At 41.3% G+C, this 72,089-nt stretch overlaps 1 protein-coding gene and 1 long non-coding RNA gene across 2 annotated transcripts; one reads left to right on the top strand and one right to left on the bottom strand.

The window, feature by feature from the left end:
- The first annotated feature begins 16,968 nt into the window (after nt 1-16,968).
- On the top strand, nt 16,969-18,562 carry LOC143157430 (uncharacterized). Its single transcript, XR_012994789.1, has 3 exons — nt 16,969-17,065; nt 17,970-18,075; nt 18,170-18,562. It is a non-coding gene; the product is annotated as an uncharacterized LOC143157430 (long non-coding RNA).
- A 13,100-nt stretch (nt 18,563-31,662) lies between these two features.
- Nucleotides 31,663-32,658, bottom strand: MC4R (melanocortin 4 receptor). Its single transcript, XM_076332253.1, has one exon. It carries the CDS (start codon nt 32,656-32,658, stop codon nt 31,663-31,665), a length of 996 nt encoding a protein of 331 aa, XP_076188368.1.
- Nucleotides 32,659-72,089: the final 39,431 nt, after the last annotated feature.

Raw genomic sequence — 72,089 nt, 5'->3', positions numbered from 1 at the left:
AGGAGACAATAGCCAACTGACAGAATCATAGAATCATAGAATCATAGAATCATTGAGGTTGGAAAAGACCTCTAAGATCATCGAGTCCAACCGTCAACCCAACACCACCACCCACTAAACCATGTCCCTAAGTGCCTCATCTACTCGTCTGTTAAATACCTCCAGGGATGGGGACTCAACCACTTCCCTGGGCAGCCTGTTCCAATGTTTAACCACTCTTTCAGTAAAGACATTTTTCCTTACATCCAATCTAAACCTCCCCTGGCGCAACTTGAGGCCATTTCCTCTCGTCCTATCGCTGGTTACTTGGGAGAAGAGACCAACACCCACCTCACCACAACCTCCTTTCAGGTAGTTGTAGAGAGCGATGAGGTCTCCCCTGAGCCTCCTTCTCTCCAGGCTAAACAGTCCCAGTTCCCTCAGCCACTCCTCGTAAGACTTGTTCTCCAGACCCCTCACCAGCCTCGTTGCCCTTCTCTGGACACGCTCCAGCACCTCAACGTCCTTCTTGTAGTGAGGGGCCCAAAACTGAACACAGTAGTCGAGGTGTGGCCTCACCAGTGCCGAGTACAGGGGCACGATCACTTCCCTACTCCTGCTGGCCACACCATTTCTGATACAGGCCAGGATGCCATTGGCCTTCTTGGCCGCCTGGGCACACTGCCGGCTCATGTTCAGCCGGCTGTCGACCAGCACCCCCAGGCCCTTTTCCGACAGGCAGCTTTCCAGCCACTCTTCCCCAAGCCTGTAGCGCTGCGTGGGGTTGTTGTGACCCAGGTGCAGGACCCGGCACTTGGCCTTGTTGAACCTCATACAGTTGGCCTGGGCCCATCGATCCAGCCTGTCCAGGTCCCTCTGCAGAGCCTTCCTACCCTCGAGCAGATCAACACTCCCGCCCAACTTGGTGTTGTCTGCAAACTTACTGAGGGTGCACTCGATCCCCTCATGCAGATCATTGATAAAGATATTGAACAAGACCGGCCCCAAAACTGAGCCCTGGGGAACACCGCTTGTGACCGGCCGCCACCTGGATTTAACTCCATTCACCACAACTCTCTGGGCCCGGCTGTGCAGACATTTTTTTACCCAGCGAAGAGTACACCTGTCTAAGCCGTGAGCCGCCAGCTTCTCTAGGAGAATGCTGTGGGAGACAGTGTCAAAGGCCTTGCTGAAGTCCAGGTAGACCACATCCACAGCCTTTCCCTCATCCACTAGGCAGGTCACCTGGTCATAGAAGGAGATCGGGTTGGTCAAGCAGGACCTGCCTCTCATGAACCCGTGCTGGCTGGGCCGGATCCCCTGGTTGTCCCACACATGCCTTGTGAGCGCCCTCAAGATGAACCACTCCATCATCTTCCCCGGCACCGAGGTCAGGCTGACAGGCCTGTAGTTCCCCGGATCCTCCTTCTGGCCCTTCTTGTAGATGGGCGTCATGTTGGCAAGCCTCTAGTCGTCCGGGACCTCCCCCGTTAACCAGGACTGCTGATAAATGATGGAGAGCGGCTTGGCGAGCTCCTCTGCCAGCTTCCTCAGCACTCTCGGGTGGATCCCATCCAGCCCCATAGACTTGTGAGCGTCCAGGTGGCATAGCAGGTCGTTGACTGCTTCCTCTTAGATTATGGGGGGTTCATCCTGCTCGCCGTCCCAACAAAAGAAAAAGAGTCAGACAACACATTATGCTTAGGAGCCCCTTATTTGACAACACAGCTAGAAGAAGAGAGACTCGTGGGAGCCCCAAGCGCTGGCTGAAGAGGACCTCCCCAGCACAGCACAGATCTCCCAGCTGGGCGAGGTGGCTGGAGGGGAGCAGGATGGGAGGTGAGGGCAAGGGCTGCACACAGCACTGAGAGCACAGGGACACGCAGTGCAGTAGCCGTGCCTCTGCTTCAACCTTTGAGGATGTGGCAGGATCCTATCTGCTAGGACTTGCCATCAGTCGCAGAGATCCCATCAGCTGTAAGAGCTTCCTAGAACTGCAGGGTAAATCACGACCTAGACTTGCGCAGTCAGCTTTTAGCCACTCTATGTTTTGTTCAGGCTGCTGGGAGCAACATCTCATATCCTTATAATTTGACAGCTGTCAGCAGTATGAGTTAGGTCTGGTGTCCGTTATCAGGTAAAAATGTCTTTCACAGGAACTGAAGGAGTCCTGCGTCACTGGACGATATCCTGCAACATCTTTGCACTGCTTTATGTGCACCTTTTCATCAGGTAATCAAGTTATATTGTGAAGTTAACTGTTTTTTGTAGGTGGGGTTTTTCTTCTGCCTCAAACAGACTGTTTAAACCATGATGATTCTGTTTTCCAGTCTTAATCTATAGATGGCCTATTTATAACCATTGGTTCCTGTGGTGACATTGTCCTTCAGTTCAGGTAAAACCTGATGTTTAATCTCATTTATGGACCACAATCATATCCCCTCTCGGCCTTCATTATACTAACTAAGCCAAAGCATCCTAGCTTCCCCTAACAAAATGGGCTTTTTGTTCCCCTGACATTTCTAGCAGCCCTCCTCATTGTTGAACAAAAGAGTTGCATACAAATGAGGCCTCAGCAGAGCTATTTATGAAGATGTCAGTAACCCCTCTTCTATTAGAAATACTTCTTTTCACACATTTTGGGACTGTACTGGTATTTTTCACATCTGTGCCAGTTGGCCACTGTGTCATGAAGGCCATACACCCAGGTCTTTTCCACCTCAGGTGCTTCTAGCTGAGCTCCTCACAGCTTATAAAGAGGTTTAGTTCAGAAACATACAATCTTCTGGTTTTGTACTGCTGATCTGAGTTCTGCCTTCATAAGCCAACCCTCAGTCCAGCCTACTGCTTCCTATTCAGTAGCTCAGTACTCTCACATATTGACTATACTTCTTTGGCATCAGCACATGCCAAATTCACCACTTTTGACCTGAATAACGTGTACCATTTCTGTCTTGTGCTTGAAAGACAATTGATTTATATTATCTCTATAAACCAGAATTGAATACTTCATCCCAGTAGTCCAGATTCCTCCATTTTTTGTCTATTGTCTTGGCTTCTGTATAAAAATATTTGAGAGTTCATTCTTCCTGACCACATCTATACCCTAACCAGATGAGGAACTATCGCTAGTACTGTGAGTTCTAAAAATAAAAAAAAAAGTCTGGTAAAACTACGCTTGCATCTTCATTTGCACAATTTTAAGCCTTCTGTATACTAACACCAAATGCAGAAGTTGCATTGCTCTGTTCTAGCCCTCTGCTACTTTACTCTAGCCCTCTCCTATTTTAAAATGGACCTCTGGGCCTCTCATGGTCTAGTTGTCAAAATAAATTCAGGATGATTAGAAAGAGTTTCTATTCACCTACTGAAAGCTGAATGATAATTTACCCTAAACGATTAAGGGCAGATCTAGACATGCACACAACTTCACCAGAGTCCAGGGCTGGTCAGTCCTTGATATAACAACTTTACTGACAGGAGCTTTGCCAGAGATCGTTAGAAATTTTGTGAGAAGAGGTCTAGCAAGGACAGGGAAGGAGGGACTCACCTCTGCAGAGTAAGCATGAAAATGGGGCAAGTATACCAACAACCCCAGTGGCAGGAGGGCAGGAGTGAATTTCAGGACGTACAAGGTAGAGATGCCAAGAGCACATGATCTCTCTGCACTTGCGTGCATGCTCAGCAACATATTCTATTTTACTTTCAGCCATTAATCAGAAATAAGAGCAATTTTTCTTTGCTTAAGAAAAACCCAGCACACATGACTGTACTTAAGGGTTGTAGCTTCAGAAACTGAGCCAACCAGAGACAGTTTTCATATTGTGGCATTCTTTCTAGAATGACTGAGACAAGGAAGTAGCCCTTCAAAAGCATACCTGGAAGGAAGAGGAACTGCCAAAGACAAACAAAAAACCCCGAAGCAAAACCCAATAATGGAGGATTTTGGAAAGGACATCCAATAGACAGGGATGTTCTCATCAGATTTGGAAGAGAGTTGAATGACTTCTCCCAAATTCATGTCTAAGAAAATTAACTTATTTCTAAGGCAGAACCTAGACAAAGAAGTAGATAGATAGGCTTACTGCTCAGAGCTCATAGCAATAGCAAGGGAACGCAAAGATGGTAACTGCCCTGCAATATAGTCTTATTCACAGTTTCTGTTAATCTGGGGATCAGCCACATCACATGTATTCTAAATGCATAAACCAGACCCAACACAGCAACATGCACCCATCAGCCACAGTTTTGTGGGCATGAGTCATAGATATGTCATCTCTGGTACCCTGATAAAAAAGAGGTGATGGAAATGTCAAAGTCCAGACTATATTAAACCATCCCATGTCACCACACGTACAAGGAAACCAGCCTCTGTGGTTAGTAGCACTAAGTTGCAAAACAGAACCAATGAAACTTGATTGTCACTTTCTGGCATTTATTCAGCCAAAGCCAAAAATTAAAATGCTTCTAGGGCTAACGAATGAAGAGGGAGTTACTGGGAACTGGTGGATCTATTAAAAGACAGCACAGTTAAAAAATAAACAAACAAAACAAAACCTGCTTTGGGATCTCAGGATCCATAAGGAGTCTGCCCTACTTTTCTACTGTAGGGGGAAAAGAAGGGGAGAAGAAAAAGTTGCCACTTGAGGTTTGGCAACCTGGAGACAAACAAAAAGATGAACCTTGGCAAGGCATGCCATGTTTCTCTCCCCTCCCTGATCCTGAAAAAACCTGAAACATTTTTTTTTTTTATCTGCTTAGCCTTAACTGGAACTTCTCTAGTTAAAAAAGGAGGTGGGGAATTACTTTTTTTTTTTTTTTAATGCTCTGTATTTTAAGCTACTTTACGGTATGGAAGGGAGTGAGAGAAGGTGTGCTAATTAATAAATAACTCCCTGGCTTGTCCATCTCTACTACAGAAGATATTTGAAGGTAAGACATTGTCTAGATTACTGATCAGCACACATTCAATTCACTTCCTCAGTCACTCAGGCACAGGATAGAAATTAAATTCAAGTAGGTGGGTAATGACTCAAGATTACCCTTTCTGAATTTCATCACAGATTTCCAAGTGCCAGCTCACTACAATGTAATCACACTTGATTTGATTCTGGGTATGTTCAATTGGGTTGTGCAATAACCTTTGCGATTACTTATAAAATGGTATTTCTGTTGCAGTTTATTACAGTACTGAGACAAACTCTTGGGTAGAAAACAATTAAAGTCTGGAAAGAAGTTCCTCAAAACTGACAGGGATAAAACCCTCCTTTTTTTTCAGTAGAGATCATTCAATCAGACCAGGGAATCATGAACAGGCCTTTCCAAGGAGACGCTGCTCCAGAATGAGCTGAAGCTTTGTACAGAGTTAGTAGTGGAAACAACCACAGCATCAATCAAAACATGCTCATAATCTTGGGGAACTCTTTTCCAAGTAAAGTAATACAAGCTGGAGTCCGCGAGTGCTCTAGTGGTGATATGTCACATGGCAAAGCAACTGTGCTGGTGTGCAGCTACAGTCTGTCGCTCTGTAATCTGACTATAGGGCTCTTGCAAAGGTTAAAAATGAAGCACAATGTTGAAAACTCTGGGAAAGTACTGCTGCATCAGCCAGTGTTTCATAAAGGATCCAAGTAGCAGAGAACAAGGAAGACTAATTTTGTTGGAAATACATTCTGCAACAAAATTAATATCTGAGATCAAGAAAACAAATTCAGAACAAACGGAAACAAGAACGTACTGTTTGGAGAAGAAATACAGGATGATAGTGGTTCCAAAAGCAAAACAATTTCTAGAGTGAATAAGGCTGGATTTGCATATCCCCTCACAGGGACTGATGGCAAAGGGAAACGTGCTTTATTTTCATATGCTGTAGCTGGCACTTAAAGGCTCATTACAGAAACATACAATATTTGAAACTTCAATGCCTGTTCAAGCTGAGAAGCTAGACATTATTGGTAGCTATTAGACTTATTTTTTAAAAAGCCTGGAGTTAGAGTCTCCTGAAAAAATACCCTTTAATTTATGACATGCTGTAGCAATTCCCGGAATATAGGCATGTCTGCTAAGACCCAGCTATCTCACACCAAAATCTTATCTGAGAGATGCAGAGTGAGGTGCCTCTGACAGGAGATCAATTTTACAGATATCGGCAAAATTACATCAAAGTTTTCTCAATACAAATAGCTGAACATAGTTGACTTTTATGACATTTGTGTCAAACGTACAATCCCTTTTTTTGCTTAGTTCTTACCAGGGTCAGCTAAAAGATGAGGAAAAAAAATCTGCTAGGAATTGATGCTTGAATGGGCATCTAGGATGAAGGTAGAAATGCTGTTAGAAGCGTGCGAACTCTACGTGGAGTTTCAATTAACATGAACCAAAGTAGAATTGGTTCAGTCAGAAGTAAAAACTAATCAAGCTACAATCATTCTAAGACATTGCAGTGTCAGAAGTTCACAAGGTGAATCACGAATTCTTGCTGGATGTTAAGCCTGAAGAGCAAGACGTGCTTGGCTGAAGGAAATGAGGGGACTGAAAGTGATGGGACCACTCTTGGTTTTATGCAAACCTCATCTCTGAAAGAAACATGCACTGAAGTACTGAGAGTGACATAAAATTGTTACGCCAAGCTTTATCAAGTGACAGAAACTCTTCTGGCAGTTCCAGCAGCACAGATGAGGGCTGAAAGAATATCAGAGCTTAGATTTGCTGTTTCATTAACGGAGGTCTAGCTTGACGAAATGTTAGGAACTGTGATTTAGTTCAGTTAAACAAGTTGTTCGTCATAAAATTGTGCACGGCAACAGAAACATTTTGGGAACATTCAAATAGAGTAAGAAACATAAAATTTAAAGAGCTGAAATCTGAAAACCGGAAGCAATCAAAACAGAATGTGATCTGACTATTTTCTAACCAATAACGCTATCATGTCTGTGTGGGGTGGGAAGTCAGGGGGGATCCTGAACTGAGCAATCTAAGTAAATAAATAATAAACACCCCCCAACTCAAATGAGCCAAAATGCATATCAAATCAACTTGTTGTGTACCACAGGAAGTATTTTTTAAGTCAAGCAGACCATACTACAGAAGAATAAGACGTCATCTCAAAGTTCAAGAAGAGGTGAAGGCAGTAAGTGAGTCAACAATTTTGCACATCAAGGCTTAAGACTAACAATGCAACCAGAATGTGCTGGGAAAGGAAAGCCCCAGGGCATGAGGTGACCAGCTGATTATTACTCTGTTTTTATATATCTTAAGAAACTCTATTTTGTATGGACTATTAGTTGTTCCTGGAAGAAATCTGGAGGTCACTATGCCTTCAATACCTATTGCTGCATTGTGCAGAGGCTCACAGTTCACCATCGCGGTCACATACAGCCGAGGCAGGGAGCAGCCCAGACGGAGTGACTGCAGAGCAGCTCGTTAGTTCAGCACAACTCCCAGTAGAGCTGGGCTCTGCCTCAGCAATAATAGCAGAAATGAAAAACATTTTCATAGGTGCTATTTGGTTTGTAACATTAATTTACTGCTAGCTTGATCTTTCAATTTCTTAGTTTAAAACACAAACTTGGGTAGTAGCTGGCAAGCTTCTTGAATTATTCTTTCTTTTTTTCTCCTTCAATTCCATGATCCCACAATTGCCTTTCCCACTTAAGCCAATGACAGCTTGACTTTGCAATGATAAATTTCCCCAAAAAACTTTCAAAGCCTCCACAAGCTTGTCTGACATACAGATTAATTCCTTCTTTCCTGTCCCAAATTAAATAAGTCACAGTGGCTTAACCAAAAAGAAGAAAAGACTTGCACTTTCTTCTTCATAGTCTCCCCATTATTTCTGCCAGTTTGCTCTGTTTGTCACATATGCCCTTCCCAACCGCACCTCTCTCTGCTCTTAGTGAGATGCCCCATATGGGCTAAGGATCGCTGGAGCAACAAAAAGATTGGGAGAAGTTTGCACAGCAGCAAGCTGAATGGACATCTTACTACCTAGGTCCTGCCCTGGTTTCTTCTCCCCTTGTCTGTGTTTGAAATCCCACTCCACAAAGTCCCCTAGGAGGAAATTTTAAAAAGACTACCCAAGATATAAAGCACTTGTTTGCCTTTTGTGTGTGCTGCACAGGGGAAAGAACTGTTCCATTACTTTGGATATTAAGCAGCTCGGTTCATCCTATTTACTGATGACAGGATGAGATGTTATAGGCCTATAAAATGGGCATGATGGAGAATAAAAGATGCTGTTAAAAGGCTTGTATAGATGTCTATATTTAATAGCTAGGTAGGCTTGCTAATGCAGAGGAAGAAAACAACTATCTACCTCTGTTTATTTCAAAGTAAATTATAGGAGACTATGATAAAATAGCAACAAAGACACAAGCAACAAGAGTAATTTTTCCTCAACATCAAATCCAATCAATAAGAAATCAGGTTTGTATCATAGGAAACAAAAGCCTGTGGAAGCAACATAAGTGCATAGAAGGACCACAGATGAGAAGGCACTAAGCTCTTTTTCATTGGAGTAAAGAGAGGGAAACACAAACAGTGCTCTTAGAGTCACAGACAAAAACATTTCCCAGAAATTGCTATTAGATCCTGACTTTCCACTAGGACAAGCCAGCATGTGATTCTGTGCTCAAGGGACCATATAACAATCAGATGAAGCAACACAGAAAGTTCAGGCTTTTCAAAAAAAGAGATGTTAGTACCCAGTAATCCAGCCACATTCAAAAGCCCGGCTAGGCTGCATGCAGAAAGTACCTGGTGGTGCATGCAGGCAGCCAGCCTGACCTGCTGGCTCCTGCAAGGCTGCAAGCAGTGTGCTGCATTGAGAGGAAACCCAAAACCTTAGTTACTTACTTGCCTGCACTGGTCTGCAAGAAGCAGGTGGTTTGGGGGACTATATTGGTTTCTAAGCTGTTTCAAAATTTACTCTCTCTTTAAATTAAAAAAGAAAACCTCTAAAAATAAATACTTTGTAAATACCCTTCATTCTGAGTTCTCATTACAATGAAAAAGAGACGTCCTTTTTTGTGTAAAACCTAAAGAAAAAGATTTCTGTACTGGTTTTCTGTTTGGCAGGCCAAGCTGAACTTATAAATATAGAGCTTACTCTGAGAGAATGCAGTAGCAGATTGAACAAAATAGAGTAAAGAGACATAAATTCAAAGCACTGAAGCCTATGCTAAACTCACAGGTAGTCCTGTGCTTTTACAAATAATGCATACTTTAGTTTAAGCATGCGTTTAACTGATTAATTTCTCATAAAACACATATGTCTCATTTTCACATTTTAACAATTTTTTTAAAATAAAATGTTAAAATTGTTGCTATTTTGAATGATTTATTTATCAAAAGGTAGCATTCTTTTACACTAGAATACTTACAGAATTTAATGTAGGTCACGGTGTTTCATTTTCTCTGGCTGGAGTCCATACCTCTGATCCACCTTAATGATCCTTCCTACATTTGTTTCCCAACTGCAGACTTCACAAATCTAAGCATGTATTTTTATGGAAAAACAGGTATTTAAATGTGCAAATGACAAATTGCTATGTTTTCAACTGACTAGCAGAAAAAGTGATGCCAGGAAACATTTTGGTTTTAATTCACCTTTCTTTTTCTGCGCACAGTGTTGTGAAACCTAATAACATAACAGAATTTGGCCACATTAATTGAAATGAGGTAACAGCAAGATAAGTTAGCATGAAATTATGCCTGTAGGGTTGCAGCAAACTTAACAATCACAAAAGCATGTCTCATTTTCTGCTGGCTTTTGCAATCTCTCAGATTGCAGTGACTTTAATAGGGAACTAAGTCTGATTGATATCTCAAATGTACCTGTATGAAGACACCAGTTTCTTATTTATATTTAAGAAGCTATGTAATATCTCTATATCCATCATTTTCATTCTTTAAATTGTCCATCACGTTCCTGGCAGGCATTCTTTCCCTCCTCTTTAAAAGAATAAATAAAATAGATGTCTAAAAAGACATTAATAATAGGCCAAGGCTAGCCTTAAGGTATCTGCAAAAGCCTGACTGTGGTTTTAGCTACTAGCCAAAGATGAAGACAAAAGAAAGGTTGGAGTTTACCTGCCTGCTGAAGGTAAGCCATGCATATCAACAAATGTGCCACTTCAAATACCCCTAAGGCACCGAGATGATTAGCTGCTGGAAAAGGAGACAAGCTATATGTGATTAAAAAGCTCAGCCAGCTAGGACGTATACATAGATGCATGCTACAGAGAGCCAAGAGCTGTAAGGTAACAGCATACAACTCACAAGAGTCAATTTAACACATTCAAGGACAGCCAGAGGTCACAGTCACTGGAACGCGCTGCTGCACTGCTGGTTCCCACTTTGTTCTTTATGGACACCTATACCTGATATCACACTTCACACTTGCCACAGGGCCTTGTGCTGGTTTTGGCAGGGGTAGAGTTAATTTTCTTCATAGTAGCTAGTATGGGGCTGTGTTTTGGGTTTGTGCTGGAAACAGTGTTGATAACACAGGGATGGTTCAGTTACTGCTGAGCAGTGCTGACACAGAGCCAAGGCCTTTTCTGCTCCTCACACCACCCCACCAGCGAGTAGGCTGGGGGTGCACAAGAAGTTGGGAGGGGACACAGCCGGGACAGCTGACCCCAACTGACCAAAGGGATATTCCATACCATGTGACGTCATGCTCAGCATATAAAGCTGGGGGGGAAGAAGAAGGAAAGGGGGGATGTTCGGAGTGATGGCGTTTGTCTTCCCAAGTAACCGTTACGCGTGATGGAGCCCTGCTTTCCTGGAGATGGCTGAACACCTGCCTGCTGATGGGAAGCAGTGAATGAATTCCTTGTTTTGCTTTGCTTGCGTGCGCGGCTTTTGCTTTCCCTATTAAACTGTCTTTATCTCAACCCACGAGTTTTCTCACTTTTACCCTTCTGATTCTCTCCCCCATCCCACCGGGGGGGAGCGAGCGAGCAGCTGTGTGGGGCTTAGTTGCCAGATGGGGTTAAACCACGACAAGCCTGAAGAAAGGAAGCTAACCGGTACAGCTCACGGCGAGGAGAGCTCTGTCGGTAGGCAAGGCTGAGACAGGTGGGGCCCTGGAGTTATAGGCAGAGTCCAGAGCAGTGATTTGCAGTCAGCGGGCACACAGCTGCCCTTGGGGTCAGGACGGAGGTGCAGAGCAGCAGTGCCCTGGGACAGAACATAGCGACCAGTGAGAGAGAGAGATTGGCTGGAAAAGGAAATTTTGAAAGCAGCAGCTCTGCAATTTCCTCTACAAGAAAAAATTAGTCAGAAGGACACAATGTACTCAGAACTATAATACAGAGGAAGTAGAAGCTCTAGAGGGAGGGAGGGTTTTTTTCTTCTTTTTTACAGCATCCAGGACCAGCCAAACAACAAGCCTCATTCAGAGAAAGGCAACAGAAAACAGCTTAATCATAATCTCTTTTCCTTTCCATTACAAACTATTTCAGGGTGTCATTCACTTTGAAATACATCAGCCTCTCATTATATCAGGCAATCCAGGCCGATTGCCATACTGCGTCGCATCTACTTTTGCCCAGGATTGATGGTTCTTCCACAACCAGCGGATTATAGCAGGATATTTCTTTGACAACTTGTATTTTAATAATTCCTGCTATCACCTCAGAAGTGTTAGAAGGTTAGGGAGAGACAGTGACAGGAAATATTAATGCTATAGTAAGTATTCAGTCCTAGAGGTTTAATCCATTGTGCGTGATTTTCAGCTTTACCGTGGCTGTGAAGTGTCATCACCTCACCTTGATTATTTCTGGGTTTAGTTTTCACAGTTTCCATTCTAGACCTATTCCTGGTGCTCGACTGGACTGAAAAAGGGAGGGAGAAGAATGACCATTTTGGTCCAGAATGCCTGGACAGAAAAGATACTTTAGAAATCCAGCAGGAAGGGAGATGTTCCAAGGAAAAACTATGTCTCTGTGATATTTTTGTCTGGTCAGGCTTCCTGGTGTCTCTAACCTGCAGAAGCTCTACCTAGTGATAAATCTCAATGGTCCAAATAAACCTTGAGCATCCTGATCACATCTCCTGTCTGCTCCTGTGCAGTGCTGGCAAGTGTGTGGGAAATACGGCTACAAAGCCCCTTTACCCACCCCTCAAGGACACTACTGTCTTTTGGAAATACTCCGGGAAGCAGTCTGGGTCAATTATTATCTCCCCTTTCATCAGCAGAAAGAAAAAAGAGCATGGGATAGAATCACAGCCTTCATCTATTGATAAATTGGAGACCAAAATTATCCCCAAACTGATTTCTGATCTATACAAAATAGTTTTACTGTAATGCACAGGATATTAGGCATTAATCATAATGCCTTTACCTATCAGATTCAATGTCATCCTTGCTCCCCTTCAAGATGAGAGAGGAGCTCTAGACCTCTGCCGAGGTCTTTCATTTTCCCACGGCAGTTTTGCACCTCAGGCCGCAGGTGAGAGCTGGCACATTCAGTAACAGAGTATAAAAAATACTCCTGGGAACCACCATGCTATACCTCTTTTTGGCTTTTTTTGTTCTTGAACCCTTACAGATTCTTACCCACAGTCATGCAAGTGGGCAAGTTTTATAGGAAAAAAATATTGAAAGAAACAACAAGTATTATATTAGCATAAAGTCCATTTACACAGCAGCAGCTTCTCCAGAAATGGAGACCCACCTAACGATAGAAACAGAGGAACAGCAAACTTGTTGCTCTGATACAGAGCTCATCCATGCTAATGGATGAGCAAAAGCCTGGAGCACTACTGACAGAAAAATCCCTAGCAAGGGGCACAGGAATGGCCCTGGAAGACCTGGAATAAGAAAAACCTTCTCACCCCATCTACCAGGATATCCCACTTCCCAGAAAGTAAGTGTATGAGAGAGAGATGATGCAGAAGAGACAGTGATTGCATTAGAAGCAGATGTAAGAGTGGAGCCATTGAAGGTTTTAAAATAACAGTCACTTCTCACCGAGTCGAAGAGAGACATGCACCGTGGTGCTAGAAGTACCATCAATGAGCCTAAAATAAAAAGCTGTAGCACTCCAGAAAAGCAGGAAGCACAAGCATACACAAAGTATCAAAATGGAAACTGAAGGCAAAGCTTCAATTAACCTCTTTTCTGTCCCCGCTCTCGAAGAAATTTGCTATTTTGGAAGCTCAGGGACTACATGAATAGTTCAATATAATGATTTCAAGTAAAAAAGAGGTAAAAAAAACCCCACCAAAAATCCAAACAAAAATTTTTATTTATTAAGGGTGCTCATGATAGACATAGTACTTTCATCCCCTGTCTTCAGAGCCTCTCCACAGACATTTGCCCATCCTCTTGTTTCTCTCCTATGGTCTGTATCGCCAGCATTTCAGACCTCCTCATGTTCATAAAAAACCCTGTACTTGCAATAGCTTCTGGGTCTTTTTCTTGCTTTCCAGTCAGCAGGAAATGTAGCCTTATTGGTTTATAGATCTCTTTTCATGAATGTAGAAGCAAACAGGAAAATTAAATTATCTTCATTTTCCATTTAGGTCTGTAAGTACTTAGTTCAATGATTACTCTTAATCTTTCACTGGAAGATGCTCTGGAGTCTAGATAAACTTCCTCTGAAATTGCCGTCTCCTACACTGAGTGTATCCTTACCTCAGATTATTGCAGTAAGACTTGATGCCCCCAAAAGTCCTGGTCACAGCTGGAGCACAGCCTTCTGAGGTAGTTCATATCAGTCACAGGGGGTCTCACAGCAAATACCTTGTGATACCTCTGTATCCAGAGAGGTGCCAGTAGAAAACTTTCCTGTGGGATCTGATTATATCTACCAACCAGCTGCTGTATTTTGTGTCAAGTGGAGCTTTGCCAAGGTATGCTGTTTCAACCCCATATGAAGTAGCCTTAAATGTATCTCTGTGCCTGTGCATTATGACCATTAGGTTGAAACTTTCAAACAGTACTGTCCCATTCCCAGAATACAGAGATACTCTACTATTTGACTAACATGCTTTGCTGCTGCTCTCCTTATGATGTTTTTCCCTCTGGTCTAAAGCATTATTATGAACTACATAATACCTATCTAGAAGATAGTGCTTTTACTTTTCTACCAATGAATACCAATGATAGGACGAGAGGAAATGGCCTCAAGTTGCGCCAGGGGAGGTTTAGATTGGACGTGAGGAAAAATTTCTTTACGGAAAGCATGGTTAAACATTGGAACGGGCTGCCCAGGGAAGTGGTGGAGTCCCCATCCCTGGAGGTATTTAAAAGACGTGTAGATGCGGCACTTAGGGACATGGTTTAGTGGGCATGGTGGTGTTGGGTCGATGGTTGGACTCCATGATCTTAGAGGTCTTTTCCAACCTTAATGATTCTATGAACTAACCCCACCTCCCTCTGGTGTTTAGCCAAATTCTATAAGAAGCTAAGTCAATGGTGAGAAATGGTACAAATATTCTGGTTTGCCTTTTTGCCCACATTCTTTTGGGGACATTAGCACATTCAGTGGAACAGAGACTACAGTTTTCAGTGACACAGACTTTTGTTTATCAAGTGGTGGTGATGTTCAGAAAGACATCAGAAAGACTCGCTTTCTGGTTCATCTAACATAATGTGTGTCTGAACTCAAAAGCTGATGACAAAAAAAAATTAAAAAAATAAAATAATTCCAGAGTCATTTCACCCCCACTCATCACATCTGGGAAGTTTTGCTGTGTACAGTTTCCAGTCTGATTCTTCTGTTCCTTCACTGCATATGGAATATTCTAAACTAAATTTGCTCATTTGAAAGCTGATGAAGCTCAGGCTGTGCTCAGCAGATAATTAAATTCCTTGGCTTTCAGACTCCAGCCGGCCCTTAGGGGATCAACACAGTAGAGGACTGTATCACCCTACCTTAAGGTACCTGGCCTCTAATGCAAAATCCCAAACCCAAAAGTCACATTCTTTAGCTCCATACACAGCTCACTGGGAGACACAGGCCATGTAAAAAAGCATCCCAAATATCCTGCAGGTTGAGCAGAGCAGCATGTAGGCTTCCATCTAGACAAAGCTGTAAGTATATCTGAATTCTTGGTCTTTCACTCAACCCTCTGACAGAGTTTATCATTTCTGTTTCATAATACTGCCAGAGGCCCCAGCTCTGGCTGACTTTTTTTTTAGAGCATGGCTGCATTTCAGATGACCAGTTCTGAACTCAGATAAACAGCGGGCATTGCAACACGTGGTTTGTGCCTGCTTGCCAGTGATACCTGTTCTGTTTACTGGAACTAAGAGAGTCATGAACTTCTCAGCTTTCAGGCAGATTGACTATAGAGGGAGCCCGAGACTAGGTAATGAAGTCAGACCGGGATTTCTAGATAACATCTGCAGTAGTCTATCTGAAAACGGGATCAGTCACCCTTCAGAGGCACCTACCTTTCTTCTGCCTGAAGAGGGAACTGCAGATGAGTAATTTAGTCTACAGACCTAACTTTTAAAAGTCGAAAGTTAGGACAGCTGAACCTCCACTGTTAGTCATTAGCTTTACACGCTGTGCAGCTGCCTTCTGGTTTACTTTTTCTTGTTAAAAGAACGTTATAAATAGTCGATCAGACACCCAAAAGGTCAGCAGACTGATATGCTTCTTTTAATGCAAAGTATTATTTGAAACATTTAAGATAGATAATTATTAATATAGTAAAAGACAAACATTTGTTAAAAGATTTGCCACGATCTCAGTCCTTTCCCTAGGAATTTAATATTAATTAATTGCCCATAGTCTTTTGATCTTTAAAATGCTTTCCAATATATTCAGCAGATGATTCAGAGCTGCTTCTTCAAATATCTCTTCCTCTCCCAGCTGTTACATTTTTGCTGCAAAGCTTTTGCCCAGTCTAGAAAACTCTTAAATATTTCCTTTATTTATATAGTCATAGTAATGAACAAAGCTAATATATGGAACCTAATGGATTGTATTTATTTTGCTTCAGTATCGATTTTCTGTTATCTCAGAAGTATTATAATTAAAAAAAAAAAAGAAAGCGTCTTCTTTTTCAATACAGAGATACTGAGATAAATTAACTCTAGTAAAGTCAGCATATTCAAATCAAGCAGTAATTTAGCCCATTTATGAGAAATCCAGACATTTTTAGAAATGGTTCTAAATTATATAGCAAAGTCATGTAAGACAGGATTCCCTTAATAGAAAAAGTGTTCAAAATTTAATAATTCACCTGTTTGAAATAATAATATTATTGAAACTATTTGAAAGAACCTCCCAACTGGCCAAAGAGGATCTGCATTTGTGGTACTTCATATTCATTGGTGCTGTCTCAAGATTCAGCTTTGAATTCTGAATCATTCTTTAATGTTTTGTTTTCTAATCTCATGGGGAACACTGCTTTGAAAAATACGCCTTCTTTTTCTGGCAAGCACCAGAAATCCTTTTTCCAGAAACTTCAGATAAACCTCAGATCATAAGAGGCAGTGAAAGTAGAACAACATCAATGTACTTACAGAATTTGACATTTATTTTTTAACTAAAAAACAAGACTTCATAAAAAAGCCAGCTAGCTATAACTGTGAAAATTTCTCCCCACACTTGGGCTTATGCGGTTGCAAGTAGACCATGGTGAGCAGCCTTGTGTGAACAGCTAGCCAGAGCTTTGAAGTGATGCTATCTGCACCTTTCTTTATGGGAAGCCCATGGAAACACTAAAGAAGCTTTCAGTCTCTGAAGGTAGTGTTCCCTTTATCACACTTTCAAACAATGAACTTTTGGCATGGAGAACATAGAGCTCTGCTACACAAGATGCATTAAAGTAAAAGAATTTGCAAGGAAGTACCTCCTATTTTGTCCCATACTTCCTCTGATTTCCAGCAACCTTCTATACGTTCCCGAGCTGCAACAGTTTGCGCTATTCCCTCTGCACCTTTAAGGAAAGAGATTCAAACAAACAAAAAACAACCCACCCCTCTTTCCATCACACCTGAGCTGTATCAAATCCCTCCTCTTCCTACGTCACTTCCAAGCCTTATGTTCCTCTAGCTGCAATGTTTCCCTTCTGCCCACCCCATCATGCTTTCCAGCTAAGCATGCTTGGCTCCTCCCAGGTAAGGAAACCTCTGAGGGGATGCACAGGAAAATGGGAGAAAATTTTAGAGGAAGAATTATTGAGGAAAGAACAATATACAGCCTAACTTACTGGGGAAGAATAAATCATGTGAAGACAAAGAGATAAAGAAAGGTTAAGGCAGAGCTTTCTGATGAGTGTTTAGAATCTGATTTTTATGATCATGTAGAAATTTGTGCAAATAGCACCTGGACCTTTGGGGTCTTTCAAGTGGTCACTCTGACATTAACAAGAAAAGAAAAAATGATGGGATGTCATCAGAGAATATTGCATTTGGGATAAAAACCTTGGTGCAAAGGTTATTTTCATTTCATAATGCGCTTTCTGTATTCCCAGCAACTATATGTGAACAACAGTGGCATTTAAATGTCAGAGGTGAAATCCAGACTTCACTGAAGTCAGCTCAGGTTTCCTGTCCACTTCAAAGGGACCAGAACTGGAGCAGAGAGTTTTGCAAGGAGGTTTATAATCTCTAAATATATATTGGCACTCCTACTACTGCTCCTCTGCTAGTATTGCATAAATGTCCCTCAAAAACTAAACATAAGCAGAGAGCAATATTCTTTCTCATCAGTTTCCACAATGCATTGGAATGAAAGGATGAAGCATTCTGACTTTTATCATTAAAAAAAGGAAGTCTTCTTAGGGTTTTCCCTGCCAATGCTTTAACAAACTGCTCCCACCCCCAAAGCCCCAGAGATTCCTGAAACAGGGAGAGGGAGGGGTGAGAGGGAGATACTCACCTTTGAGAGAAATTACTTTCATTTTCTGGGAAATGATTGCAATAGCATATCACATACGAAAGAAATTCAGCTTCTACTGTTTCAGCAACTGTAACAATAACTACTCTGCATTTATATAGAATCTTTCACCAAATGATCTAGGTATTATTTAGTCTAGAAACTCTTTGAGATGGCATCTGTCTATCATACCTTCGTAAAGCACTTCGTACAGTGGGATCCAATATGGTTGCAGGATTTAGGAGCTAAGGTAACAAATATTTCCTCTTTAAATGAAAGCAAATAACGTAAAATTCTCAATAGACATGCAGAACAGTTAATCTTTTTAAAATTTTGTTTTACAGACAAGGAAATGGGACACAAGGAGTGCTAAATCACTTGAAAGAGGTCATCGTGATTCTGTGGGAGCATTTAAGGAATTTGCTGTATCTCTAGGAAAATTTTGCAGAGCTCTCACTCCTTGGGGGCTGGGCACGGAGAAAAAGTTTGTATTAAACCAAAACAAACTCAGATATGCTTGAAAATTGTCAAAGACTTCAATATCCCCAAATGGATGAGAACAGATTTAAATTGATGATGCTTTTGGGACAATCCAAGATTCATGCAATATACTTAAAATAATCTATTGCAGACTTGTTCTAGTTAACAATGCAGTTCTATAAGGATGTTTTAGCAAAAGTTCTAAATTGTACTGATTTTCTGGCCAAAAATCTAAGAAATAAAGGACATGCCTGAAAGCTGAAATGTATTTCCTACTTTTGCACTTCTGGATTTATTGAAATTCTTGTGGTTATCACCTGAGAGTATGTTGGGAAGGTTTTACACTAAAACACATGTAAGGTCCCTACCCTGAAAAGCTGCAGATACAGTAACAAAGCAAACAAGGATGCTAATGACAGCCAAGTGAATTAACCAGTAGAAGCACTGCAAATGACATCCTAAAAAATGGCATTATAATCTTTCTCTTAAAATTCATTTTGAGGGCAGATTTCAGTGAAGTACATTTTTAGTGTAATTAGAAGCCAGGTTCTGATTAGAAGCAATCATTAAACTATCTATAACTAGAAAAATTGCTGCTTTTCTGCTTATTTCTAATGTTCTATTGTTCTGTACTTATCAAAGTTAGCACCTGTTAAATATCAGTACTTTTTTAACAAGAAACTCTAAGTAAATTCTTTTAAATTGAATCTCTGTTGCTAGCACAAGCAATTGAAGCCTTCCTGCTCATACTGCCTTAATCGTTCAACATATTTATGTATCAACCTTTTCAGAAGTTGAAATTCTTACTAACTTCAGGCCATTTAATCTTAGAATTCACTTTGGAACTAAATTTTCTCTGCATTTCCTATTATAAAGCAACAATAAATGGAAGTTCAGAAGCCCATCTTAAGCTATTTGGTAATGTCAAAGCATTATGTGACCTCTGAAGTATAGTACTAGCCTGACTACTGAAAGGTCCCTCAGGAGCTAATAAACCTACCCAATTTCAGAGACAAATGCTCTGTGTATTATACTTCATGGGACAGGAAGCTGTGAAAATCATTCATCGCCTAGATCACCAAACTGAAGTTCCTTTCAGTCACTTAGAAATGCCAGCTAAGATTGCCAAAAGGAGCACATTTTCAGCAGGAACTGCACAGTCTCTTCTGGAAGGACTGCATTAAAACCAGCCTATGCCTTTGGCTACTAGGCTGTGCAAAAAAAAAAAAAAAAAAAAAGGATCCTCACACATTTTTTTTTCTCAAACTGTTTTTAAAACTCAGTTTCTTTGCTAAAAAAGGTTGCTAGTTCTCATTATTTCATTTGAATTGTGGAGTTCCTCAGAAAGAGGAATTAACCCCTGACCTAAACTGCAAACTCAATAAACTACTGCTGTGTCTGGGGCATATATAACAGTATCTACAGCTTTGTCACGCATCAAGGGTCATGCTTGAGAACTTTTCTGTTGTGAGTCAGGAAACACAGCAAGACCACAGAGTCTTTCCAGTGTTACCTACCGAGGAGGTGGCCACCTTTCCTTTTCTGACAGATGTAGAGCTTGGAGAGGGCAACATAAGTTGAATGATGGAAGAGTCTGGAGATGCCACCCAAGAAATGGCATGTGAGCCAAAAGACACACTGTCTTTGTAATGAGACTTTTTAGAAGTGCAGCTCTTTAGTATTACCAGAATGAAATTCTTCACCTAGCACAAAATAAAGGAATGCCTTCCTTCCTCCGACATTACGGCCTCTTAGTAATTAAAATGTTGAAACTGCATGGCAAAAAATTGACATATAAATGCATGTGTGACGGACAGGATTGGTTTTGGTTTTTTCCTCTCAGTAGGTGTTATGTGTTAGTCTGTTAGATAGAGGGATTTGTAAGCTATGGAGCTTTATAGTTCTAAGGTCAAAGAGCTGCTTCTGCTCCTTTGTGTCAGGCACTGAACTTATGACCCTGGACACTCTTCAGTTACCACAGATCTTCACATTCAGCTACCCTGAGGGTGCATCGCATGTTGCAGTTAACATCTAACATAAAAACATTTGGCATTTCTAAATCACTTCTTTCCCCTACGATGGCTGTTACTCACATTAACGTTCCAGAACACCCATTTTGAACAAGTGAGAGTAAAACATCTAGAGAAATTCATTATTAGGTAAGATTTATCTGGTACAAAGATTCTCTACACAACACTTCAAGAGTTCCAAAGTAGAGCTACCTGGCCTACAAAAATGCTTCCCTTTCAGATCTGTTTTTGCCTTTCTAGTTAGACTATTCCAGGATATTTAAAGCCTTTTAAGAATCTCAGCTAATAAAAGAAAAAGGAGAGAAAAACCAAATGCAAAAGTACAGACCCTGCATTCTGCAGTCCCACCATCTAATATGGAAAAACGAGTTTCTCTGTTTTGAAAGATATGCTAAGTATTACCTCCTTGTGTCGCCTTCAAGTTTTGCTTCATGAAATTATATCAGCGAATGTCCTCTCCTGAAAACAGTGCTATAAGCTGAAGTTGGAGCCATCTGGTCACTACTTACTGTACACCTAGCAGTTCACTTTGAGTAGCTGTCAGATTTAAATAAACAATATTATCGTGCTGAGTTGATTTTTTCCCCTAAATTGCACCCAGTCTTTTTGAGGCTGGTCCTTTGTTAAAAAAGAGGCTACAAAATCTGTATTACAAGAAGGTGTATGATGCCTATAAACCAGAAAATGAGGGAAAAAGTGTATAGAAATGAGTATTTTCTTGTCCCTGTTGTCATCATTAGGAAATTAATGTTTACAGTTGAGATTTCCCTGTCATCAGTAAAGGCGCTGCAACAGAACAGAGGGATGCCAAAGACACATTATACTTTCTGTCTGCATTTTTAATTCCTGCATTAGACAGCAGATACAGCAAATCAGGAAGTTTAACTGATATTCTTTAGGGGAATGAGGATATGAAAATATGATGAGTACAACATTCAGGTTAAGAAACTAAATCTCAGAAGGCAAGAAATATAGCCCAAGAGGAGCTCAAAGCTCCTCTGCCTTAAATATGGTCTTAATGATTTTGTAGTAAATTATATTTTTCCACAAGAAAATTAGTTTCATATTTCTTAGGGCAGCATAGAAAGGTAAGAAAGGCTGTGAATGTGTTCTGTCTCTTCTTTCTACGGCCTGCAGGAAAGCTGAGGCCCTACGAAGACACATTGTCACAGTGTATCGCAAGGCACTCACTGGCTACACTGCTGTATCCACAGTACCGTGTGGGAGGGGAAGGCTGTACCTCAGAAGGAGACAAATTCAAAACTGTGCTTTTCTTTGTATATCCAGATGCCCAGAGAAGTGCTCATCTCCCTGAGCATCTCTCCTTGGGATTTCCTGAGCTCAGACCATCTTTCTAAATGACAGCTAAAAACCAAACTCAGTTTGGAATAAACTAAACTTTTCCACTGAGCATCTAAAGCTGTATCCCTTGAGCATCCCAACATTTGAATAGCAATCTCAAGATTGAAGCAAAAGATGGATAAAGATGGCAGGTGAGCTGAGCCTTCCATGTTTAAGATCAAGCTCCATGAGTGATGAAACATCAGAACCACTCACCAAATGTAATTAACTCAGTGACAAGTGGCTATGCTGGCAGTGTTTGAATATATAAATTTGGAGTGGTAGCTCTTCCCAGTGTATCTCTGTGGCTGCAAACTCAAATGCCCAGTGATAATACAGATAAAAGAAAGTGTCACTAACTGCTTTAATATTTCTAGCATGTAAAACAGTACTGCCACGGTTGTGAACTGTGTCGGGAAATGACAGCTCACATACACACACATTGGTTTATGCATTTTATGCTGCCTACATAAAATATGCCTGCATACCTTAAGACATATGTAAGCAAACTGGCCACTGGCCTCATCTCCCAAGCAGCTCCATATCAGGACATCAGGTGGTGTTGTGGTTTAAGCCGGCAGGCAGCTAAACACCACACAGCCGTTCGCCCACTGTCCCCCCCCTGCAGTGGGATGGGGGAGAGAATCGGGGGGGGGGGGAAGTAAAATTCATGGGTTGAGATAAAGACAGTTTAGTAGGACAGAAAAGGAAGGGAAAATAATAATAATGATAATAATGATAAAAGAATACACAAAGCAAGTGATGCACAATGCAATTGCTCACCACCTGCCGACTGATGCCCAGCCAGTCCCCGAGCAGCGGCCCCCCTGGCCAGCTTCCCCCAGTTTATGTACTGAGCATGACGTCACATGGTATGGAACGTCCCTTTGGCCAGTTTGGGTCAGCTGTCCTGGCTGTGCCCCCTCCCAGCTTCTGGCTGGCAGGGCATGAGAAGCTGAAAAGTCCTTGACTAGTGTAAGCACTGCTTAGCAACAACTAAAACATGGGTGCGTTATTAACTTTGTTCTCACCCTAAATCCAAACCACAGCACTGTACCAGCTACTAGGAAGGAAATTAACTCTATCCCTGCCAAAACCAGGACAGGTAGATTCCTGCAGGAAAGCAGGTTCTGAGAACAGCCATTGTTGTCCTGTATCAGGGCATAGCATTGTCCATATGGGGTTAACGTGAAGCTATTCTACCTCAAGCAGTGGCCACCTAAGTCCCCACAAGCCACATTCTTGCCAGTCTTCTCACCATGATGGTTATCCTCAGCACTAGAGGAAGAAGCCTGATGGTGGTGACCTGGTGATGGTGTAGCCTGCTTCTGTTCCCTCCTCCAGTCACATCTCTGGCCAAAACACCATGTGGCACCATCCTTAACTACATTGGGTAACCTAAGGGAGTGGTAGGCACAGTCAGGATACTCTGCTCTGTGTCTCTCTCCAGTCCCACATAATTTACATTTTTGATCCATTGGTCCTAACCCTTTCACCGTTCTTTATTTGTTATTTCCAATGATCATTTGGCTTTCCCCAGGTCTGTGTCTTTACAACTCCACCTCACCTTTTCTTTTTTTTCTTTCTTTTTTTCTTTTTTCTCCTAGGTGATGGGAAGTGACATTTCATTTAGTTAAGAATGCTTCTCTGACTGGGAAACCAGCAGGAAGAGTATGCCCTTAAACTGGCTGGGGAAGGCAGTGAGTGTGTGATGCTGCTCCATAATACTTCTCCCGCCTCTAGTTATTTACAGCTCATAGACTTTCTGAGCTTTTTGTGGATGTGTGCTGTTAGTAACACTCATTGGATTTCTCTCCCAACAGTTTGGGCAGTCCTTCCTTGAAACCACGTATACTTTTAGCACCCACAGCTCTCTTTGGCAGCAAGTTCCCCAAGACTACAGACAGCTTCCATCACACCTTCTGAATCCTGCTTGAATCAGCTCCATGAAGTGTCCTCTATTGCTTCCGTTGGGAGAAAGAGTTTGCTTCTTATCTATCTTTTCCCTGGCATGCATCTTTTTATGGACATCCCCCTTAAATTGTTAGGGACAGGGTTAATTCACTAGTCACTGTATTTGAAAAGAATGAAAAGCAGAAGTCCAGATCTGAAGTACAATATTCAGCAGGTAATTATATCTATTAATTTTATAGTAAGACAGTACAAACATATCACTGCTCTATGACCTGTTTGCAACTTTTTCTGTCTGAGAAATTGGTTTTTCTTCAGAAAACAACGTTTGGCTCATTAAAACTAAAACAACAATCCTACACCCTGCCTCAAAAAGCCTCTTTCTAACTAAATTTCATTTAATAAGACAGCATCTTATACATCTCATTGATTTTACTCCCACAGACAAAAAGAATTAGAATTATTTGAAGGAAAAAATGAACTCTTAGTCCTATTAGTGTCCATGGTCTTGTTTTTCAATATCTACATGCAGTCAATTTATATGGTCTAAAGCATCATGACCATTTCAGTTCTATGCAGTCAATCACAACATTTCTTTCAGAGCTAAAATAGCCGAGATCAAGGGAATCTTCAAAGCTGTGAATGTATCAGATAGTGTGCCATTTATAATTCTGGATTTGACAACTAAGGCACCGCATGTGGCAGAGGTGACTTGAGATTTCATAAAGTGACCACAATATTTGGATACCCAAAGGATATTTGAGTATTCAGAATATTTGGATACACAAAATATCCTAACTTTGAGGCATCGAAAATCAGAGATATTAAGTTCTCTCTGGCTGGTATTCAGAAGTAGGTAAAGCCTTCTGAAAACTTAGGTAAAATTTGGCTAAAATTAAACGTGTCGTATGGTGTGCGTATGGTGTATAAAATTCCATACTCCTTTCATTTTAGTGCAGATATCTTACTACTGACCAAGCTCTTACTGGGACAGTAGCTCTGACGTTATTGGTATAAAGATATATTTGAAACACGGCCCATAACAAGGCCTGTAAGAGCATGAAACCATCTCTAGCAAATAACTTGAACTAACGTCAAACTAGGTTACTCAGATTTTACCTCTGAGTTTTTACCAGTGTCCCATTCTCCTGAGCCAGCCAAGTGCTATCTTCTGCTTTCAGGGAAGGGAACAGCCTGGGTCACCTGGTTCCACTAAGGTAGTGAGAAATATGGGATTTCCTGCAGGGATGATGGCAGCTTCTTAGATATGGGTCCTCCATGAGGCTAGAACCAAATTTACAGTCCAAATCCGTAGTTAAACCTCCCTTGAATCACTCGGCTGTTGGGTATTGCATTCCTGATATGCCAGCAGATCTTCAAGTCTGAAAGGAGCTGTTTGAAAAGCAATGAAGATGGGTCATCTCTTGCTTCAGCTGACCCCTCACGGATTTGCTATCTCAATCCTTTGCCTTGGGCAGTTGGTAGGTGATGAATAGTCCCAAACTGAGCGATGCTGGTGTGCGCTGGTACACAGTTCACAAATAAGGAGAGTTTATACCAGTGATACCTTTAATATTGCATGGAATACCACCCTCTTTGGCCTGGAGGCAATCCTTACTGAGAATCAGCATCTTTGTCTTAGAGGGGAAAATTAGGCTGTCTGTATTACTTGTGAGCATTGCATTTCCATGGGTGAAGCTGAAGATAATAATCATAAGAAAGCAATGACATCCACCTCATCTCCCCAGTAAAAACTTCAGGATAATAAGTAAAGATTTATTTCTACCAAATATGCATTATTTGTGTTTGCCTTCATGCACAGCCAGGCTCTTTTCCAGTTTTACTGTGGCTGTATGTGTAACCAGATAATTAGAAACATCAGTGATAATGTATGGTATACACTGTAAGATGACTTTCAATGCTTTAATGCAAAAACCCACTAGTTAATCAGAACTTGGCACGTTTATGCACAGGCAGTTAAATCTACGGACAGATATCTGCATAATTCCTGATTTCCAGAAAGCTATCAGACTCCCTTGGCCCAGCCAAAATTGGGAAAGTGTGGAAACCAATTACCTCAATAGTAGCAATTTAATTTTGCTTTTTTTTTTTAATTCAGACCACTTCTTTTGTCTCTCCTTTCAAGGGGAAAACCAAGTTTGATTGTTTTTTTAATAAATCAGCCTTCAGGCTGTACTGAATACAACTTTAGAAAGCTTGCTGGGGTTTTTTTATGATGTACTTGAGGGGGGTATGTTGAACTCTGCATGACTTGTGTTAGCATGAGAAGAAAACTCAGAACTGCACGGAGATGTTATCTCAAGAGAAGATATTTTTATAGCAAACATTATCTTCATAATATGTTTTAATTCCTCTGCACTTCAAAATGGTTGCTGCAGATTATTGCATGAATAGTGTTCTGCTTATGCTCTGCTGCTACGGGCTCCAAATGTATTTGGACTTCTGTTTGTTTACTCACCCACTGCCTTTTACAAAGAATAAAGCTCTAATAAGCTATAATGTGTTTGTTTCAAAAGTAGTTAAGTATGGCAAATTGCACAGCTAGATGTTTTTCAGTTTTCTTTTTGCCACCTGGAAACCTATATAAATTATTTTTTATTGATGCATGGCACAACATATGGAAGATTTACAACGGATCCTGGCTTACAGAGCCAGCAGAGGCTGCAGCCTGACCTGTGGGTCCTTCAGGGCTGTGTCAAGAGGAATGTGCCAGGGTCAGATCTCAGTGGTAAAAGGCTGCCTGCAATTTCCACACAAAGGACTATCTGAAAATCAGTTAGGGAAAGTGGATCATTCTGAGGATTGAAATAATAGAAATAGGATGGGATTCAACAGTACGTTGTTCAAAGTCATTAATTCAGAAGCTAATAACAGGTTTTGAAGCTCTACAGTGAGAGCTCTTCAGCAGGAAAGAGCCCAAGAGCGGAACATTTTGGGCTGATTAGTTCATCACAGGGGAAAAAAAACAAAAGAGACATGCCAAAGCTGTGGACATGAAAGAGGCAAATAATTTAGGTGAGGAGTTTTCCGTGGAACTGAACTAAAATGTACAGAGCAATGGGACCTCACCTGGAATGCTGCTTACAGTATTGTTGCCTACCATGTTGTAGCCAGTGCAGGTGCCCAGGTGCTGGCGGCAGCAGCAGCAGCAGCAGCAGCAGCAGCACTGGGTGGGCTGCAGGGGTGGCCCCTGTGAGGAGGGGCCGGGGCTGCCCCGTGCCGGACACAGCCGGTTCCAGCCGGCTCCAAGGGCCCCACCGCAGGGCACGGCTGAGCCCCTCAGCCACGGGCGGGCGCCTCGGGGAAAGCCTGGCTGAGAAAGGGCAAAACGCTGCCCTAGTGTTTGTCTTTTTGTTTCCCACTAGCTCAATCAGTAAGTAAATATTTATTTTAATTAGCCATAAATTAAGTTAATTATCCCCAAATCAGGTCTGTTTCACCTGTGATGGTAGTTGGTAAGTGATATCCCTGTCTTCATCCAGACCCACGAGCCTTCTCATTCCTGTTCTCCCTATTTTCTCCCCTCGTCCCACTAAGGTGGGGAGTGAGCAAACAGCCAACAGCTGGCTGGGGGTTCTGCTGCTGGCCAAAGGCAAACCCACCACACAGGCAGGGGGTGACTCAGAGGACTCGGATTGATGGCAGTCCAGAAATATACAAACACAGAAACATACCAAGCGTGAAGGAGAACAACTGAAACAAATGAACAATGTTTGCAAGGGAACAAATGGGTAAAAGTGGAACTGATGAATACATTTATATTACAAACTCGAAGGGGGTGATTTTTAATCCACAAATCTGAAAATCTCTTCTTCTATGAACAGAATGGGCAAAAATATGAAAAACAGCTAGGACAACAGAACCATTTGAAACAAACCCAATCGTGGTTAATTCATAACCTGGCTTAATCACAGTCAGTATCTGTATTAGCAGTAGACAGTTCCTGTGACATGTGAAGTCTCCTTTTTTTAGTAAGTGAGAGAAGTATTTCATCTAAAGAGAAAACCCTAGGATACTTGAGATATGATTGAAGAGATCAGAATATTAATTTAAAATCTGAAGTAATTTCTGGAAAATGAGGAAGATTTCATCCCTAAAGGTACACTTTTCTGAGAGCTCCTTCCAGTGGGATTGAGACTCCTACTTTTTTTCAAGCCTATAAGCAATACAGAATATTACAAATAACATCAGGACCAAAGTTGTTCTTCACCAGAATTCAGCTTGAGAATGAAGGAGCCCCCAATGAACACGCTGTAGAATAGGATCAGTTTAACAACAACAGAGTCATTTTAGAATTTCATCAATAATGTGTACTCCGCACACCTATTAAAGGCTAACTGAAGGCATTGTTGCTGCTGCACATTCAATAACATGTGAGTCCATCAGTGCATTTCTCCTTGCTTCCAGATGACAGCATGTTTCAGTTGTAAAGGGGATCTTGGATTATCATTCAAAATCCACTCTACTGAGACCAACTACAGCCTCCTAAGTGCTTTTTGGAGTCCTTTGCTTTGTTCAAAAACTACTTCAAAGCTAAAGAAATGTCCCTCTTGAAGAAAGACATTTGCTTCAAAAGTTTTGTGTGTTACTATTACAGACAGTTATTGGGAAAGGGCAGAGAACACTACCATCAATTCCCAGCTCAAGCAAAAACTGCTTTCTAGGAGGCTGAGCAAATCCATTAGCTCCTTTTCTCCAGCAGAAGTGAAAATGTAAATCCTTACACCTGTAAAGCGGAGACAAAACCATTTCCTTGCCACAGAGGAACGCGCCATGGTTACATAACTTGACTAAAATGCTAAGCGCTAAAGTGATTAGGGTCCCAGATATTTAAAGAAAGAAATCTCATTTTCGTAGAAGATTTTCAAATAGAAGAACAAAGGTCCAGCAAATCGAGTGTGGAAAACAATCCTCCACTGTCCCCACTCCCAGCAAGCTAGATGAACTTAGTTACCTTTCACAACACTGATTTCTATGGTGCTCTGCTGGAAAGCTGCCAAAGCTATAGGCAAACAGAAACTGATTCAGCTACTCAGAAGGAACAGAGTATCTGGGAATAGGAAAATTATCTATGTAGGAGGTTTGCCAGCAATTTCAATAAATTAAACACCAGAAGATAACACCATGAAATGCAAAAGTCCTCTTTAATTAAAACCTCAATTTAAAAAGTATGTATATACATTTAGCTTTATAAAATAAAGACAGCAGAGCTGCTAAGAAGGCTCAGAGTTGCTAAAACTCTGGAATAAGCACGTTTTAAAAATTAGATTTCTAAATGAGATTTAGAGCTTAATGGGGTCACAACTGTCTTGACTAGTCTTAGTCCAAATAAGCGCAAAAGAGATACACACCATTTTTGGAAACTACAAGAAAACCACTGATGAAAACCTCCACACCAGCATGATACAAATTAATTGTTATTTCTCTTCCCCTTGGGTTGCGAAAAGAAGTGAGAATGTTAGTTTTAAGAATCAAGAGTTCAGGAAGTAATTTACAGAAGCACAGCTTCTTCAGAATTCAGATGTGTTTAAATTAGGTGTCTGGTCCTTGTATAGACTAAGGGGAGAAAGAGAGACTTTCAAGGTAATGTTCAGAGCACCTAAGGTAGTATATCTTGCTCTTGTGCCACTTTCTACTGGACCTTCTCTGCATCCATGGACTACAAAGGTAATACCTGGAGCCCAATATCATAATTTACAGTCCTAAAATAGCTAAAGAAAGTGAGGCAAAACAAAGATCAAGTGAGATTTTTCTCTTGTTCAAACTGACACCAGCAATTTCTTGCATTATTGCCAGACCATTGTTGCATAGCTAGCATCATGTCTTGCGGGAGAGGGAAAGGCCTCTAATAAAGTCCATTGGATTTCTGGATAGACTATTAATTTAAAAACATTCATTTTTTTCTCCCCTTGAGCTTTAATCCTCCTTCTTTGGCATTTTTTATTCTCTACCCAGCGGAACCAGGTAGGGATGTATTATTGAAATGTTTATAGTTTTCTCCAGAAGAAAATAAGTAGAGTTAATGTAGTAGATACACTTCAACATCTTCCACACAGCAACCATTATGATGTGGCAATATCATTTACTAAAGCGGAGAGAAGGTAAGAGGGGCGTGTTGCAAGTGATGTGGTGGGTGAAGTGGCCCAAGTGCAAGAGTAGGGTGTAGGAGATCTGATTGCTCTGCTGCTGGTCTACCAAGGGACTTTGATGCACAATGTAAAATGACTTTATTACTCTCCCTGTAAGTAAATTGAAGTTAAAGATACTGAGACCCACCTTAAGTCCTTCATGCTCTTTGACAGAAGACCAAATGTTGTCACAGTTTTATGGCATCCTGAAAAGTTACCCACAACTGAAAGATCAGCCTTGGTCTGGAGAAGAATCCCAGGTACCAAACATTGGGCTCTCATGAATAGCTTTTCATTGTATGTCTTTCTTTAATGAGGGAACAAGCAGCTTGAGGTAACGAGCTGTTTCCAAGAAAATTAATAGGACTGCTCATCCAACTAATTCACTACTCATCTTGGTAAAATCAGGCATCCAGGATTAAAACCTAAATTATTCTTTACATTAAATTTTGACTTTTTAAATCAGAACTTTCCAGGTCTTCTACCAGTTACCACTATGTTTTTATACTTTCTGGGAATAACTAAATTTATTTTTCTATGTCCTTAAATAGAAGCTGATGTTGTCGAGGTGTTAAGGACATCTTCATGGAATCTTGTGTACTCACATTTATACTTTAAACACTTCCAAAGGCGCTAAAATCAGAGGACCTGAGGTCCCTATAATCTGTGGAAAGAGAGTGGTGTTTTAACATGAAACTGAGAACACATCAATTAGATGCCTGGAAAGGTGAACTGACTACAAGCAGCAGTAACACACAGGGCTGCCAGATACAGAGCATGGGTTTACAGACTCGTCGGCCGGCATCCCTTCCATGTGATAGCATTGTCCCCACAAAGCTCATGTGCTCCACAGTATGGTCAGAGGTGCTCAAGCCAAATTAACACATGCCTTGACTCCTCTGTAGGGATCCTGGCAGTGGATCCCATCTGCTAACATGACACTTCAGAACAGAGGGCAGCTTGTTTCTAACAAGGACGTATTTTCTTCTGAAGCAGAGAGTCCTTGTTCCCCACAGCACCTCAGAACAAGGAAAGACTGAATGTTCAAACTGAAGTCCCCTCTTCATCTTCATCAGGTAAATCTCTCAGTGAATCTTTACAATGGTGCTGGCACTGTCAGTGTTAATACTGTACCTGCTTCATGGCTAAATGGAAGGTGCTAGTCTACGTGGATGCCAGTCTAGTAAATATATCCAGGGCTAACTGATGCTCCAGGGAGCAATTTCAACTTTGCAAAAAGGTACTCTCAGACATACAGCAATCATCATCTTGAAAAAAAAACAAAACAAAAAAACCCGAAACAAAAAACCCAAGCATTCGATTGTCTGGGTAGCAGGCATTTGAAAAATCTTATTGTTGTAAGCAATAACTGTAACAAAGAACAGAATTGCTGCTTGTAGAGTAGGAGGAAAAGAGTTCAAAATGAATGAACACAACTCGTTGGTTGCAGTAACCTCTATGAAAAATCTGCTTTCTAATTCCAGAAAACCTCTAATCTACTAATAGAGAAGCATATGCTCTATTTTAAGCTCTATATAATGTAATGGATAGCTAAAATTGCTTCAAAAGAATAAGAAACAGTATCAGCCAATATGTACTGTAAGTCAGACAAGTTATTTATTTCGTCAGCACTTGGAACATACAGCTGCTCATGTTAGTATTTCACATTCACCATTACATTTATTTGCTTACTTACAAATTGGTATGAAGTGCTACTTCTCTTTCCAGCCAAATAAATTACAAACTGTAGATATCACAAACATTATACAGAAATATGAATTACACGTGAATGGGACACAAGGATGAGAAGGAGGGGAGACAGAAAGAGGTGCTCACTCTTAAAGATTTAACCCAAATTCTGCTAAGAGGATCTGAAGGCTTGGAAGTCTGTGCTGCATGTTGTGTACAGTAACATATCCACTCGGTTTAATATTTGCCAGGCAAATCACAAAGCCCTCTCAGGCTGCAGCAGCATATAATCTCCTTGAATGTTTTTCTGAGCTCCTGACTCCGGAATGCATAGATGAGTGGATCGATGATGGAATTGCACATGATGAGGATGAGGTAGAAGTTAAAGTGGGACATGAAGCACACACAGTAAGGGTTGTAGGGGCAGGAGATGTAGAAAATCAGGTGCAGGAAAAATGGAGCCCAGCACACAACAAAAACTCCAATCAGGATGGTGAGAGTGATGGCCCCTTTCATGTTGGCCCCTTGGCGAATAGGGCCAGTCCCTGGAAGGACAGCAATCTTTTTGATGTGCATCCGAGCCATCATGAACATGTGGACATAGAGGGATGCCATAAGAATGAGCATAGTGAAGAACATGCTAATAAGGCAGATGATGACAACACTGCTGTCAGAGTAAATGATGAACAAAATGCCTGAGACTGTGCAAGCAGCCCAGATGCATGTGATGATGACCCCTACGCGCTTCACCGTCATGATATTATGGTACTGGAGGGCGTAAAAGATAGTAAAGTACCTGTCCACTGCTATTGAGAGGAGACTGCAAATTGATGCAAGCAAGGAACTGCAAATCACTGAGTCAATGACATTGTCAATGTTTATGGTAAAGCTCTGTGCATCTGTGTCTGTATTGTTTAGCAGCGTGATGACAATAGTTTCTGATCCATTAGATACACTCACTAGCATGTCAGCCACTGCCAAGCTACAGATGAAGAAGTACATGGGCGAATGGAGGTTCTTGTTCTTGGCTATCGCCACAATGACCAAGACGTTCTCCAGCAAGCTGATGATGCCCAGAGTCACAAACACTTCAGGGGATACAAAGAGTTGCTCGTAGCAGCCTCCAGAGGAGTGGCCCTTTGCATTGGGCTCGCTGGCACCTCCATGCAGTCCGTAGCTGTGGTTCCAGAAATGGAGAGGCTGGAGTGTCCCACGGTGCTGGGTGAAATTCATGTTATGGAGATCCCCTTTCACCGTCCTGCTTTTAAAACTCCTGTTCCTTTTGCATTCCTTTGAAAACCTTCTTTGGCTTTTCAGCTTGGGAAGAAAAGAAAAATAAGCCAGCACTGAGGCAGGTAGCAGTTCAGAACACTTTGACTGCTGTTACAAAATAAGGTTTCAAACTCAGAAATACTGGTTTACTCTCTCACAGATGCAGTTTCTGATCATCCTCACATTTACCTTGGTGATCTATGCCACAGAGTCCCAACAGTCTGTAAGCGTGCATCAGATTCTCCCCTGTGGTCAGTTCCCGTTTAGTTCACTGGTATGCTGCAAGGTTTTTTTGTTCCCTTCCATTAACAGAGGCAAACGTAAAATGCCCAAGTGACTGCTGCGGAGCAGAAACTAATTTCAAACTGCAAGCACCGGTCTCGCTGTCAGACAGGGCATGCCAGCTGCCTGTTTTATGGTGTGTGGAGGAGAAAAATATTCAGGGCACTCTCCGCCTCTGCTTTGCGTTCCAGCCAATGGGGCTCGGGAGCCGCAGAAAGTCGAGGGGCTGCTGATTCTGAGCCACTCTGAAACATCACACAGCACAGTAGACAGATGCAGCACAAGTTACCAGTAGCTACAGGAAAGCAGATGGGCTACCAGAGATCTGTTTCCCTTCTTTAACTTCTCAGAATAGTATTTTAATACTGATTTTTAATTAGCAATCTTACAGAACTGTACTAGCAATCTTACAGAATTCCTGCAGCTGAACTGATGGCTTTTTATTTTTCAGACTGTGACTTACTATGATTTATTCTTGCCCCTTCTGTGGCACAAAGTTGCTCTGCCTTGTATGTGTGGCAAAATAGGAAAAGGACAAGGAAGCAAGAGAATACTTATTTCCTCTTGGTTCTCTCTCCCAGATCTTCATTGCATTGCTAACTTTCCTATGCCTTAGTTGTCCATTTGCAAGATGTGTTGCTGCAAGGTTGCATTATACTCTCTAAGCTTCTTATCATTTTTAAGAAATGGAGACCATCTAAGGATCAAAAACAGAACAAGGAGCCAAAGTCACAAATGGCTTAATAAATTGTCCTAAAGAAAGTAGTTTTTCCCAGGTAATAGCCTTCTTCATTGTCTTACTTCCAGGAAGGAAAAGATGATGGAGTTGATTGCAGAAGCCCTGTCGCCATCAGGAATTAGGATGTTGGGCAGAAAAAGAAAAGTCAGTATTTCGAATAGATGAAGGAAAGCAACAGGAGACAAAGTTGCAACCTGTAAGAAATGGGGCTCATACAATGGTGATGACACAAAGGCATCAATAAATCTCCTAAAAGTCCATCTGGAGGGATGTCCCTGTGCTTACCTGGCATGAGCTGAAAGTCACTTTGTGTGCAGTCTGCCAAGGAAAGCCCTCGAGAAGAAGGAGGAAAAGAATGCCAAATGAATATGAAGAGACAGGAAAAAAGTTGTTTTGCTGTTTCCTCTTCAAGCATTGCAATTGAGGATTGAAAAACAAATATACTGAACAAAGCCTAAAGTACAGGTGGATTTTAAAGCTATGGAAGCTATAGGAAAGTCAATCACTACCCCTGAGTGATGCTTGCAAGGAAGTTGTTTGAATGAACATTTCCAGTCAACTACCAGGAAGGCTATGGAAGGGTCTGTATCTGATGCAAGAGTCTATTTTCTTCAACTTCTCAAACTTTTTTCATCTTCTATGCATTAGCTGGTTTTAAAACGAACAGCTATAGACACAGGAATACAACATGTGTGTGGAAGCACAACTATCTGTATTCAACATCCCAGCACCAGGGTGAAGCATGATTTTACTTTCACATTTGGATTTGCTATAGATCTATGGTTATAAAGACCTATATCAGAAGAAAAGCCTCAGCCAATTATTTCTGGGCCTTTCCCCAGACAGATTGCTTCATAAAGCTGTAACACAAACATCCAAGACAAACAAAATAACTTGCGGCACAGGAAATCCCACATTTATCAGTTTGGAAAACATCATTCACCAGCTGTATCCTTGCAATGAAAGAATAGCTTGCTGCTGAGAGGGTGAGATTTACTTTCCTATCAAGACATAATGCAAGCCAAGATTCAAAAAGATTTATTATCTAGTTACTGATCCCTGGGCCAGTATACACTAAATCCTGCCACAGACAGGACTTGCATACCTAACCCTTAAGGACATAGCTACAATGTGAGAGCGGTGAGAAAATTTATATAAAGACTGACATGGGAGAGCAGCATCTCCCCAGACAAGGTATTTTTCTACACCTGCAGCCAGAAATGTGTAATCTTCAAGTTATCCTAGGGAAGCAGCCACTCAGCATCCCTTCCTTCATCACCCTCCTCCATGCTGGAAGTGCCCATGGCACAGGGATCTCTCCCCTTCACCTACTTAGGTGGAGCCAGAGCAGGAGAGGCTGGCAAGAATAGAGAAAAGCTACCTCCAGAGGATACTGCCCCATTTGCTCCAGCTGTCTGTCTGCCCATCCCTCTTCTGGCTCCTCCCTTTCTCTGCACATTATCTCTGTTCTCATCCCCATTTATCTTTCCATTTACTATCTCTTTTCACCCAGAAGCTATCTAGACAATGTTCTATGCTTGATTTTCCTCTGGACGTGGTCATAAAAATGCAACATTGGTTATAACAAAGGAAAGAAAAGGACACTTCTCTCCCACCCACAGCCATCACTCACCTCAAAATTTCTACTTATGCTCTGCATTCTTGGGGCAAGGTTGTTTTGGTGTGTTAGCCATTCATATTTGTGGGATGAGGGTACATGACTGGAAGCAGTAGATTTATGGTAGCTTAGCAACTCAGTTGAAGCACTGAAGAGGCGATGTACCATTAGCCTGCTCTGACTAGAAGGTAAAACAAGTTATATGAGCACTTTTTTTAAATGAGAGAAGATGTATGTACGTCTAAATACTTCCGTGGTAGAAGATGGATACATGCCCCTGGCTCCCACTTAACAAAAATCAAACCATATAATGTTAAAATCATTCAAAGGATCCTAGCTCTCTCATGCCTGAAAATATGTCAGTATTTCAAATTTTTTTAGTCATAGATAACAGGAGTATTGCCTAAACTGTTTATTAAATTTTAAAAACCAAAGCTGAGCAAATATTTCTTTCAAAAGTGGTGGCTGGCAGGCTTTTCAGCACCATGGAAAAACAGCCATGGCTGCAGAAAACTATAAACTGGTAACAGTGATATACTAATATGAGCTTCAGCTCTTAAGAGAAATAAAACATCAACGAAGATTCGATACCAGCCTACCCTTTTAACATAATGAGGAATCATAGGATAAAAGATATTATTTTTTTCTGTATTTAAAAATGGCCATTTTAAGACTTCCTCCTACACAATTCTCCCATGTCCTATGCTCTGTTTCCAGCTACTCCCTGATGCCCACCCTCCAGATAGGGTTATAGCCATCTCCACCTCACAACATTTTGAAGGACTGAATTATCCTCTAACAGTTGCTTTTGAAAGTCAGAAGAAAGTGTTCACTGGCATCAGTAGTAAGCAGATAAAATCTCAGTAGTGATACAGGAAGACAAGCAGAGTCATGAGCAGGATGTATAGATCCACTATGGGAGAAAAAGAAAGGTAGAGGGAGTCAGCACAGGCACTTCCCTGCTCAAATGCACAGCCTGAGATCTCTTTGAATCCCATGTCCATGTTGCTCATGCACAGAGATATTTACCACTTCAACAGCTGTCACTGAAAACAGAGCAGGGATTAATCAATCCCTCAGAGTTGTGCGAGTGTGCCAGTACTGTGCAAAGGGTGCTGCTGCATTTACATGCGCAACATAATTGAAAGACGTTTTTGATACATGTGCTCAGATCCAGTTTTTCAGTGCATTCAAAACCTCAAGTCCATAACACGGTAAAAAGACTGTAGTATGTTTTAGCATGCTGATTTTGAAATATAAAAGGACCCAGACAATGAAACTTTGGAAGCTTCTATGAGATTTTAGCCTCCATCATCTCTCTATACTACAGCAAAGGCAAATGCCGCCTAACACTCAAAATACTCACCAAAAATGGTTCAAATAATGCAATGTACTTTTCCATCCTACCCACAGACATCACTGGAAGAAGCATTTCTTTGATTCTTTCTAGTTCCAGTAAATTAGCATATGAGCAATATGGAGACACTTGTTTGTTCCTGTATTTGGCCTGCTAGGTTTTTAAGTTGGTCCCTGAACGTATTGTTTTATTTTCCAGCAAGTCTCATACAAGCACGAAGAGACATATCAATACAGACCTGACTATCATAAACTTCAGATGCTACCCTAGGATACGCAGGAATACAGAGGAGAACTGATACTCATTTTTGATGAAGTAAAGGTGATGTCTGCTGCAGATAGCAAAGAAATCCACATGGTAGAAGATCACTAGTTCTGCAGTATGGAACATGAGATGTTTATGTGTAATGTTACTTTCACAGAAAAAAATATGATTGTAGACCAAATAAATTATTATTCTTTGTGCTTGTACAAACAAGTTCAAAGAAAAAGTAATGAATCAGTGGTGGTGAGGTCTTAGTCAATCAAGAATAAATTGTGTAGTCAAGCTTCTATTCAGAGTCACTGAAATGTTGGTTGGATTGGACTTCTGGAAGCCATCTCATCCAGCTTCTGCTTTGAATGGGACTGCCAGCAATATTGGATCAGATCAGCTGTGGCTTTGTCTAGCCAAGTCTTGAAAACTTCCAAGAATGGAGATCCCACAGCCTCCCTGGATAACCTGTTCCTGTTCTGCACTGCTTTTCTAGTTAAAAAGTTTTTCCTAATCTGAATCCCCCAAGACTAGTTTACATGCACTACAGAAGAAACAGAGGGAGCTGGACTGGTAAAGGTTGTTGAAGAGGAGGCTACGGGGTGATCTAATAGCAGATGAATCTAAGCTAATGAAAAAAAAGGTGCAAAGGTTATACAGCCAAGCTCCTCTTGGTAGTGCCGGGGAATGTAACAAGAAGCAGCAGTCACAGATTGTGGCTTGGGTATGTAACCTAAGTTCCTGCCCATCGTTACAGCCCTTTGATGAACCGTCTTCAGTTTCTCCACATCCCTTTTGAACTGTGGGGACCCGAAGTTGAGCACTCGTCCAGGTATAGCCTCACCCATGCCAAGTAGAGGGGAATAATAACCTACTTCAATCTGTCAGCTGTGCTTCTCCTAATGTAGCCAAGTGCCTGCTTTGCCCCGTTTGCAATGATAGTGCACTTTTGGCTTATATTCAGATTAACATTCAACATAACCCCTTGTTGCAGAAAGAGTGATGCACTTCACTTGCAAGACAGAAGCAACAATATATTTTATTGATATAAAACAGTGAGTTAACAAAGTTCAATGGTAAATGCAACAGTGGTTTAACAGGATTTGATGGCAAGGTACACTTGATCATTTACTGCATAGAGGACAGGGTCAGACAAAGCTGTCAGGGAGACCCTCCCGTTGAGTCATGAGGTTCAGAGAGGACCACCTTGCATTCTAAACTCCTTCTCAGAAAGGAGTCTAGGTGCGGTCCAGACTTAGTCCCAGACTTGGTCAACGGTTTATGTCTAAAGCATTATATATGCGCAATCAATCCTTTATATCACTTAGCTAAGATTACAAGTTTCAAGGCACTTATTCCCAATTCACTTACCAAGTATCTGACGCAGTAAGGATTCTCTCAACCTCGAGAAGGTGTCCTCGAGGAGGACCTTGAGAGGTGTCCCTACTCAAGGGGAGATCCTGGCGTACAGCCCACTGCTGTGCAGGAGAGGCCAATGGGCCCTGGGCTCCCCACTATTTATGGAGTAAGATGATTGACTTATAGTCATATTTGCATACCAGCAAGACGGCTGGGTCGCTACGCCAGACAGCCCTTGGCTACTGTGTTGCCATCTGTCTCCCCAAAGTCTACCTTAAACCAGATGCAACGCTGGCGACTACCACTGATGGTTATTGCTTGAGGAGTGAGGGGGAGCACACCGCCACACCCCTTTGCTGTCCTTTTCAGCAAAGCTGCTACTCAGGCAGTCAGTTCCTGTTGTGTACTGATGTATGTGGCTATTCCACCCCATGCAAAGAGCTTTGTACTTCTTGTTCACCTTCATAAATTTTCTGTTGACCCAATACTCATGTCTCCCAATGTCCCTCTGGATCAAATCTCTGCTGTTTAGTATGTCCACTATTCACCCCCTCAACTTACTACGATCTGCAAGTTTGTGATGGTGCATTCTGTATTAACATCCCTGTTAGTGATGGAGATAAGAAACAATAATTCCCAGTAAAGACCCCAGGGTACTCCATTTGTTCCCAGCTATCAGCTGGACTGTTGCCCAGTGTTCGGTACGTTGATCGCTACCTTTTGAGACTATCAGTCCAAGCAGTTTTCAACCCACCTGTGACATGCAAATGAAAACACTGGTCAGTGGAAAACTGGTCTAATACATTTTCATCTAGCCTTTTATTTTGGAGTGCTGATTGCCTTGTAGTCTTTGTAATTTATTTTTAACCTTTCTCACTTGAGGTGAAATCAGTTTTTAAGTCAAGGAACTTCAGTGTTGAGAGCAGGAGTCTGTAGCTTGCCTCTTTTCCTCATGTCTGTTAGAAGAGCAGGAGAAATCTTTAGCCAATCTGGTCATTGAAAAGCACAGAAATGTATATTCTGCTAGCAAATGATACATTTGCACTTAATTGAAGATGCTGTAAATGTGCAGAAGCAGAATGTTTTCCATTAAAATGGCATGAGGCGTGCAGAGGCTTTAAGCACTTAATCGTTTAAATCTGATCTCATTTCATGGAGATCTCTGTGATTATGGAGATCATTAATTTGCAGTCAATGCAGCAATCAACATCCTTGTCCTAGTCTTTTCTCCCCCATTCCATCCCTCCCAAATAATTAATTTTCTTTGACTTGCTTGTAGATTTAGGTGCTTGTCTGTTCAGACTCATCTGAAGCACTTTGTTCAAATGACTCCACAGTCTCCTTAGTGTTGATATCCCTTTCCAAATACCTCTCCAAAAGACATACAGCAGCATGCAGGATTAAGTACAAATTAAGCATTGCCATTCATCCAGATCAGCAAACCAAAAAACAATAAGCCTGAATTATTATTAGTGAGTTCCTCAGTTTGTTCTGTGCCAAAAAATAAGCTGTTAACCTGGCCTTTTCCTTTGTTCATGACCTTTGTATACAAATACAGCAGAGGAAATACTTCTAACAACTACACGCTCTTCTTCACTCCCTATATGCTCCCAAACAGAGCAGTTTTCAGCACTACCATTGCTTCTCTCACTTTAGATCATGAGATCATTTTGTATTATGAAGTTAGAATGATCTTCACTTTTCCAGTTTATCATATTCAGTTTTCTGCCATAATGATATTCAGTGTTTTTCTGTGTGAGAGTTGCAGTAGCATTTTATTCTAGCAGAGGAATGATCTAGTCAGTCCAGCTGTCTAACCATGAAAGCTTGAAAAATGGTATGTCTCATTACAGTTGAATGAGAAGTAGAGAACCAGGCAGAACAATTGACAGATCATCATTTAGTGAACAGCCCAAGGTTGCATTGTGGCAAAAAAGCAGCTGTTTTGGATGACGTCAAGTCACTTCAATTCAGTTTTTCAGAAAAGTCCTCGGAGTGGGGGTATAACCTACAGTTAATGTGAGATGGAAAGTTACTAACTAGCTTGAGTTTTGTCTTCCAGTCCATTCGCTTCTGAGGGTGATTGTTGTTATTCCAATGGAAAAGTCATACGGCCACTTCGACTCACACTGTAAAGTGACTGGTGCTGCACGTGCAAAAAGATTAGCAGGTTTGAAATCTGCTGATTAGGAGCCTCTGTAAATCAGGATTATTTATTGTCTGAATTAAGGAAGATACCAGTAGCTGTGGTCAGGGCCCTGTCTCCAGTGTGTGCGCCATCCTATAGTGCTGGATGGCATATGCCCTAAAAAGCTTATGCTTGCAGAGTTTTGGGGGCTAAAACCCTTTGGTGATGCAGGTGTGGAGGGCAATGAAATGCAGCTAGATCTGAACATGTCTGATAAAATAAGAGAGAACATTAATCCTACAGAAACCATAGTCTGATAGCAACTTGATGCAGAAAAAATATATTAAGGAAGTACAGTCCATTCACTCCAAAATAAACTTCAAACAACCCAGCATTTATTAATTCAGTATCGTAAATTTACACTCCCAATGGTTTACAGTTATGGGACCTATGTTTGAATCCAACTGGTTTGTGTTTAATGTCTATGGTTATAAGAATGCCAGTCTTTACTTCTATAGAAAATTCCTTGTATTGTTTCACTTATACCTTGATTCTCTGATTATGCATTTTGTGCATATGACAAGTTAAAAATTACTAGGCTACTGCTGTTACCATGAAATCATTTCTTTAGTACCTTTACAGAGAGAGTTGTGTGCTTAGTAGCCACTGTTCAAGGTGCATAATTTATGTCTGGAGGGGCTTACATATATACAGTTACTGAAACCCAGATTATTTTAACCCTTCCTGAATGTTCTGCACACACACACATATATAAAAAAAACCACTGTCCTGGTTTCGGCAGGGATAGAGTTAATTTCCTTCCTAGTAGCTGGTACAGTGCTGTGTTTTGGATTTAGGATGAGAACAATGTTGATAACACACCCATGTTTTAGTTGTTGCTAGGTAGTGCTTACACTAGCCAAGGACTTTTCAGCTCCCCATGCTCTACCGACTGAGAAGGCTGGAGGTGCACAAGAAGCTGGGAGGGGGCACAGCCAGGACAGCTGACCCAAACTGGCCACAGGGACATTCCATACCATGTGACGTCATGCTCAGCATATAAAGCTGGGGGAAGAAGAAGGAAGGGGAGGACGTTTGGAGTGATGGTGTTTGTCTTCCCAAGTAACCGTTACGCGTGATGGAGCCCTGCTTTCCTGGAGATGGCTGAACACCTGCCTGCCGATGGGAAGTAGGGAATGAATTCCTTGTTTTGCTTTGCTTGCGTGCGTGGCTTTTGCTTTACCTATTAAACTGTCTTTATCTCAACCCATGAGTTTCCTCACTTTTACCCTTCCGATTCTCTCCCCCATCCCACTGGCGGGGAGTGAGCGAGCAGCTGTGTGGTGCTTAGTTGCCAGCTGAGGTTAAACCACGACAACCACTTACTTCCATCTCAGTTCCATATGGTGCAGTCATATTCTGTATTGCCATATGCTCTCCCATGTAATTCAGTGTACAGGAGATAGGAGCTACTCCTCAAGAAAGCCCAAAGCAGCTTGAGCTCTGTTAACAGAGGTAGTCTCCAATTGGGTAGCTGCATAGTGGACTTTCATGGCTTCCATCCATTCTGACAGCTCCTCAAAGCACTCTGGTTTTTAGCAGAGATATTGGACAAATCCTGGACAGAGTCTGCCAGTTCATCAGGGAGTGCTTAACCTCCTTGTGAATTGTTTTCCTCCATAGGAATTAAATTATTTGAAAACAACTAGAAATACTGGAGTCATAATCTGGTATAAGACATAAAGTAGATGCACGGAGTCATATGACAAGTGAGTGTTAGCCAGCAGTGGTGTCACGATAACACTGTAGATAAAGGACAAACCTGAGAGTGCTGTCTTGAGATGAGCACATCTTCGCTGAAGCGCAATCCAAAATTGTCACACTTTTCTCTAAGAACTGGGCACAGAAAGGGAAAATACAAAATGTCTAGACTTTTGAAGAGCTATAGTGTGTCTGCAATGATTTGGTTTCTTGACAATCTTTTTACATCAGTCATCAACATATGGTGACAAGAATACCCCATTTCATCGTGTGACAACTGCTGCAACTGCTGGTACTCTTTCGAAGATCTCCGGTACTTTAAAAAGTCTGAATTAGAAGACTGTATTGATAGTAAAGCTGACTCACTGGAAAGCAGAAATTTTTATTTGCACAGCTCTTATAGAAAAAGTCTTAGAAAATTCAGGGGCATGAACCAATTCCATTTTTGAATAGCAGAGATGATCTGTGCTAGGTCATTACTCGGAACTTCTAGTCCTCACTGAAGGGTCATTTTTATTAAACTTGGGAAGAGCCTCCCTTCTTTTCTTTTCTTTTCAGAATGAGGAAGTGTGCACTATAAATCCTTTTCCTCTCTACAGCTGGCGTACAGATTTTATGGCTGCCTGTGACAGAGGCTGATAATTTTTTGTCATAGCAGACTTTCATGAAAAGGAAAGAGCGAATGGGTATATGAGAGCAGTGCAATAAATTACATGGAGTAGCTCTTGCCTTTATTGTGTTCAAAACTCCATATTCTAAGGTTGTTAGAAAAGGAACAGGAGGGAGAGGAGGTAGCCATGGTAGAAGAGTAACACGTGAATCACCTTGTCATGATATGGTGCAGAGCAGGATGGCTGAGAAATCAACCTGGGCTAGAAGATGCTTTTTCTTCAACAGAATAGATAGCACTAGTGGGGGTCTAAATCCTGAAAGTGAATTAAAGATTGATAAGGGCTCAGAGGCAGTCTTTTGTCTAGAGAACTGTGGGTGAAAGTACATCGTCTTTGAGAAGTGACCGAGAAAATCCCCAGAGACCTCAAGTCAGACCTGAAATCCTTTAACATATTAGTAATATTTCATCTGTCTTTGTACTGAAAAGAAAGAGATTTTGTTGAAGCTAAATGTTTAATTGAGAGATTAGAGGGTTAATTGAAACCTTTGAGAGTTAAACAGGAGTGGCCAGAGTAGTGGATGCTGTCCAAACAAACACTGCACTGTTGTTTTTTTTTCTTTGATTTTGGTCTTGGACCCAGAAATCATAGAAGGAGATCTTGCAGTTTATAGATGGAAGGGAGACAAATGAATTTAGGCCATCCAAGAGCTTATACTTGAAACAGGTGAAGACCTTCTAGTTGTATAGGAAAAAAAAATCTGTAAAATGAAAAGGAAAACCCAGGGATATCTTTGCTTGTCTATGAGATCTAGTTTGCTTAGACTTTTCATAGACAGCTGTTGTAAGCGGGTTAGAGCGGGTAAGAGGTTAGAACAGTAGGAAGATTTCCACACCCCTTGCTGGAGCCAATACTCTCGGGGAGAACAGGGAAAAAGAAAGTACCAAAGGATCCTGACATGCCATATGGCAGACTCTTCTATGGGAAAGGGAGTCTCTGCAGCTGTGTAAATTAGGATGTCAAATGGCTTGTGGGCAGGCTCGTTCAGTTAGCCCCCTACTCCAGAGTGAATTTCACTGTGACACTGTGTGAGCAACAGAGATGAGATTTCTTCCTCACGTAATGATGTGCAAGAACGAGGTAGAGAATTGTAAACATGGGATGCAAGGGAAACAAAGACAATTTAAATGCACATTACATTTCCTTTCCGGTAAAGGAAAACACAAAACAAGCTAAAATCCCTCCAGGGACTGTTAAGCTGAACAAGCTTATACTGATAAGCCAGCATGCTACACCTTGAGATACTGTACGTTGCTGCAGATAACTAAAAAAGTATCAAAAGGAAAAAATTGAAAAGACTTCAGAAATTAGTTAGGTAAAAAACATCAGAGAAAATTGAAAAAACTTGTAAAAAAACCCCCAAACAACCAAAGTGATTTTTCATCATCCTGGGAAGCTTTTAAAAGCTTACTCAAAATTAACATGGTAGATGTTAATTTTGTAGTTATCTAATGGTAGATAACTACATCCTGGGGAGAACTGTCTGATCTAGATTTCTTTTTGAGAAAGGCAACAATTTCCAACAATTATCGTTGCTAATATTAAATAGAACTTCCTTGGCATTGTATTTTAAGAACTCTGAGTGTTTCTTCTGGTTGTCTTCAAACTCGGTCAGATACACTAGCTAAGTAAACTCAGATCACATATTATGTGTTTTCCTAAAAAATGCTGTTTCATCGTTCTTTCTTTAATAAATGAAATTCAGAACTCCTTTGAAAGAAATCAAACAAGCAACTTTTTTTCCCTGCCTATGAGGACATTTTCTTTGTCATTTTAGAAAATGCTTATCAAAACAGGAGGAGAATAGTAAAATACAGTTACAGGAGTGAACTAGCTTATTTGTGTTACTAAATCTATATACATTATCACATGCTCAGTGACAGACTAATTCAGTTATAAACATAACTCCACATGATGGCCGAAAGTACTGAGAAAGAGAAAGTTGCAACACTCACCTAAAACAAGGTCATAGTTTCCTTAAGACAACTCTTCAGCAAAATGGAGTACCCCCGCTTACTTCAGATTATAAAGAGACATTCTTGTAGCTGGTAGAGCAGCTAAGATCCCCTGCCAAACCCACAGGCTCTGAGAAGCAAGGAACATCAGACAGGGAAGGAAAGCCGCCCTAGCTGCTGAGAAGCTACTGATGGGAAGGGCACAACCTTCCCCCTCAAGTTTTCCAGGTGTTATGTGTGTGGCTGTCATCTATTGGGAAGAGCAAGCACTGATAAGTCCTGGAAGACTTTTATTTAAAAATAGCTCTTATAAGCATCTCTCTATATGGGTAACTAGTAGTATGAAAAGGATTTTCTGCAATGAAATATAGCAAGCTCCTTGTGAGGGCCATCAGCTTCTTTTCCACCTCACCTAGTACAAAGCCCACACAAATGACAGTTAGCAAGGTCATTAAAATTCAAGCAAGTGATTTTCTGCATTAAAGTGATTTAAATCACCCTGAACCAGAAGAGAGTAGTTTTCTGTGCTAGGGTCATGGAAGACATGTAATTACATTCCAATTAATTTAAAGGACAGAAAAGAGAAACAAGGACGAAGTATTATAGGTCTGTTTTAACTATCAGATATGAGGATGTGCTCCCACTGCTTGCTGTATGAGACTATCCAAGTATTTTGTATTAAATTGAATAGCAGAAATCCTTCTCTTATTTGAAAAATATATTATTTTCTTTACATTTGCCCTACCTGCCCAGAGACAATTTTGCATACATAGTGGCACAGAATTAATGAAAGTAGCAAGTTAAAACCTTTCTAATGCTTTTAGAAAGTCAGTGGCATGAAGGGCAATTTTGTTTAAAGGTATGTGATTTCCAAACAGTCTCTTGCTGTCTGCAGAGCAAGTGTCTGCAGAGCAAGTATCTGCAGAATTAGTGGTCTGTCACTTTTAATCACTGAATTTGATATCAAATGTTTGATATATTTATGCAAAGAAACCAAATGAGCGTGGGACCCCATTGTCCTAGACACTGTGCAAAATACAATCTATCTCTTCCTCAGAGAACAATTGGCATCTCAGAGCGGATCGGTTTTTATACGGGAAAGTAATCCTTGCCTAGTCTCTACAATCTCCACCTAAACTACAAATTTATACTGCACCCAGTCTCACAAAATACTCAATATGGTGCAGTTCTCACTATTCCTATTAATTCAGAGCACTTCCCAGGACTAGAGACCAACCTGAATCAAAATTCAAAAAGACAAGCCATTTAAAGAAAAGGTAAACTTCATAGGAGGCTTAACTCTGTATTGTCTTTTATTAGCTCCATCACATGGCATTTTCTATCCAAAACAGGGTTTCCAAGCCAACACTGCAGAGGTTAGTAGCAGATAAAATTAATAAGCTACACTTTGGAACAACAAGTTTCTTGAAAAAAACTACATGTGCTTTTAGAAAGCTACCAAACTCTCATGAATATTCTAGTCTAACTCAGGGCTTTTTATCGATTTCTTTTCATGCTTTCTAGCCTAAGGGGCTATCCCCTTTTCTGCGTTTGTATGGTAAGTTTCTTATCTTCAGTGGGGGTTATTGTGCAGACTGCTTCTTTGAATTCAGACAGTAAATACACTTTACCTTTTTCATGTCTGAATTTCATTCATTTGCTATTTTGAAATGAAATAAAAGTGGTGATCAGACTTATTACCTTATGGCTGGATAGAGACATCATCATTTCTCACTCTCCCATTGCTACATTCATGCAAAAGTTGTACATTCTCCTCTTAAGTTATTTCATACACAGCAGGGATCATAATTTTGTCTGACACTACCTAGGTTTCCTGCTCAGGCAGAGACGCTTTCTGGAACCTGTTAGAAGTTTTACTGTTAAACCTTCATTTGAATCAGCTCATTTTCTGAAATACCAATTCAGTTCCCTAAGTTCTCCTCAAGCTCTTGGCAAGCTTATTCTAAGAAATGTAAAGAAAAAAAAAGAGTATAAAATTTTATTTGTACTTAATTACCAATAGTAATGCTCTGAAGCTCTTTAATGATACCATTTTTAGAAATGCCGTGTCTTCTGTTTTATATATTGCTAAAGCTCACCTGGTATATGGAAATACATTGTAAATGTATGAACATTCAGTCATTCCTCAGCCATGGAAGCTCTCTTGAAATCGATGGCAAAATTTTTACTAATTCATTAAAATCCTGCCTTTAGAAGTCCATCTTAGTTACAAATCAGTCATCCAAAGTCTGCCTTTAGACTGCCATCTTTCATTTAAGCTAGGACATATAAAACAAAAATCAGAAAGTAAACTCTGAAGTGTATGTTCCTATTCAATGTTGCAAATAGCTGAGAAACCAATAATTCATCCTTAGTGAAAAAGACTATAATTATGCCCTTTTTTATAAAAGCATTAATTTACAGTGAACATGACAAACTTTTGCCAGAGCGCGCGCGCACTCTTCAAAGCAACACAGAATAAATGGACTGAAATTATGTGTCCCAAGAAACTGTTCAAGGCTGAGAAAGCCTAACTTTATATAAATACTGTGTGATTGATGGTTTGGGATGAACACACAATATTCAACTAATGTGCAAATTATTCCCTTCAGAATTTCAGAGCAATACACTCTATGATATTTAATCTCTTGGCATCAAGCTGGAATTGTGCACATAAAACAGCAGATTTGTGTTAAGTTTAGCTTCTGTCTCTCAAGGTAAGAGTTTTCTTAACTTGTTCTTGAACTGGTTTAATATCATTCCTTATAAGCTCTTCTACTGCAAATTCAGATAATACAGAAAAGTATATGAAATTATTCAGGAAGGATGAATATTATTTCCTAAAATATTTTATTCACTGAAAAATACTATCTCAAATTAGCCAAAACTATCCACAAAACTAATGAAGTATCATTAATATTTCCAGTCAAAAATATTTTGCAGAAAAAAAATGCATTTAAATATATTTTTATTTCCCACTTCAAAATTTTCACATTAAAATTTAGCAACTTTTATTCTAAAAGAGGAAATGAAATTAAAAAACAAAAAGGTTTCTTCTTCTTCTTCACTTGCAGTGTTTTGGGCAAATCCTGATTCTTTTTTTCTGCCCTGAAGTTCTGGTTCAGTGAAAACAGCCATCAAGACCCCATAATTATGCACTGTATTATTTTGAGCTGATCAGGAAAAAGGGTGAAAAGTAGTATAATATACCTGCATGTTGGTATTTCTTTAACTTGCACGTTTGAGTTTGCAGACTTAGTGTGCAAAATATACCTCCAGGGGCATTCAGCAGAAATTTCTGAAGTGGGCCATACCAGCTAACCCAGACAGCATCTCTGAAAGGAGGGAAACTAGTCTGCTGTGGTTGTGCTTCACTAGACAGTGGCAGGAGACCCATCGGCCAGGGCACGGCATCTGTATCACCAACTAAAGCAACAAGCTGTGCATGCAGCAATAGAAAGATCCCAGGTTTTTTGCTGGGTACACACTTACATGCTGAATGCACTGAATGCTCTCTTTTTCTCTTTTAAACTACATGAATTCCAAAGACAGACAGAATAGCTGGTTATGGGTCAGGAAAGAGGGTCAGATAATGAGCTGTTCAGTCTCAAAATTCATTCCTGAACAAAATCACCAGTGGCTTTTTCAGGATTAAGGTGTTTCTCTGCTAAATGCCACAAGAGACAAATACATATGCCCATCCCAGGAATGGATGTAGAGTACAAGGGGTGGGGGGGGGAGGGAGGGAGAGAAGAAAAAAGTCAAATGCATTAGCCCCACAACAAAAAGGTTTTCAAAGAGTCGAGCATGGCCATTATTGTCAGACCGTGTCTTGTACTAGAAAGAAGGTGCCAAAATAAGGAGAACAAAATGGACCTTCCCTCCCAGTGCGAGGGTGCAGTCTAGTACATCCGGCTTTCTCAATAAGATGGCTGTCACCTCTCTGCCCCAGATCTGCAGTGTGTTGCCCCTGGAGCACAGGACCCATTACCCTAGCAATAGCAATAAAGAGCTGTAGAAGAATTTGGCTATCGCCTTACCCTCACAGTCAATTTGTTTCTCCATCTGTATCCTATGGTTTCCCTCTCTGTGTGCACCTACCATGACCTCCTAGGATGTGGAAAAAATACCTCTGCTGCCTTTGTGCCAGAAGCAGTGCATGCGAACAAGGTGAAGGCTTCAGGTATTCTTTTTTCTTTACTATAGGTTGAGTTACTTTAATAAGCAGACTGCGTGATTATATCGCACTGCAAGATTCTCTTTAAAACTGCTAGCACAGAATCTCTGATAAAAGTATTTTGTATAACACCGTGAGCTAGGCTGCTATCCTGGTTTTGGCTGGGATAGAGTTAATTTTCTTCCTAGTAGGTGGCATAGTGCTGTGTTTTGGATTTAGCATGAGAATAATCTGATAACACACCCATGTTTTAGTTGTTGCTAACCAGTGTTTATACTAAGTCAAGGACTTTTCAGCTTCCCATACTCTGCCAGCAAAGAGGTGCACAAGAGCTAGGAGGGGGCACAGCCAGGACAGCTGACCCAAACTCAGGATTTAAGCTGGGGGGGAGTTGGCCGGGGGGCAGTGACCGCTGCTCGGGGACTCACTGGGCATCAGTTGGTGGGTGGTGAGCAATTGCATCGTGCATCACTTGCTTTGTATATTCTTCTATTATTATTATTATTATTACTACTACTACTGTTTTGCTTTATTTTATTTCAATTATTAAACTAATCTTATTGCAAGCCATGAGTTTTCTCACTATTACTCTTCTGATTCTCTCCCCCATCCCACTGGGGAGGGGGAAGTGAGCGAGCGGCTGTGTGGTGCTCAGTTGCCAGCTGAGGCTAAACCACGAAAGCTGCACATCACAAAACCTTCCAGCAGAAGCTGACTCTTTAGTAATAATTAACAATAGTCTTATGAAAGCCCAGCTATCAAGTTCAAACACAGTTCTCGCACAGAAAATGTTACCTGCGGTGTTCAGTCATCGCTGTGAAGGTGCAGTCATGCAAATTGTCCCAGCTGTTCATGGGCTGGGGCAAGTGGTTGGGATCAAAACCAAAACAGCCATTAGATTTTTAATTGCTTGAGGGGAAATTAAGCCATGACCAGAAAATTCAAGATTTCTTTGGACCTTTCTCTGAATATCAAATACTGATCACCATCGATGGAGGACTATTGCACTAAACAGCCTTAGATGATAGAATCATAGAATATCTCAAGTTGGAAGGGACCCATAAGGATCATCGAGTTCAACTCCCTCCTCCTCGCAGGACTACCTAAAACTAAATCATATGACTAAGAGCATCATCCAGATGCTCCTTGAACTCTGACAGGATTGGTGCCGTGACCATTTCCCTGGGGAGCCTGTTCCAGTGACCGACCACCCACTCAGTGAAGAACCTTTTCCTCGTGTCCCATCTGAACTTCCCCTGATGCAGCTTCGTTCCATTTCCTCATGTCCTATCTCTGGTCACCAGAGAGAGGAGATCAGCACCTCCCCCTCCACTGCCCCCCTTGAGGAAGTTGTAGGCTGCAATGAGGTCACCCCTCAGCCTTCTCTTCTCCAAGCTGAACAAACCAAGTGACCTCAGCCGCTCCTCCTAAGTCTTGCCCTCAAGACCTTTCACCATCTTGGTCGCCCTCCTCTGGACACACTCTAATAGGTTGATGTCCTTCTTATGTTGAGGCGCCCAAAACTGCACACAGTACTCGAGGTGGGGCCACACCAGTGCGGTGTAGAGTGGTGTGTAGTCCCTCGACCGACTAGCTATGCTGTGCTTGATGCACCCCAGGACACGGTTGGCCCTTTCGGCTGCCAGGGCACACTGTTGACTCATGTTCAACTTGCCATCAACCCAAACCCCCAGATCTCTTTCTGCAGGGCTGCTCTCCAGCCTCTCGTCCCCCAGTTTGTACGTGTAACCAGGATTACCCCATCCCAGGTGGAGAAGCCGGCACTTGCTCTTGTTAAATTTCATACGGTTGGTGATTGCCCAGCTCTCTAGTCTATCCAGATCTCCCTGTAAGGCCTCTCTACCCTCGAGGGAGTCCACAGCTCCTCCTAGTCTAGTATCATCGGCAAACTTACTTAATGTACATTCAATTCCTGCATCCAGAGCATTTATAAAAACATTAAAGAGCACTGGCCCCAAAATTGAGCCCTGGGGAAACCCACTGGTGACTGGCCGCCAGCTTGATGTAACCCCATTTACTGGAACTCTTTGAGCCCGACCTGTCAGCCAGTTGCTCACCCAACGTATTAGGGACTTATCTAGGTGCGTGCTGGACATTTTGTCCAGAAGGATACTGTGAGAGACAGTATCAAAAGCTTTGCTCAAATCCAGAACCACCACATCTACTGGCTTCCCTTGGCCAGCTAGATGGGTGACCTTGTCATAAAAGGAAATTGAGTTGGTTAAGCAGGACTTTCCCTTCGTGAACCCGTGCTGGCTATGACCACTGACTGCATTGACTGCATTGTCTCTCAAGTGGTTTTCAATAACTCCCAGAATAACCTTCTCCATAATTTTGCCAGGCACTGAAGTGAGGCTGCCAGGCCGGTAATTACCAGGGTCTTCCTTCTTACCCTTCTTGAAAACTGGGACAACATTTGCCAGCTTCCAGTCGACTGGGACCTCTCCAGACTCCCAAGACTGTTGAAAAATAATGGAGAGAGGTCCCGCGATGACATTGGCCAGCTCTTTCAGTACCCTGGGATGAAGCGCATTGGGCCCCATAGACTTATGTTCATCCAGCTGGAGCAGCAAGACTTGAACAAGTTCAGAGTCAGCTGGGAGTTTACCATCCCACCAGTCACGGTCTTCCAACACAGGGCTCCGGGGGTCCCAGGGCCCATCATCGGTGTTGAAGACAGAGGCAAAGAAGGCATTAAACAGCTCTGCTTTGTCTGTGTCCCTATTTGTGAGGTGACTGACCTCATCCAGTAATGGACCAATGTTATCTCTGATCCTCCATTTGATGTTAACATATTTCAAAAAGCCCTTTTTGTTGTCCTTCACAGTGCTGGCCAGCTTGAACTCTAATTGAGCTTTGGCTGCATGAATTTTCTCCCTACGGTGGCAAACAGCATCTCTGTAGTCCTCCCGCATCACCTGTCCTTGCTTCCAATGTCCATACACTTTCCTTTTCTGCCTAAGTCCTAGAAGAAGATCCCTGCTCATCCAAGCTGGCCTTCCGCACCGCTTGCTTGACTTCCGACACTTTGGAAGTGCCTGCTCCTGCTCTCTTAAGAGATGGCTCTTGAAAAGTGACCAGCATTCATGGACCCAAATCCCTTCAAAAGCAGATTCCCAAGGGACCTTACTAACTAGCTCCTTCAGCAGCCCAAGGTCTGCTCTCCCCATATCCAGGGTCAAAGTTTTGCTGGCAGTTTTCCTCCTATCACCAATGATTTGAAACTCAACTATTTCATGGTCACTGTGACCAAGACAGCCACCAATCACCACTTCACCCACAAGACCCTCTCTGTTTACAAACAACAAATCTAGGAGGGCACCTGTCCTAGTCGGCTGCCTTATCACCCATAAGGACAAGGGCAGGTGATCTAGCGATATCCCTTAATTCCTTGTAGAGTAATTCATTGGTGTCATCATCCTGGCTGGGTGGTCAATAGTAGATTCTCACAACAACATCCGCTTTATTTGCTTTCCCCTTCATCCTTATCCAGAGGCTCTCAACTGTGTCATCACCAACTGCAAGCACCATACAATCCAACCCCTCCCTTACACTTAGGGCCAACCCCCTGCCTCGTCTGCCCTGCCTGTCCCTCCTGAAGAGCCTATAACCACCCATCAAGACACACCAGTCACAGGACTCACCAGGTTTCACTTATGCCAGTGATGTCATAGGTCTGGGACTGGGCCAAAGCTTCTAGCTCCTCTTGTTTATTCCTCATGCTGCGTGCACTAGCATAGAGACATGTCAAATGTGCTCCAGTGTACTCAGCACACCGTGGAGCAGACTGAAGGACCTCGCAGGAACACTGTCCCTCAAACATTGGTGTGCTGCCCCATGGCTTATCTCCAGCGAGCCTGGTTTTATGCCTTTCCCCCTTCAAATCTAGTTTAAAGCTCCTTCAATGAGCCCTGCTAACTCCTATGCGAAGATCCTTTTCTCCCTTTGAGATAGGTGTACCCCAACCGTCACAAGCAGGGCTGGTGCTCTGTAGACTGACCCATGATCAAACCCCCAAAATTCGGCTGATGACACCAGTGACAGAGCCAGGTATGGATCAGCTGGGTCTTCCTATTTCTTCCAACATCATTCCCTGCAACTGGAAGGATAGAGGAAGACACTACTTGTGCTCCTGATCCCTTAACCAGTCGTCCCAAGGCCCTGAAGTCTCTTTTGATCGCCCTTGGACTTCTTACTGCAACTTCATTGCTGCCTACATGAAAAAGCAATAATGGATAATAATCTGAGGGCCATACCAGGGTAGGAAGTTTTCTCTTCACATCTTGAAGATGTGTTTTGGATTTAGGATGAGAATAATGTTGATAACACACCGATGTTTTAGTTGTTGCTAAGTAGTGCTTACACTAGTCAAGGACTTTTCAGCTTTGGCACATTGGGCCTTCTGTTCCCCTCAGAAGAGAGTCTCCTATGACAATGACCCATCTTTTATTCTTTATGGAAGTGGTTTTGATGTGAGGCATAGGCCAACTTAACCTTGGTGACACATCCAACCTAGATGAACTGTCGTCCTTGTCTTTGTTCGGTTCCACTTGCAGAGCCTCGTACCTATTATGCAAGGGCACCTGGGAAGGTGGGGTAGTCACAGAGGAGACACGTCTGCTGCACTGGGCAGAAACTTGTCACCATTGGCCCCTATCCCTTCAGTCACCACATTCTGCTGGGTGGAGAGAGGATAGGGGGTCCTCCGTATCATGTGCCCTGTCTGCCTGACAGGTGTGTCCCAGGGCTGGTAGGGTGCAGTTCCAGTAGTCCATCTCCCTCTCTCGCACTCCCTGATACTCCTCAACCTACTCACCTCCTCCCGGAGCTCTGTCACCAAGCAGAGGAGTTCCTCTCCCTGGGCGCACCTCCCACAGGTGTGCTCGCTGCTGCTGTCCGGTGCTGGCGTAAGAGTAGGGCTCACCCTGCAGCCTGACACCCGGCTGGCAGCGTGTTCCCATCGGAGCTCTGTCTGGGAAGCTGCGTCAGTTGTGGCGAGTTTAGAGAGGACATGTCCTTCTGCTGGGTGGATATCATTGCTCCCTGATCAAGCCAGCAGAGCTACAGCGCCCTTCCTGTGCGAACTGCCATGCCCTGCCCTTGCTGATGCGCCATGCCCTTATCACGGCACTCCTAGCCGCTAGCGCTCCCCAGGGGCTTCTTTTATAGGTGTGGGGGCTTGGCTGCGGTTGCTCCTGGCCCCACCTAGGTCTCGTCAGCCGCTGTTGCGTGAGCTGCGGGCTCCTGGTGGGTCTCTCCTGAGGTTTCCCTGGTTTAGGAAGCCCCCCTGTGCACCATGCTGGAGCGCTCCGCTGCGGATTGTGCCAGCACCAGAGCTGCTTACCTCGGTGACTGAGTGTGCTGAGATCCAGATCGAGAGCTATTCTACTGTTCTTCTGCAATCCCCTCCTACCCCACCAAGACGCTCTCCTGATCTCTTTCATCAGTATATAATCCTTTCTTCCTGCATGACTTCCTGCTAGAGATTTAGGAAGCAAGTTTTTTTTCTCATGTCTTCCTCCTCTGTGTGAATAAGCTTAAACTACATACTTAATACCAATGTTTAGACCCCAACTAGCCGTTGCATAACCATGCCCTTTTGTCTGGGAGAAAGTCTGTGCTGCACAAGATTTTGAATGTCAGCCTACAAGACTTTTATATCGGTACCACAGGACAATGAAATGGGGGCTAACAGACTTTTCCAAGCTGAAACAAAGATAATTTAATTCAAAACCTCCTGAAAAAAAATGAATGTGAACATCTTCTCCTCAACTGCCAGAAGAGGATTAAAAAGCAAGTAGCAACAAACAACTAGTCTTGACCCATCTTCAGTAAAAAAGTGTAAATGCCCAACTCCCTTTGACCACTTTCCAACCAGCAAATTTCTCCACTCATCACATTTTTTCTTCTGCTGCACTCATCTGAAAAAAGCTATGTCAATAGCAATGGTGGATATGCAAATAGCAACTCTAGATCATTTCCTGGAAGTCAAGCCAAGTACTGGAGAATTTAATGAGAAAATTTTCAAGTTAAAGTTCAGTGAAGCTTCTAAAATCAAACTCTAAACATTGCAAGGTTTGCTGATCATTAAAATCTTGATTTTAGTAAGCTGAAGATAGATTGCTGATTTTGTAAATGCTCCAGATAATCCTACTATTCAGGGTAATGGAGTCTGTATGTGGCAGAGAGAAATAGACTGGAGCTGAGATAAACTACAAACCACTGAATTGATTAAAATATATCTAGAGTCATAATTTATTGAAACAAACAAACAAAAAAACCTGTGGGGGTTTTTTTCAGAGATGACCAGAAGTAAGTGATACAGATGACAATGACCAAGCATAAGCAGTGCTATAGATCTGGGTAAAGAACATGCTTTGTGATATTCTTCAACTAAGTAACTCCAAAATTATTCCAGTATGAACAATCTCTTACTCTGGCATTGTGCAGTGTATGAGAAAAACAGGATGATTCTGATCTTCACCTTAACACAAAAAATATATAGGTTTTCATTACTTTAGCCAATTAGCATGTTTATAGGTGACTACTACATAGAAAAAAATATGCTAAGTTTTCTGTGATGATCAATGGAAGTGGTGCTCATTGCAGCTCTCGCCACTTTTATACTGCCCATGGATGAACTCTCTGCACATTGTCGCACTTGGGAAAGACTCTGTAGGAATGTGAGTGGTGCAGGAAGTGTGAAGCTGAAGACAAACACTCCAAACTCTTGTGGCTAACAAAAAAGCCAACGTAGCAAAAGAGCATACTCTACCTTCCTTCCAAGATCCACGATAGTGTTAACAACAGCAGGGTTCTTGAGAGAGCGGGGGAACGGGAACAAGGTATATTTTCTGATGTTCAGACTCCTTGCTTTTTTTTATCTTTTTTTTTTTTTTTTAACAGGCATTAACAACGAGCATATCAGTCACTTCCTCAAGGTTCTGTGTATGTTTTGAAACCTTAATACAGGAGATGTTGATACCCTTCACTGGTTTATTCTAGGTTAGACACGTAAACCCAGAGTTTACTCCCTTGAGGAGCCATGAGGTAGGAAGGGGCCCTCAGGCATCTTCAACTCTCTCTGTGCATCTATATCGCCCCTGACAGGCAGCTCTCCAACCTATGTTTAGATGGCTGGTAGTGGCTGATTCTCTATTCTTACACATGAATGTTATTCTCACAATGGTTTTCCTAAACCTTTGCTGCTGTAATTTATGGCCACTGTTTTTTTCTACCTTGGACCTGAAAAACAACTGTTTTTATCCCTGTGCAACTGCCTAATATGTATTATGTTTACCTACTGGATTTATATCCCTCATTAGCTTTTCTCCTTTAGTTAATTCATTCAGTCTTTCTTCATGGGTCATGTTTTCTGGATCTCTGGTCATTCTCATTGCTGTCCTCTGGACTTTCTCCAACTGGTCTGCATCTCTTTTGTAGTATCAGTCAGTAAGGTTAATGGAATTTGGATTTATGCTATTGCATGACTGATGCTTAGTTCTCTGAGCTTATTTTGCTAATGCTATTACACTATATTACACTATTCAAAACAATATGAAAGGTTCACCTAAGCAGCTTAGGTTTCTTTTTTATTCGTATGGTGAATCCTCTGCATAATGTTTAGAAATTATCTATAACAATCATAAGCAATGGCCATTCATTAAAAACTAATCAGGAAGCATTTGGATAGCTCTTTTTGCAGCTACAAAATTCAGTAGTTTGCAAAAATGGTTAATTACTCACTTCCTATGCACTTTCATTTCAGACAGCCAGGAAAACAGAAACATGGTCCTGACTTTTGTACTTTTCATCCATGTATAACATATTCCTGCATGACAACACAAACAGAATAATTCTCAAAATATTTTTGCAAATGTCTCCTTCCAAGTCCTGCAGAGGCAGCAATTGAAAGTATTTTTCTGCAAAACTGTGGCTGTTGTCCCAGTCCCTGGTAGCAGTAATTTGCATACTATTGAGTTCTGCACCTTTAGTAGGTCAGGAGCTCTCATATCAGAAAAGAAGACACTTTTGACAATGGCAACTTTACCCTACACTATAGGACTCGCATATGCTATAGATCTGGATGAGTCTCACTGAAAATGTATAGCTATTTGTTTTCTTTGCAAACACTGCTATGTTCCAGAGACTTTCCGTAGCAGAGAGTTTTCCTCTAACTACAAGAAAAAATGCGGATTTTTTTTCTGATCTGAAGTTGGCGTTACGAGATAAGTTCTTGTATAACTTATCAATCCATTACAGCAGGCAGACTCTTTTTTCATGTGCGACGACAGCAGGAGAACCCTTTTCTGGGAGTTACTGCGTGCCATTTAAAGAAATCAGATGAATTTTTAGCGCATTAAACTCTCCTCCAGATTGAAATAATGTCGAGAGACATTTTTTGTCCAGGCTTTCTCAAAGCTCCTCTGCCGCAGATTTAAATTAGCGTGTCCTTGTTTTCACCTCTATTCTTTATAATTTGCAGTTACCTAAAGTCTATCTGCTTGACATAGGAAACCCAACTAAAAAGAGGATTAAGCCCAACCAAGAATAATTGCAGACAGTTGCTTTCCTGTAAGCGTTATTACTTACAGAAGAGGGATGGCTGTGCACAAAAACAAGTTGTATGTCAGTTGGCATGGATAAAATAAGGATCATCTTTTCTTTGGAGAGCTTCTTTCCAAACAGATGTTAATTGCTCATGGGTACTGCTGGTCTCCAAAAGAATGGATGTTTCCTATCACCTGGGATATCGCGCTCAACCTTCCTAACATACCCTGTCCAACAAGAAACTGTTCTAGACAGTATCATGCTGCAGATGCCTACATTTCCAAAATACAGGCTCTGATAAAGAAGGCTTTTAAGTAAGCAGGAGGAATGTTAAGTTCTGGCCACCTTATTTGTTTTGTTGAAAAGATTTTTCTCCAGTTAGATAGCTCCTTTGCAATAGATTTCCCATGCTGATTAGCACAGATGAGTTGTTTCTTTCCTCTCTCCACCCACCCTCACAAGGCTGAGTAAGGAACTTCCAGCTGGCCTAGTTTCTCAATTTAATAGCTTTGAATATCTAAGTAAACCAGAGAAAGGTGCTACCTTTGTATTCCTATTGGTTGACATACTACGGGGGAGATGGACATCCCCATCCTCTTTTCAATCCATATTTATGACTGAGTTACATAGGGCAGCACAGCTAGAATATTCATCAGCAAAATAATATGAGTCCTGATTCTCTTCCTCACAAAATAGACAATAATTTTTCCACTGAACTTAGAAAGAGGAAAACTGCCACTCCAAATATACGCTCTCAGTTTTAACACAAAACCACTTTGACTATTTTTTGTTATTTAACTTTTGTGTGCCTGCAGTTCTTATAACACATCATGTGGGCCTAACGTTGGCCTAAGGAAAAACCAGAAAGTAAGTCATATTTCCTTCATAAAGGAAATATGCTCACTAATGAGAACATTTTACCATCTTAAACACCTGTTAAGAATTTGAGACTGAGAGGTATCTTTACTCCCTTCAAGAGAAAAAAAAAACCCATTAATTATTTTTTTTAAAGTTCCATATTGCTTTTTAGCATATGAATAAAGTGATGCCAGGCTAGTTTTTTCCTTTAGTTCACGCTGAGCATTTTCAGAGTGCTTAGCAGATGTCAACTAGATGCTTTTGGACACAAACAATTTAAGAAATGCTGTGCTCACTCCCTTAAGAGAAGCAATTTACTTCCTCTCTGCTCTGTCAATTATAATATTACAGAGTCAGTTCCTTCTTACTTTTCGCTGTGGTTAATGAAAGATTTGTCAAAGTTTTATGATCTCTAAAATCTCTTTAAAAGAAATTCAAAACATTTCTGGGGTAAGCTCTAAGAAAGCAAGATATGCTGCCCCCATCCTTCTTGCACATGTGTGCACAAACACACACACACACACAGAGATTGCAAATGGATTCAGTCTTTCTTATGGAATACTATACTGTAGTGTAAGCAACTCCACTGCAATTCTGATACACAGTCAGATAAAGCTACTGATACTTGCAATCTAGAGAGGTCATACAAACTTGAAGTCACTTTCGGGCAATAGACATGCGTGCACTGAAGGAGAACCTGTCAGCCCCTTGGAAAACTCAATTTACTCGATTTCATACTGCTCCTGACAAAAGCAAAAATATACTAAAACACAGAATGAATAAGATAGCTCATTCAAACGTTTGATAGGAGTGAACAAAAGAGAAAATCAACAGGAGGGAATAATTAATATTTTAAATTCACCAGATTCAGCACCCAATAACTACTAAAATGAACCACTCATGTTCCAGTTTCCATCAAAAACATACTGATTTGGTGTCACAAGAGTCACTGAATCACAAACTTCTGTTAGTTATGCCCCTACATACTGGCAGTAACTGAAGCCATACCTGTGAATATGCAAAAGTATTCTCTGGATAGAACTGGAGCACTAATGAAAGGTTATTTTCATTCTAGCTGCATCTTGGCAGCTAGAGATATAAGCTGTAGCCCGCAGCACTAGCTGCAGCACAGAAATATCTGATTCCCAGTCAGGTTTGCTTTCCTCATGCACACATGTGCAAGCAAAGAAACACACAATGCAATTTTTCAGGAATCTAAATACAATCCAGAAATGTTTCAAAGTTATCTCATGGTTTTGTATTACTAACACATAAAATAAACCTCACTAATCAGCATCTGTCCTGGATTTATTATTATTGTTCCCATAAAGATCTTCTACTTACACTTATGCAAACCTCTAGCATGAAAATTTACAATGCAGCTATGAGCACCACTATCTTAACAGCTTCATGATCTGCAAGAAGCACAAATCTTATTCCCAATGTCTTCTTCCGTAATACATAATATCACCAGAACAAAAGCGAGCAAAACCAGAGAAGGGTATTTTCTATTTGGCAGTGAAAAGTCAAGGAAATTAACTTAGTGCTACAGAGTTGTTCAGTCCAAGTAAGAAAATTACAACGGGAGAATTTCCAGGGAGATCTAAGAGCTGGCTTCTTGCTATTGCATACTTGCAAGCCCTGAAGCATCTGTAATGCCCCAAACCAAACCATGTGGTCTTGCTGAGGTTTTGCTTTACTTGAAATGGGTGGGTGCAAGTATAAAACAGAGCATGCATTCACTTTTTTTACCATAATGGATTAGAACCACTGTAGATCTATTCAAACTCTATACGCATTTGTCAAAACTTGTAGAATAGCATACTCCAAAACTCTAGGTACAGAAAAGCTCTCATGAAGAGAGCTTAAATTCTGCTGGTGTTCCTGTGTCTAACATTACCCATTAGCTAGGTAAAAAAAAAACCAACAAAAACCTTCAAGCCGACGGAGAACACTAGACCTGGGGATGCATGTGGAATTTGGGCCACCTGAATATGACCATAATTATGCAGGTCCATGAAAGAGGGCATACATGTTAGATAAGAGATGAGCAAATACAAGTGATTTAAATAGGAAAGCTGGATCTTGTTGCTGCATATTCCGTTTCAGAACTTGAGGCTTGTAATACAATGCAGTGGATCACCAGAAGTAACGTACGGAAAAAGCCTTGAAGAAATGTAGCTTCTACAGAGTTCAACAACTATCTCCATTCTCTCTAACCACTCTGTCAAGTCTTTTAAACTGTTTCTGCATTTAATTAAAGCACAGAGAAACAAAGGGGAGGATTTTCCTTCAGTGTAAATGATGTTAACTTATAAAGAACCTTCCAGAGGAAAGACTAATATTATGTATCAGGATTGTGCAGACAGAGAAGTTCATACAGAAAATGACTGGCAAGTATTAACACATACATATTCAAGAACGTGCACAGTTGGTACAAAACTCATGCATCTCCTCCCAGTGGCCCCAATTCTTCCTTCTACAGTCAGAATTCAGGGAGCTAAACAAAAACATAATCTTAAAACCTTACGATATTCAAACTCCTAAAAAGCAAGTTTATTTTTATTTTGGGAAGCAGCTGCAGGTGGAGTTATTAAGATGTGAGTTCAAGGTGTGAAAGAAATTTACTCCTTTATATTAAATCAGTTCCCTTGTTTGTTAAAAAAAACCCAAAACCAAAAACAACTATAATGAAGCCTGACTACTGGGACAAATGTTTTAACCACTGTTTATCTTAGTGGCTTAGTTGGGTATTAAGATCATTAGGTAGATGCAAGAAGTCATCTCTCCATGCTGTAGAGTCTGAGGCCCTGTACTTGCATATTTTCCAGTCTCACTGTGTAACAACCCACTGATACTGCCCCAAGAAACTCTCTAGTTGCAGCTTTGGTCACTCCAGCATGGTTGCCTATCATCTGACATCCTGCAACAGACCCTCAGCTTCTGTAAATCAGCCAAGTTCCACCAACGTCACTGGAATTACTCTGGTACCAACGTTACAGAATCATAGAATAGTTTGGGTTGGAAGGGACCTCTAAAGGTCATCTAGTCCAACCCCCCTACTGTGGGCAGGGACATCTTCAACTAGATCAGGTTGCTCAGAGCCCCAGCCAACCTGACGTTGAATGTTTCTAGGGATGGGGCATCCACCACCTCTCTGGGCAACCTGTGCCAGTGTTTCACCACCCTCAGCATAAAAAATTTCTGCCTTATATCTAGTCTATATCTACCCCCCTTTAGTTTAAAGCCATTCCCCCTTGTCCTGTCACAACAGGCCCTGCTAAAATGTTTGCCGCTATCTTTTTTGTAAGCCCCCTTGAAGTACTGATAGGCTGCAAGAAGGTCTCCCCAAAGCCTTCTCTTCTCTAGGCTGAACAGCCCCAACTCTCTCAGCCTTTCTTCATAGGAGAGGTGTTCCATCCCCCTCATCATTTTCGTGGCCCTCTTCTGGACCCGCTCCAACAGGTCTGTGTCTTTCCTATGCTGAAGGCTCCAGAGCTGGATGCAGTACTCCAGGTGGGGTCTCACCAGAGCAGAGCAGAGGGGCAGAATCCCCTCCCTCGACCTGCTGGCCACGCTTCTTTGGATGCAGCCCAGGACACGATTGGCCTTCTGGGCTGCGAGCGCACATTGCTGGCTCATGTCCAGCTTCTCATCCACCAGTACCCCCAAGTCCTTCTCGGCAGGGCTGCTCTCAATCCCTTCATCCCCCAGCCTGAATTGATATGGGGGGTTGCCCCGACCCAGGTGCAGGACCTTGCACTTGGCCTTGTTAAACCTCATGAGGTTCACACTGGCCCACTTCTCAAGCTTGTCCAGGTCCCTCTGGATGGCATCCCGTCCCTGAGGCGTGTCGACCACACCACTCAGCTTGGTGTCATCTGCAAACTTGCTGAGGGTGCACTCGATCCCACTGTCTATGTCACTGATGAAGATATTAAACAGTACCGGTCCCAATACGGACCCTTGCGGGACACCACTCGTCACCAATCTCCATCTGGACATTGAGCCATTGACCACTACCCTCTGGATGCAACCATCTAACCAATTCCTCACCCACAGTGACAGTCCACCCATCAAATCCATACCTCTCCAGTTTAGAGGGAAGGATATTGTGGGGGACCGTGTCAAAGGCCTTACAGAGGTCCAGATAGACGACACCTGTAGCCCTTCCTGTGTCCACTGATGTAGTCCCTCCATCATAGAAGGCCACTAGGTTAGTCAGGCAGGACTTGCCCGTGGTGTAGCCATGCTGCATATGCTTGTCTTTGAGGTACTGACAAAAAGAAAAAGAGAACTGAGGAATAGTGTTGAGCTTTGCAGTATCAACATTTTAAACCTTCACAATGAAATGTCTGTTCCCAGGGATGGCATTCACAGTCCTGAGCTGCATGTGGTGTCTTTAGGCTAAGAACTGAGGCACCTTCAGGGCTGGGTGGCAGCTATGCCAGGATTTTTAGGATGGTAATTTTGGAGGTCGCACTCATACCTTGCTGTGAGTGGGGCTAGTCTGTAATTCTCATCTCTTTGCCTAATAGTATAAGTTAATGTATTATTCATAAAATGCCTTTGTGCTTCTTTTTATCAAGCTCTGGTGCTGCTTTTAAGCAGTCTTTTTGTTGTTTTCTAATCTTTGCCTTATTTAAGTATACTGAGAAGAAATCCTGTATGTGTATCATAGCATCTGTCAGCACTGCAGCTCTAGGGAGAAAAAGAAAATGAAGCTATGTTTCGCCGGTACTTTTTAACATGACATAATTTTCATCAGCCTAAATTTGAGCTTGCTCTTAGAATCATAGAATCATTGAGGTTGAAAAAGACCTCTAAGATCATTGAGTCCAACCGTCAACCCAACACCACCATGCCCACTAAACCATGTCCCTAAGTGCCGCATCTACTCGTCTTTTAAATACCTCCAGGATGGTGACTCAACCACTTCCCTGGGCAGCCTGGTCCAATGTTTAACCACTCTTTCAGTAAAGAAATTTTTCCTCATGTCCAATCTAAACCTCCCCTGGGGCAACTTGAGGCCATTTCCTCTCGTCCTGTCACTAGTTACTTGGGAGAAGAGACCAACACCCACCTCACTACAACCTCCTTTCAGGTAGTTGTAGAGAGCGATGAGGTCTCCCCTCAGCCTCCTTTTCTCCAGGCTAAACAGTCCCAGTTCCCTCAGCCACTCCTCATAAGACTTGTTCTCCAGACCCCTCACCAGCCTCGTTGCCCTTCTCTGGACACGCTCCAGCACCTCAACGTCCTTCTTGTAGTGAGGGGCCCAAAACTGAACACAGTATTCGAGGTGCGGCTCTTCAGGGACATTACATTAGCCTTCCAGAAACACTGATTAAAGGACTTAGAAAGCTTCTCTGTACTTGCCAGAGACATCCCACTGGCATTGCTGTGGGTTCTCTTCTCTCATTCCTCGCTCGCTGACTGCAGCAGAGATCACAGCCTCCCTGTGAGCCGCTCGGGCCCAGGTGCTGCCTCCACACTTCATGGGAACGAGCCAGCTACCTGCACGCTGCATCCAGTCACACTGGCTGGGGTCTGGGGGCCCTGAAAAATAGAGAGGGGTCAGTAAACCACTGCAAGAATTACTCCCGCTCTGGAAAAAAAACAGCTTTTCTTTCACTGGGACACTGAAGGAGCTTACAACATCGTGTTTATAAGTAAGGAAGATTAAGGGCTTACAGAATCACAGAATATAACTACTGTCATGTAAAAGGACATTTCAATAACTGTGCAGAAAGGACGTAAGACACAGAGCTAATCTGGGAGGTTAGCTGACAAGGTGTAACAAGCGTCTTGGACCTGCCATCCAAATGCTGAAGCTGAGAAAGCTCAAAATTTTAGCTGTAAAATGTTGTTGATAATAACACGTCTTGACAGAATGATATGGGAAATTATCTACCACTGAGTCATAGAAGAGATAATTTTTTTCAGGAATTAAAATATTTGCCTCACAAGAGGAATTTTTGGGTGGAGTATCTGTCACAAAGATATCAAAGAGGTCAGACTAGAGCATCAACATCAAGGTTTTCCCAGCCTCAAGAACAGTAACTGAGAGTTTAATAATTAACTTTGGGGTACCCATACTATTAACTTTTATGGGGAATTGTCAGCAACACATGCTGAATGGCTTTGAAAACACTAACCTGTTTATGCATGCAAAATCTGGACAGTATGTTGGAATTCCTATTGCAGATAACAAGCATTCACCAACTCGGAAACATACCGAATAATACGTGTCAGCATACAATCCATATCAACTAAAGAAGCTGTTTCAGTTTTTTTTTAATGCTGCACCTTTCTCCATAGGCATGCATGTGGACAGCACTCAGCCAAACAATTGCATAGCACCATAATATCCCTAAAAGGTTCAGTAGTTATCCCCCAAAGTTATTTCTAGCACAAGGGGGAGTAACAGAAGCAGTTACCAGGGTGATTTCTGTTGGCCTTCCTCTTTCTCCTCTATTTCTCTTTAAGAGAAAAAAAGAATTTAGATGCTTCCAGTTTGAAAGAAAAAAATGTATTTGGATTTATTTTGGTAACATTTTCCATGAAAGTCAGTTTGCATTTTTATAAACAAATCTTTTCCTAGTCACAAGATGGGCATGACATTTATGGAAATTTTATGTTCATCTGGCCTGGCTTCATGCTGTTGTTGCTGTTCAGAGATGCTTACGATCGTCTCAAAGCTGATGGGTTTTGTTTTGGTTTTTACTTCTGATCTCTCTCTGATGAGTTCAGTCATTACTGGCTTAGAAATTAGCCAAATGAGCTGTGTGAAAAATGTTTTATTTCTTGTACCCCGATTAAGGATAGAGTTGCTTGTTCTTCTCTGTCTGACTCAATTTACCCAGATGGTCCACTGCTTGTCTGCCTTACACGAGGTTTCTGTTTACAAACAGGTTAGATGATGTAAGCAAAGTAAATAGCATTAGGTTCTCAACTGTAACCAGACTTTCAAAAAGATGTAAGTAGTATTGATTTGCAATTTTTCTGTGCATTAGACTAGACTGCCATCACAGTTTTGCCTAGAAGTATTTCTGAACACATTTTTCAAATCCACTTCATAACTTAATGTAGTCATCACATAATCTGGAAGAAAGAATGAATGTTGTTCACTAGAAGTTACCATGAAAAGCTGTACTTTTAATAAAATTTTCAGAATCTTTATTTTTTTACTTCAACTAGTACAGTTCATCTTCACCCATGTCCCTGATTTGGTCCTTTTGTACAAATCTTCTAACTTACTTTTACCATTTACCAAGTAATCACTTGCTTGAAAAATTCTCATCTTTTCTCCAAACTCTAAGCTCATCTTATTTCAGACGGGCAAATATGTATCAGTTAAAGGTAAAGCAGCTTCACTCTTTATTTTGTTTTTGACAACACAAAAACAAAGAAACTTGCAGCTGTTTAATCAAAATCAACCTTTCTGTAGTTGCAGGTCAATGAGGCTGGCTAGAGAACATGTAAGAACTTGGCATGCCCTGTAATGGGGTCTTGTGACCTTTTAACAGGCAAAACAAACCAAAACCATAAAACAGGAATGTATTCTAAGAATACTCATGTCAGGCACAAGGCAATTCTATTTTGCATCTTTATTAAGCCATTTCACAGACGCTCCACTCACTTCTTTTCATGAAGGCAATGCAGTGTAGTTTTCTTGCACCCGAATTGCTTGGAATATGTTAAAGCTTCCAGGGAAATCAGGAAGAAAGAAGACTTAGTGCATAATATTCAGCCATAATTCCTTTGGGTCATGCTCATTTCCAGATCTCATTATGACTGTAAATGGCTGGTTAAAAAGGTGCAGACTGGCATCTTTAGTAAACTTCTATTTATAGCAGTCAATGTTAAAAGGCAAACAAAAAAAAAAAAAAAAAGAGGAAAATTTCATTAATACAAGTTGTTCTGTTAGGAACAAAAAGGAATGAAAATTTCATGATACAAAGTGCTTTAGCTTACTTTTAGAGGTTACACAGGAAGATTGTGGTGGCTTATTTATTTGCAGGATAGTTGTTGCTGAAGGGTCCAAAGAGAAACATACGTAGCCCATTCTGGTAGGGCTGCCGACTCACTGGAGAAAAGGAGATCTATGCCCACAATGACAAATAATTTTTTAACCAACAAAAATGCAAAGAATGAGGGAAGGGTCTGCAAAAAATTGGCAGTGATTAAAAAAAAATTCTTATAGATCTCTTCTAGAACATAGATAATCAACTGGGTGATATAAGATTAAGTTTCCTTTCTCCCTTTCTCTTTGCCCCTTTCTTATTGTGTGAAGATTAATTTATTATGGTTTATACCAGGAATTCCCAAGACATGCAAGAAAAAGGCAAGTGGTGATAAGCTGTTGTTGATTACCCTAGAGAACTCTAACAAATTACCCAGTTCTACAAGGCCCTGAAACACATGCTTTCTAACACGGTTTCCAGTTTCCTTCCATTATTTAGCTTCCTGATTTAACTCGCAAAAGTAATGAAGACTATGGAATTTCTAATGCAAATCAAAACACAACTGAAACGTTACAAGCAACAGTATTACGAAGATGGCATTGTTCAGTTTGTGCATGTTCCCACTGTTCTATTGTTTCTTTTTTGTATGACTCTTCATTAAATTTCTTTTTTATCAGAGAATCAGACTAAATCAGACATTATGAAAAGATAACAAAAGAAATTAGTTCCTCCTTACCTAAAGGTCACAGATGAATTAATTTTAAATAAGTATGAACTTTAAAGACCGCCTGTTCTTTTTATAAAGTTCACATTGTGATAGATGAAACAAAAGAGAAATAATTTGGTGAAATAAGAATGCAGGGTTTCCTGATAGTAATTCAGTGCTTTAGTATTTTCTGTTTTCATTGAGGATGCCATAAAAGCAACATCAAATGAGTCCTACATGGCTTTGCTTCATTCTTTTTCCTCCTGAAATGTAAAAATGCCTTTTTCTTACTCTGGAGATTAGTGCTTTCTCTTTACTTAAAATTATAACTACCACATTCTCATTGATCTTGAGGATACACAAGAGAGAATAATCCAATGCAAGTCTCAAGTTGCAGAATAAATAAGTACAAACATAAAGTAGCAAATCTTCACAATGTGAATATATCAAAATTTTAAATGACTGCTAGATTTGCCTACAGTTCACATGCAAATTGAGTCCAGGGCCATATATTACATTAAACAGCAAGAGCAGAACCTTAATTTTCTTGCACTACAAAAGCAGGAGTCGGGGTTTTGGGACACGGACTCTACTTAAAGCTCCTGCCTAGACAAATTTCTTAAGCAAATGATTCAATTTTCACTTCCCTCTGATGTTTTGCTAGTCCTGCCTATTTTGACTCTACGGGCTTTATGAAGCGAAGACTATAATTTATTCAATTCTTACATGGGGCTTAGAACAATTGTTTCTTGAGTGAGCTGAGTACTTTAAATAATATAGATATTTCTTATTCTGTGCACTGAGCTAGCAAAGCGGTCATTCTTCTGTCTGTTCACCTCTCTTCTACATGCACTTCAGCATTTGGACTGGGAAAATCAAAGATACAGAAACATAAGCAAAAGGAAGGCTTTGCCTGTAACATTTCTTTGTGGCTACTACAGAAATAAGAGTGAAAGGTGCCTTTGTAGTCTGCAACCCTCCCTGAACTTCTGAGTTAATAAAACTACAGTCTCTGTCATAGTAGCCAGTTTGGGGGTCATGAGAAAGGATCACAACAGTGTTTTGTTTTGTTGTGGGATGCTCAGACACTCTATCATCTTATAAAACACAGTGAGATACTACTGCTCATGCATGGGACCACCGTGTTCTCCATAGCCATACGAGTCCAGACCCATAAAATCTTGCATAGGAAACAGAGGATGTCGCAATTCCTGAAAGAATAACAACAGCCTCCAGCACTACCCTATTTAGAAAGAAGAGAGGTTTGCTTGTATACAGGCATCTTTGAGGAGGTAAATCTGGGGTCTGGAATCCCGGCTCTCCCAGACAAGGGAAATAGGTTCAGCTTGCCTCTTTGAACTAATCTATTCTATCTAAAGGCTGAACCTTATATAGTAACTACTTTATGGGGGTTTGTCCTACGGCAAATGTACTTTCAGTATCAGGAAATAAGGATGATGCTTTCTGAGTCATTCTCCCAGCTGGATCATATCTGGATCATGTTGTCAATAGTAATTTTAAAATACTCCCCTCCCTTCCCTGCTCCTACTCCACCACCACCAGCAGCACGAGACGTGAGCATTCAAACAAAATGCGAACAACAGATAACTAGCTGGTTTGGCTTTGTACATTCTTCTGCCTTCACTTCCAAAACAGACGAGAAGCATAACTGCTAAGTGGCTCAGTATTTCTTTTTTTTTTTTCTTTTATACAAAGCAAGACAATAATTTGAAAACAAGCACTTGAAAGCAAGCAAGAAATCTAAGATGACAGTTTATCTCTGTATTAAGAAAAAAGCAACCCTGCACACAAAAATGAAAAATAAATAATGCCCACCATAAGATTGTCCTCTTGGGATAGCTTCATAGTGTGCTCTAGCACTTAGGCGTGACAGTTCAGGGCTGTCACTGCTGAGCAATGCTGTTAGTTTATAAAACCTCCTTAGACCTGGGGCAGGAAGTTCAAATCCATTTATAACATCACTGCTGCCAGAAGGGAGCTGGGGTGTATTTTTAATATTAGTTCGGAGGCACAGAGTAGATACAAAAGTAAAGGACTGTGAATTTATCATCACAAGTCGAATCACATAAGTCTGTTAACAAACACAGAGGGTGTCATTTGAAACATTATGTTTACTGCATTTGAATCTTAAACAAGGGTAAGCATTTATGAGAGACGTGACAGGCCCATGTACCTGACGTGAAGGCTCAGTTCCTCACACATGCTAATTCAGGGCCTGTGGTGCCAGCAACTACATTCCCCTTCCCATTCTCCTCAATGAAGCTGAGTGAGGAGACTGAGCAGAGAGTACCACTGGCCCCCAAAATAGCCCATTTAAACCTTGTGCCTGACTCTCCAGAATCCTTTGTTTACTATGGCTTTGGGTCTGTAAGGTGTTAACCTCAGAGGAGCAGGTCCATGGCACAAACAGAGAGGACACCTCTGCTGACATCACACTGCAGCATTCCATCCTTTGTACCTGGAAGTCCTGAACAGTTTGTTTCTAATTCTCTGCTATGGGGACATAAAATAAATGGCTCAGCTCCTTGAACTCATTCCAGAGCAGCCCTCTTGAAGCAAACAGAGCTGCAGACTGTATTGGGTGCAGGTGTCAAAACCCTGTACCCAATAAATAGAATTAACCTATTGAGTTAAAGGAAAGGATGATCTTCAAGAAAAATGTTGTAGCAAAATATTATTGTCCATTTTCTTCATATGCTGGATATTCACAAAGCAGAATATAAAAAAGTCATAGAATAATGTAACTATACCTTATCTAACATAATTAATCTTATGAAACAGCTGCATAATTACTCTAACTTATAACACGAATTCATACAGAATGGGGAAAAAGGAAAAAATACAATAAAGACTACTGTTTCTTAATCACATGGAAATCATTTCTTAAACTCGCTATATGCACAGAAAACAGAAACAAAAGTGTAGCCATCAAGGCCCAGCCAGTAATTATGCACAGAAATCTGAGAAGGACCTTCACTGGTTCTGCTGCTCCTCTATGGTAAGCTGCTCCTTACAAGCTGTTCTTGTTCCTTTCCCAGTATTTTACTTCCAAAAGTTTTCTGTAATATAATAGCTATTGTTCATTACATATCTTGTATTTTAGATTTCACCCAAGTGTTAAATAAAGGATAGGGTGTCTTATTCTGATTCAGTTCCTTCCATGTCCTTGAGCGAGTCTATCTTGTAGACTCTGTTACCTCCTTTATCCTTGAGGGTAAAATTATCAAAGGAACAACTCCAGCTTCACACATGGAAACAGCCAATTCTGAGTATTCTGGTCAAAGTAAAATTTTATTCTTACATGATCATGTATTTAGCTCTTCCTTAGAAGCATTTACCACCTTAATTCTGGTTGCTTGCTTCCTGGGTATTTCAGGTGACTGTGACTTTGAAACACATGATGAGATGTGCTAGGCTGTCTGCTGACAGATAAGATTCAGTAAATAAACCAATCTGAAATAGGAAGGAGTGCTGGTGAAAATCAAAATGAAAGAATACGCTGTTTCCCACAGTGAAAACACTTTACGTGTCACAACTAATGAAAATGCAATCAAACTTCCTTAAAGCTTATTTACACCCATATACACACTTGTACCTAAATAAATATTTTTAGACAGGTACAGTCAAGTTAAAATTCACAGCTGATTGCTGTAATTGATTTGACTGTAATCTTTTAGGTCTTATTTATTCACCCACTGCCTAGTAGTTGAAGAAGCCTTGTGATCAATACTACACGATGTGTTTCTCAGCATAGACAAGCCTGTGGTGATTTGCAGCCTTGAACATGTTTATGCATGAGTGTATACATTATCAACGTGCAGTGATACATTGCATTCTCTCACATGCAAAATTCTTTGAACCTTTCTGTTCCTTTTAGCATCAACGTATTTGCATCACCTTCAGTATAGGAGGAATTTTTGTTCCCAGGAAGATTTCACAGTGAAGCAGGAAAGCAGAGTGCTAACCTGCTTGACAAAAATGTGAGTTACTCAATCAAAAAAAAAAGAACATACACTTTTTTTTTTTCCTGTGTGTGTGAAGTTAACTGCTGGAGTATGTGCAGGCTGCCGAAAAATTCTGGCTGCTTGTGATATCAATAAGCTGTGCACTGCTTATATTGTTCCATCAATATACATGTATACTGTGGATTTCAAAAGCACACAACTGAGGGAACACACTTAAATACTGTGCTAGTGTGCCATGCTGTGCTGCCTACATCTGTCTGTTGCATATGTTGGTCTAGCTGCTGTAAGACTGCCACATAAATATGTACAAATAAACAAGGGAATAAAACAGATTTCATCCATTCAGGTGAAAAAGTTCACGTATACTGCTGCCTCAATGAAAAATTAAGAGGGTAACTTCCAGTGGTTCATCTGAAGAAACATAAATAGAAGGTAGCTTTGGCACTGGGGACCTGCTATCTTGTATCCACGTGATTGTGCTGTTACTTGCAGCTGAAAGTTTTGACCCTTTCAGTTTCAAGAGAGATCAGACGACAGCCCACGTGCTGAGACAGAGATCGCTTAGCAGAATACAAATGAGATCTGGACAGCCAGTTCCATAATTACCCAGTGATTACCCACTGCTGATCACCACTTCTTAGGTTGGATGGCAGGACCATCGCTGGCTAGGTAGAGACTGAAATTCTGTCTTTGCCAGCTCCTTTTTCCTGCTGTTGAAGTGAAAATCAGAGATCGTGACTTGCCCTTCCTTATTTATAAGTATGGATGCATATGTTGAGGCCCTGTAGCTTACTTACTGGCTTCAGTTTTAAGATTGTTAAATACAGATAACTGTACACTGTAGCTGCAGCAATCTAAACACAAAACTCAAAACACACCTAAAAAGGTCTGTGAAGTTCAGCAGTCTGCTTTTCTCTATGATCCACATGCCACAAATGGGCTTGGTATTTTCCCATAGTTATCCAAGCATTTTCTTCAATTTTGCCCCCATTTCAAAAGCAAACCAAG

This window comes from Aptenodytes patagonicus, chromosome 2 (assembly GCF_965638725.1).
Source record: "Aptenodytes patagonicus chromosome 2, bAptPat1.pri.cur, whole genome shotgun sequence".
Lineage (NCBI taxonomy): Eukaryota > Metazoa > Chordata > Aves > Sphenisciformes > Spheniscidae > Aptenodytes > Aptenodytes patagonicus.
Note: the sequence above shows the minus strand (reverse complement) of the source record. Positions and strands in the feature narration are given on the sequence as shown.

Bases quoted from the DNA above. Each gene is read 5' to 3' on its own strand.
- MC4R (XM_076332253.1), bottom strand. From the start codon at position 32,658: ATGAATTTCACCCAGCACCGTGGGACACTCCAGCCTCTCCATTTCTGG.